Genomic DNA, 72,089 nt, shown 5'->3' on the forward strand with positions numbered 1-72,089 from the left:
CACGCAAACCGAGGCGGTGGCGGAATGCAATGTAATGACATGGAAATGATAGCAATCATCCTAATGGAATTCCAGCAATAAAATGTGGGGGAAAACAGTCCCGAAATGAGGCGAAATGACATGAAATGCATGGAATTGTCCCGAAATGTGAATTTAGGTACCCGAAGTGACCTATAGCTATGCCAAACATGCACAATATGGACATGCAATGCAAAGACAGAAGCTAGACAGTCCCAAAAAATGCACTTTCACAGTTATAAACATGGCCAAACAGCAAGCATAGGTATGGCAAAAATAGCATGCAAGAATAGGGGCCAAAAGAGGGGTAATGAAGCAAGTGATACAAGCAAAACCCAAACTGAAAAATTTCCTTCTACAACACTGAAGAGGGACCAAAAATATGAATATTTACAGTTTATGGCAGCCTTAAAATCAGTATACAAACATGCTAAAAGTGTGATGCAAAATTAGGCTCAAAAGTGGCTACAACATGAAGTATACAAAATAATCACCAAACAGCCAAAGACCCTTAATAAAACATGTAGAATGGACCAAAATAAGCACTTTTCCAGAACTGTAAAATGGCCAAAAACAAAAGCATGGTAGGCTAACTAAACATGCAAGAATGGGGAATAAAAGAGGGATATAACATGAAGTGACCTATGGAGGTCTCAAACCATGAAAGGACCTAAATTAAAAATGAATTATGGACCAAAATAATCACTTTTTCAGAACTGTAAAATGGCCAAAAACAAAAGTATGATAGGCTGCCATTGCATGCAAGAATGGGGAAGAAAAGAGGAGTATAAAGGTAGGTACAACATGGAAGTCCCAAATGGTGTTGAGCCCTTCTTCAATGTTGAAGAGGGGCTCAAAATAAGCCTAATATCAGTTTACAACATGCTCGAAAACAGATTGCTCATGGGTCAAAAATAGCATGCAAAACTATGACATACAAGAGGGTCAATGAAGCAAGTGTGTCATGGAGGGCTCAAACAGGGTTGAGCCCTTAATGAAAAGTGAAGATGAGCTCAAAATAGGGCCCTTTTCAGTTAGGGCCGGAGCTTGAAACAAAAAGCATGTGGGGCTTACAAATGAATCAAGAAAAAAGGTCAAAATGAAGAAAAGGTGACTCACCCTTGAAGACTCAAACTTTTGTTGCTTCTTGGATGGATTTGCAGCTTCTTTTGTCTTTGAGAAACCTTCCTTGTTTCTGAAAATGAGGTGGTGGTGGTAGAGCTTGGTGGTGTAGAAGGAATGATGGTTAGGGACTTAGGGTTTTTCAAAGAATTGAGAAGGATGAAGATGGAGTTGTGTATGGAGGCTTGAAGGAGAATTTTTCTAACCCCAAAATACTACAAGGCTTGCTTGCTATATAGGCCAAAGAAGGGGTGTAAAGGTGGTGGAAAAGGAGAGTAATATTCCCCACGAAATATCCCCCAGATAAAGATCTTGTCTGGGGAAAACAGCTCCACAGCTGTAAAGTGTACAGTGCAAAGAAGCAGGCCAGCCTGGTACTTTTGCTGCAGGTGGCCGGCTGGCCACACCCCCTAGCCGGCCGGCTAGGGGTCAAAAGGTTCAATCATATTTTCTGGCCGGCCACCAACTGGTGAGGTACTCCTATGTGTGTACAACACAACCAGGTGGTTAAAAGTCCAAGAAAGTGGGTCCAAGGGGTTCAACATTAGCTCGGAAAGAGGGGTTCAAAAGGGTCAATTTGAATTACTGGCCGGCCATGAACTTTTAGGGTCCTCTCATGTGTGTACATCACAAATATGTGGTTCAAAGTTCGAGAAAAAGGGTCCAAAGGGTTCAACATTAGCCCGGAAGGAGGGGGTCAAAAGGGTCAAGTTGAATTAATGGTCGGCCATGAACTTTTAGGGTCCTCTCATGTGTGTACATCACAAATATGTGGTTCAAAGTTCGAGAAAATGGGCCCAAGGTGTTCAACATTAGCCCGGAAGTACGAAAAACGGGCGCCGGAGGGCGTCGGAGGATGTATAACTGGTTGCTGCAACAATTGTTGGCCTCCCAACCTTCAGTGACCTCCCCGGTGATAAAACAGAGGTACCTGCCAAAAATGAACGAAAACCGTTGCAAAATGAATGTTCGGGGGCCAAAACGCGCAGTTCGAGGTCCCGAAAATGGGCTGTTAAGCACCGAAAGTGGCGTTCGGCCACGAAGTGGGCTTCTCAGCCCCCAGTGTCCCTCAAAAGGGAGCAAATAGGAAGTATGCCAAAAATTAGAGCAATAGGAGATGGTTAAGCGGTCCCGAACCGAGGCACACGGCCTGACGGCTCCGAAAACCGGAAACCGGACTCCGAAATGGGAAAAATGGCCTACGGCCACCAAATGTAGCCTACGGACATTGAGAGATGGTCTACGGGACCTCTCCCTCTCCTCAGGAAAAGAAACAGAGAAAACCGAGTCTGGTTCGCAAACCGAGACAAGGCACAGAAGAGGGTTCGGAAGTCCGGAGGCAGGGCTCACGGCCGCGACTCTAAAACTTCTGAACGAGCACATTATGCAACATCACCAAGCGCTCAATCGGTGACGTCTGAGTCTTAAGGTCGGTCAAAAATGGGGTGTCTACAGTTGCCCCTCTTTGACAGAACTCGGAAGTCATAAGTGACGGGAGTGAATGTCAAAGCCCAGAGACGACCCATTTTTGACAAGGCCGAAGACTTAGACAAACAGACAGGATAAACAGAGATGCGCCCGCAGGCATGCCCGCAGGCAGGGGGCAAAATGCGAATGATATGCAAGAAGCCGAAGGTAACCCAATGATCATGCAAATGCAGCAAGCTGTAATGAAGCAAGTATTCGCAAATAGATGCAACAGTTTTAAGCAAGAATGCAAACCAACAACTACATTTCATGCAGTTAAAAATGCGAAGGATTATTCAATCCCCGCCACGTCTCACACGGAGAAGATACGATACCTGCGCGATTCGTCTGGTTGCACCAGCCTCAATTGAACCGTACATACAATATCGTGCCTGTAAAAGAGAGAAATTGCAACAAATACAATATGCTGACAACATGTATTTAATGTGATTTCGAAAGTTCGACACACGCAGTGCCGGTGAGTGAATGCATTGCAATGCAAGAATGGAACATGCGTGACAAAGCATGCTCAAACATGGAGGTATGCCAATATCAAGAAATGTACATGACAAGGCAAGTATGCTCATAGAATGCAAGTTATGTGCAGGATAGTATAAAACTAGCATAAATCAGGGTGCTCATTTGTCATGAAACAATGAGTACGGAAACGCGTGTTTCGGCGAAGGTAACTCGATCACGGCCTCCGATCCGCTTCCCTGAAAGGTTACAACTCATTCAAAAAGGATACACTTGGATTTCGATGAATGATGATGATACACATGTCAGAACTTGAAGCTGAAGTCCCGACGGAGCAATTTCGCGACCGGAAGTGTACTTTTCTTGAACTTTTTCAGGTCCCGGGAACTCCGATCTTCCTCAAAATTTGCAGAGAGCTAGGTGGGCATGTGGGGGACATGGCCAGCCGTTTATCTTCCCAAGGGGAGGTGGCCAACCGGTTTCCAATAAAGCTAAAGGCTGGCCGGCCATTTCTGCAAAAAGCAGATAGCTGGCCGGCTAGAAATAGGGGCCGGCCGGTCATGTGCTTTATCCGGGGGTATTTTGGTCTTTTTCACTCCCTTTTTGCATGCTTCTTCAACCAAGACCTTGAGCCTATAAAAGGCAGCCGAGGCCCCCTTCCTTTCTTGCCTTCTACAACACTTTCCTCTCCAGATCTGAGTTTCACGCGCGTTTTCCAACGCCCCGTGCAAATTGTTTTCGCAAAAACACTCAGTTTCAAGCACTTTGAAGCGATTAAATTCCGACTTCGGAGCTTCTTTTTGCATTTTCGCCACTTGAGGTAAGTTTGTCTCAATATTTGGAATATTTTCTCGGGAGTTGACTTTTGTTGACTTTTCATTTCCCGAGAGTTGACTTTTGTTGACTTTTTCCAATTTTGGCCCATTTTGCTCATTTCTGCTCGCTTTTACAGATTCTTTGAAAATGGCGGGCAATTCTCCCCACGGCGGAGGTTTTCCAGGTGCCGGAGATGATTTCGATCCCATGACTCTACCCCCGAGGACCCGACCTTTCATTCCCGGGAGGTACCGTCCGCCAGCACACGTTCTTCCGCGCGCTGTCTTCCGTCACTTTACCAGTTTTGACGAGCGAGCACCCGGGGATCTGCTTCTCAGAGAGCCGGAGCAGCATCTCTCTCACGAGGCCCGAGAGGTATTTACCTCATCTTCTGTATTTTACATTTCGCACCTTTGCCATGCTTGAACATGCAGTTTAGCTTATGACATAGTACTTTGCTTACATCTTGAACATGTAGTTTCAACACTTGAATTTTTGAACACTTGGCTCACCAATTAATTGTGAACGCACTGTACACATTAGTTAAGAGGCGAACTCACGGTTCAAACACTGATTTGTCGAACACACAGCTCGAATTCGAAAGTGAACACACAGCCCACATTTTGAATTTTCTGAACACGCAGCCCAGATTAGATAGTGAACACGCAGCCCACAATTTAACTGAAAGTTGAACACGCAGCCCAAACTTCAAATTTTCTGAACACGCAGCCCAGGTAGATAGTGAACACGCAGCCCACAATTTAACTGAAAGTTGAACACGCAGCCCAAACTTCAAATTTTCTGAACACGCAGCCCAGATATATAGTGAACACGCAGCCCACAATTTAACTGAAAGTTGAACACGCAGCCCAAACTTCAAATTTTCTGAACACGCAGCCCAGATTAATAGTGAACACGCAGCCCACAATTTAACTGAAAGTTGAACACGCAGCCCAAAATTCAAATTTTCTGAACACGCAGCCCAGATTAATAGTGAACACGCAGCCCACAATTTAACTAAAAGTTGAACACGCAGCCCGAACTTCAAATTCTCTGAACACGCAGCCCAAATAGATAGTGAACACGCAGCCCACAATTTAACTGAAAGTTGAACACGCAGCCCAAACTTCAAATTTTCTGAACACGCTGCCCAGGTAGATATTGAACACGCAGCCCACAATTTAACTGAAAGTTGAACACGCAGCCCAAACTTCAAATTTTCTGAACACGCAGCCCAGATTAATAGTGAACACGCAGCCCACAATTTAACTGAAAGTTGAACACGCAGCCCGAACTTCAAATTCTCTGAACACGCAGCCCAAATAGATAGTGAACACGCAGCCCACAATTTAACTGAAAGTTGAACACGCAGCCCAAACTTCAAATTTTCTGAACACGCAACCCAGATAGATAGTGAACACGCAGCCCACAATTTAACTGAAAGTTGAACACGCAGCCCAAACTTCAAATTTTCTGAACACGCAGCCCAGATTAATAATGAACACGCAGCCCACAATTTAACTGAAAGTTGAACACGTAGCACAAACTTCAAATTCTCTGAACACGTTGCCCAAATAGATAGTGAACGCGCAGCCCACAATTTAACTGAAAGTCGAACACGCAGCCCGAACTTCAAATTTTCTAAACACGCAGCCCAAATAGATAGTGAACACGCAGCCCACAATTTAACTGAAAGTTGAACACGCAGCCCGAACTTCAAATTTTCTGAACACGCAGCCCAGATTAATAGTGAACACGCAGCCCACAATTTAACTGAAAGTCGAACACGCAGCCCGAACTTCAAATTTTCTGAACACGCAGCCCAGATAGATTTTGCATGTAGCTTATTTCACTTCATCGGCACACAGCCCATTTCATTTCATTGGCACACAGCCCATTTCATCTCATTGGCACACGGCCCTTTCATTTCATTGGCACACAGCCCATTTCATTTCATCGGCACACAGCCCATTTCATTTCATTATTGACACATGTATTCATTCTGAATGCAGGTTGGTTCCCGCAGTGTGCGGGGGTATGGTTCCACCATCGCGCGGGACTGGTATGCTGAGCTCCCGGAGGCCGTCCGAGATTTGGTAGATTTGGCAGGATTCGGGCCCTTCTGCGTCGGGTTGTCACGTTGTCCTGCCAGGAGGACACTGATGGCGGCCCTGGTAGAGAGATGGTGGGACACCAATAATTCCTTTCATTTCTCTGCTACCGGGGATATGACCATGACCCCTTTTGACTTCGCTGTATTGACCGGCCTTGACGTTGGAGGTTGGTCCATCCCCTACGATGAGGATATGGGCGAGTGGGAGGCCGCCTGGATGTATCTGTTGGGGGCTCGCCCGCCTGTTGATAGGGTTTTAGGGAGAGTCCGATACACTTGGTTCTCTTCCCATTTCCGGCGGGCGGAGATGGTGCCTGAGACTCCCGAGGAGACGGAGCAGTATGCCCGTGGTTTCCTGATGTTCCTCTTCGGGACTACCCTGTTCGCCGACAGAGGGAACACCGTTGGGCTATACCTGCTGAGCGCTCTAGTCGACCTATCACAGGTCCATCGATATGATTGGGGTGGCGCCGGCCTGGCTACCCTTTACTTTTATATGAGCGCGACCTCCCGCGGGCGGGGCGACTTACTTGGCGGCTACTGGAGAGCCTGGGAGGTACTTTTCTGTCCCCTTTGATTTACATTTCTGCTTTTCATTACTTGTACATTGCATACACAGCGCACTTTTACAGTCAGTATTTTGCTCTCAGCATTTCGTACTTGCCTTCTGCACTGTTTTTCTCAGCTATGGGTCTATGTATACTTCCCATCATTAGCCCCAGAGCTGGAGGTGGTAGGGATTCCCATGACCCCATATTCATTGGTGTTCGAGGGCCCACACTGGCCGAGGCCTCGAGAGACCGTCCTTCGCCTGCGACAGTACTTTGACACTGTGCGACATTCAGAGGTACCTCAGAACTTTCAATTCCTTTCATTCTCATCTTTGATTTGCTCTGTATATTCTCGATTTCTGATTGGTTTATGCATTTATCATCCGCAGATTACATGGCAGCCCTGGGTGTCCCTGGGTGACGGCCTCCGACTTCAGTATACCGGAGCGTCGGGCATTTCCCAGTATAGGGTCCTGCTCGAAGGGCCGGTTGGCAGGGTATGGTTCCTGGGGGAGCGCTTTCTGCGCCAGGTATGGGGGTATCTTTCTCAGGATATTCTCGCAGTACCCCCAGCCAGTATGCGGACTGCTGACAGGCTCTCTTACTCAGAGGTAGTCGGCGCCATGCTGGGCAGTGATGCTTTACTATACATTGAGGAGGGGGACTACGCCACTTACCGTCACATATATTTGATGCCTCCATTGACGGGAGCTCATATCCTGATGATGAGGCCTGCCGGTATGTCATCCTCGGACCAGGCTCGGGCTCGGGCTGTAGACGCCCCTTCTACTAGCAGGGCCGGTACATCTAGAGGTGGGAGTAGACCGGTTCCTCCGGCTCCGTCGGTTCATCCTCATCCCGGATGGCCAGATATGCCTACTGAGTTGATGGCGTGGCAGTATGGGGCTAGCTCTCCGACTCCGATTCCACTAGAGCCTCCGATGCCCAGTGATCGATACGCCATTGATCCGGACTCACCGCCGGTATGCTCCACTTCTTTTCATTCATCATTCAGATGTTTAGACACTCTTCTGTTCACTGATGATTATGAGCTCATTTTTGCAGCCATCGCGAGGGTACATGGAGGAGGTGGTTGGACTGGTGGCCACACTCGAGGGCATGGTCCTGCGTAGGGAGGCACAGTTGTCTGTCGCGGGCATTCAGGTACCCTTTAGTTTTCTGGCATTTATCATACTTCTGATGACATGCTGATTTCTACTGCATCGATAGACTATTTGTGTAGAGCACATCTGACACACACCCCACTTGTACACTGTATTAACATGCACCCACTTTACGTATCCTTTGCTTGTATCTGCATCTGATGTATATATTTGGACTGATGTATTTGAATTGAACTCTTTGTTTTCAAATGCCTTCATGGTCCGGTCAGCCGCAGACCAGGCCAGCCGGGCCTCATTGGGGAGCTGGGCCATCTGGGCCTTTTCAGGGGGCGGGGCCATCTCGGCCTTCCCGAGGATCTGGGTCATCTAGACCTTTTTGAGGAGCTCGAGGAGGGCCTGTCCGCAGACGCAGGGCTCACGTTGTGGAGGTGGAGCCTGATGAGGAGGAGGAGGATGCTGAGGAGGAGGAGGAGGCTACCGACCGTCAGTCAGAGACATCTGCTGAGGAGGGGGGCTCCGGTTTTGGCTCGGGGAATAGAGGCGAGGCTGAGGGGGATCCTGAGGATGACAGCTCCGACTCAGATGGTGACAATGGTGCGGAGATTGTCCCGCAGAAGAGGATGAGGAGTGCTTCTCGTTCCCGTTCCCGAGGACTTTGATGTTACTATTTCCTGCTTTATTTTTCTTTTTGCTAGTAGTTTGTAGCACTTTGCACATTGTTAGGCAGTTTCATTTTTTGTAAAACTTGTACCTTTGTTTGTTGTAAAGCATGATGAAATGAAATAGCTTTTGAAAAAGTGTTTGTATTTTAAACTTTTAGCATCGTATCGCATCAATTTATTTTGCACAAAGATGGAATTGAATGGAAATGCGCATTGTGTAATCACCAAGTCAGGTAGTGAACTGACGCAACAAACTGAGCAACTCAACTTACTAAGATATAACAGGACCTTAGGAAGTTTACAACTCGATAAGCAAAATGCCACAATGCAAATAAACAAGACTTTAACAAAAATTGCTTAAACAGAGAGCAAAGACTCAAAAACACAAAACACGTCCGCTCGACAAACAACTCGATAAGCAAAACAACAACTCGATAAACAAAACTCAATAACAACAGAGTGTTCTTCTGACAATCTGGGCATCGAAACGCATCCGAAACGGAGGGAGATAAAGGCCTTTGACTGTCCCATTGCATGGAAATGCTTGGAACTTTCCCTCGAAGAGTAAAACAGGGCCAAGGAGATACACTGCAGCATTGCCAGCCATCCCTGGGAGCCGGCCGGCCATTTTTGTGGAGAGAGACAGCTGGCCGGCCATTTCTGCAAAAAGTAAATGGCTGGCCAGCCAGAAAAGGTGGCTGGCCGGCCATTCAGTCCTGCAGCCACCAGATTTTTGACACGTGTCCCCGTGAATAGTGTTTTTCCTTCTATAAAAGCTTCAACTTCGGGAACATTCATTTCATCTTAGTTTTAGCCAAAGATGGAGGCGTTCCTCGCAGAAAATATCACATCTTGGATCTCTTCTCTAGATGGCTCGGAAAAGCTGAATTTCCGGGGTTTCGGCTTGAATGCACTATTCATGCTGAGCCGTACTCCGCTACATCTTCCTTTTCTCCATGCCGCGGCAAGGTTCTGGAATCCAGTGACGCATGTTTTTAGCTTTGGCGGCCAAGAGATGTGTCCCACTTTCGAAGATTTTCAGGTTTTGATGGAATCTGAATGCTCTGAAGTGATCTTGCCTCAGCTCCGTTTTGGCCATGCTCAGGCTTTAGGGTGGATGTGTGGGCTCACGGCGCATGATGCTCGATCTATGATCTGCAGTGGGGAACTGGACATCCTCGCCTTGATCCGTCGTTTTTCCGACGCCGGTGACCGCAGCAACCATTATTGGCAGGGTTTCCGGCAACACGCCCTCTGCCTATGTTTGTTGTCCCACTTTCTGCTTTCCTCGGGCTTCGGCGGGGCTAGCATTCGCTTGATTGAAGTCGCCCAAGGTTTGAGGGAAGGAAATAGCTGTATTGCCATGACCTTGGCCGAGACACTGATGGGCTTAGATTCTGTCTATCGCCGGGAGGCGACCAGGTTTGCCGGGAGTCCACTGCTACTGCAGGTAATGTTTCCCACCCGACCTCACATATATATTTGCTCACATCACTCGACCCTCAGGCTCGGTTTTTCTCACAAAACCCTTGTCTCACTTTTCTCTCATCGTACATCTCTCTGTGCTTTATTCTCTCATTTTCCATCCCTCCCCTAGGTATGGTTAATGGACAAGTTGCAGGTTGTGGACTCTTGCCCAGCTTATTCAGCTCGAGGCTACTTCTTTCGGCCGTGCCTAGTCAATGCTCTTGACGAAAGGTGGTGGTTCGATTGGATGTGCAATTTCCCCGCAGACGACATTGCTTGGCGTTGTCCTTGGCTCAACCTCCCGGCAATGAGCTATAGTATGTCTCGGCTGATTGGGATCCAATTGATTGGTCTAACCAACTGCGTATTCTATTTTCCGTTCCGGTTCCTGCGTCAGTTTGGTCATGATCAGACCTGTCCGCCAGAGGGGATTGAGTACCCAGCCGCTTTCCCGATCCGGGGTGCACAGCTTGCCCGATATGCTACGGCATGGAGGACTAGAGAGCTCCTGGCCCCTGCTTCTACTTTCAGTTGCACTTTGTCCGATGAGTGCGTGGACTGGCTCAATGAGGAGGCACAGGTTGGGCCTAGCTTGGCATCAGATGCTCCGTCCAGCTCTGGGAGGGGACGCAGAGATACTTGATTCAACTATGCTCCAAATTTATTGCTTATTTAGCATTTTCAAGTTTTCTTTATGAATGTACTAAAAAAGCAACCTCGATTGTAATGCAAGAGCAGGAGAACTCAGTTTTGAAATCAATGAAATTGAAAGTTATGGTACTGAAAATTTTCCATTTTTGGTCCAAAAATGGTCTTAGTCGTAAAAAGATTAATTTGAACAAAGTCAACTTTTATTAAAACTTTTCAAAACTATTTTCGATGTGGATCAGAACTGGACACGCCGGAGATCTGTCACTGAGATGCACAACCCCAGATCCCTGCAACTGGAAAGTTGCCCCTAGTCTGAAGAACAATGCGGCACTTCAAAGCAACGGAAAGTTGCCCCTAGTCTGAACAGCACTGTACCGGAGATCGCGATAAATGCTGGTGGATAAAGATGACTGAGATGATCAGAATGGACAGAGTTGATCGGGGAAATGTTTATGGCTGAACTTCAAGATGAAGTTGCCTACGTATCCCAAAGATGGGAATCAAGCCTTACGTAGTTCAGGCTCAGGTTCACTCGAGTATTTTCACTCTCCTTTTGCGCTCTAACTTTTGCCAAGGCCGCCCTTTGCGGGTTTTCAACCTTGTGAGCTCAGTTTTTATATTTTCTAATTTTTTGTGCTCTAACTTTTGCCTAGGTCGCCCTTTCGGGTTTTCGGCCTAGCGAGCCTCTCAAGGATAGTATTTCTTCAACTTGTCCATATTGATCGGTTGTGAGAACTCCAAGCCATCTAGATCCATCAGAACCACAGCTCCACCTGACCAGATAGCTTTGATAATGTAAGGACCAGTCCAATTAGGTTTGAACTTGCCCCTTGGGTCGTGGATGGGAGCTCGGTTGTCTTTGAGCACCAAATCTCCCTCTTTCAGATTCCTGGACTTAACCTTCTTGTTGAAAGCCCGGACAATTCTTCGTTGATAGCCTTGGATGTGGTACAGTGCTTTCAGTCTTCTTTCATCAAAGAGCATGAGTTCTTCGAATCTGCTTTGCTGCCAATCTGCTTCGGCTATCTGGCATTCAGCCAATACTCGTAACGACGGAACCTCAATCTCAATGGGTAGAACAGCCTCCATTCCATAGACCAGTGAATATAGAGTTGCTCCAGTAGAAGTTCTGATTGAAGTCCTGTAGCCCCAAAGAGCAAATGGCAGCTTGTCTGGCCAATCCCGATAGGTTTCCACCATCTTCTGTAGTATATGCTTGACATTCTTGTTGGCGGCCTCAACCGCTCCGTTGGTCTGCGGCCGGTATGTAGATGACTTATGCAAAGCCACATTGTATTTCTCCAACAAGTCTATCACTTCTTTCTTGAAGTGGGAACCATTATCTGAAATTATCTCGTTTGGCACCCCGTAGCGACAGATGATGTTGTTCCTGATGAACTTTGCGACGTGCGACGCCTTCAACACCGCGTATGATTGGGCCTCGACCCACTTTGTGAAGTAATCTATCACTACTAGGATAAACTCATGCCCGTTTGACCCCTTCGGGGTAACAGCTCTGATCACATCAATTCCCCAGATTGAAAAAGGCCATGGGGAAGTCATGTTGTACAGTTTTGACGGCGGGATGTTCATGCGGTTTGCATGAATTTGACACTTGTGGCATCGCCGAACAAAGCTAATACAATCCTCCTCCATGGTTGACCAGTAGTAGCCCTGTCTGAGGATTTTTCTGGCCAGCATTACTCCATTCATGTGTGCACCGCACTCCCCCCCATGGATGGCTTCCATCAGGCGTCTTGACTCTTCAGCTTCTACACAGAGCTTATGCATTCCTAGATGCCCCCTTTTGTACAGCTTTCCCCCGCAGATGATAAACTGAGCAGCCATTCTTCTGGTGGCCCTCTTATCCTTGGCATTTGCCCCTAGTGGATATGTCTCATTTTCCAAGAAGTTCCAGATGTCGTAATACCAGGGGTTGTCGTCTTGAACCTCATCTATGGCGGAAATTGACTCGTATGCTGGCATGAACTTCTGATCAATAATGACTGGACGCATCCGGACTCCGGACGGAATGTCTATCATAGAAGATAGAGTTGCTAATGAATCTGCAAACCTGTTGTTCTCTCTTACGAGGTGGGTGAAATTTAGCTTCTCAAACCGAGGAATTAGCAGATCCAAGGTTTGGTGGTAGATTATCATCCTTTCCTCCTTGACCTTCCAATCTCCTTTTGCTTGAGACACAACAAGGTTCGAGTCCCCAATGACGTCCAACCGTCTCGCCCCTAGTTCTAAGGCTGCTTCCAGGCCAGCAATACATGCCTCATACTCTGCTTCATTGTTGGAAACTTTGAACTGGAGCTTGAATGCTAAAGGGATACGGGAATCATCAGGCGCTATCAGCAACACCCCTATCCCATACCCATACTAGTTTGACGCTCCGTCAAAGTACATTGTCCAAGTTTCATCTTTGACGTGCAGAATGGCTTCATCTGGGAATAGATACTCAATCGCTTCATCCCCCTCAACCGGGTGGTCGGCAAGGAACTCCGCTACCGCTCTGCCTTTTACTAACTTGCGCGTTACATACTTCAAATCAAATTCGGAGAGCAACAGCAGCCATCGAGCTAGCCTACCCGTAAGTACTGGTTTCTCGAAGAGATATTTGATGGGATCCAAACGCGAAACCAACATTACAGAGTGGGCTAACAGGTAGTGCCGCAGCTTCCTGGTTGCCCATACCAAGGCCAAACAAGCCTTCTCCAGCGGTGTATAGCGGGTCTCGTAATCCAGCATCTTTTTGCTCAGATAGTATATGGCCCTTTCCACTTTGTCTTCTGACTCCTGCGCGAGCATGCAGCCCATGGTAGTCTCAGTTACCGAAAGGTACAATATCAACGGTCTCCCCGGCTCTGGCGGTGACAACACGGGTGGGTTCTGTAGATACTCTTTGATCTGCTCAAAAGCTGCTTGACATCGGCCGTCCCATTGGAATTTCTTTCCTTTCTTCAGGAGACCAAAAAGTGGTTCACAAGTCAAGGTTAATTTAGAAATAAACCGTCTTATGAATTGCACTTTACCCAGAAAGCCTCGCACCTTCTTTTCAGTCCTTGGTGGTGGCATTTCTAAGATGGCCTTGATTTTGGAAGGGTCGACCTCGATGCCCCTTTGTGTGATCAGAAACCCTAGCATCTTCCCTGCTGTAACACCAAACGTGCATTTCTGGGGATTCAGTCGCAGCCGAAACTCTTTGATCCTTTGAAAGAATTTTTGTAAGGCGGTGTAGTGGCCCTCTCTATCTTTGGACTTGACAATCATGTCGTCCACATACACCTCGACCTCCTTATGGATCATATCATGCAATATTGTAGTTGCTGCCCGTTGATACGTAGCTCCAGCATTTTTCAACCCGAATGGCATCACTCTATAACAATATGCCCCCCACGGGGTAGTGAACGCAGTCTTCTCCCGGTCTTCGGGTGCCATTACTATCTGGTTATAGCCTGAGAAACCATCCATAAACGAAAGCAAGGCGTGTCCTGCCGTGAAATCCACCAATTCATCGATGTGCGGCAAGGGGAAGTCGTCCTTCGGACTGGCCCTGTTCAAATCTCTGAAGTCTACACAGACCCGAATTCTGCCGTCCTTCTTTGGCACCGGAACAATGTTGGCCAACCAAGTTGGATATTCAGATACCAGCAGGAACCCTGCGTCAATTTGCTTGGTGACCTCTTCCTTAATTTTGAGAGCCCAGTCCGGGCGAATCCTTCTGAGTTTCTGTTTGACAGGACGGGCCTCGGGGTCAAGAGGGATCCGGTGCTGTACAATCTCAGGATCGATTCCAGGCATGTCTTCGTAGGACCACGCGAAAACATCTTTAAAATCTTTTAATAAAGCGACTAAGCGCTCGCGCTCCTCCAAAGACAACGTGGACCCGATCTGGACCAGCCGCAGGTCCTTCTCAGTACCAACATTCACAGTAGTGATTTCATCCATTAAAGGTTTAACAAATCTTTCCTGCTCTTGATCAATTAATCGTTGCAAAACTGGAGGAATTTCTTCCTCGCTGTTTTCATCAAAATTTTGAAAATCCTGATTTAAGCAATAAATCAAAGGCACAGAAAAATACTCGGAAACCACATCCACATCATTCTCATTAAATACTTCCAAGCCGTCAGATTCCTCTGTTACAACAGACTCAAAAGAAAATGAAAAAGACGACCTAGACAGGACTGTGGCATCCGGGTTATCACCCCCAGGAATACCGGACTCAGACTCAGTCGAGCTGGAATCTGATTCTGACGCACAAGATTCGGTAGAATCAGATTCCGGCTCACTACCTGACCCGGAACTGCTAGATAAAAAGCCTTCTTCATATTGCCAGATGAGAGAAGGTGCGATAGATGCATCCAAGATCGGCGCTGGAAAGCCGGCAGCTATTTCATCTCCAATCACAGAAACCGAAGAGTTATCCCCCAAGCACTCTTGGCCGATCGGAGGATCTGATAGTAGACTCGCCAGTGCTACCCCCATTTCAAGCTCTGTGCTCTCAGGATCCACTGCTTCACATTGCTCAACCTCAGTTGGTGGGTCTGTCTGCGCTTCGGCAACGTCATCCCCAGATAATTGTATGTCGAAGAAGATTTCAAAACCAGGCATGCGCGTCCCCTCCGCGTTTAGCCATGGCTCCGGGAAGCCGTAGAATGGAAAATCTTCCCCCTCCCGGACGAAGCGTCCGTTTAGGGTACCCCAGATGGGCCTGTGCATTAAATCAAATGGCTTCCCGGCCTTCTTTGCCCTGGCCCTTCCGGCCATTTCTTTTCCTTTCCTCACCCAATCCTCCTTGGTGGGCAGATAACCCAGTCCAAAGGCGTGAGGGTTGTGTGGCACTTCGGCCAACACTGAGACGCCTTTCCGGCCGCTTCTCCCTAATCCCATCCTGGGGGTATGTTTTAGCTTGTTCATGAGGTAGATAGATTGTGCACTAACATACATGCGCTCATTCACAGCCATGACATTCTGCACCACTTGAGCCTCGGCCAAAGTGAACCCCGACAAAAACACATCCTCCGTGCCGTGCTCAATCTCCAAGACAGGTGTAGACACCTCCGGCGGCGGATGGATTGATGAATTCCCAAAAACGATCGCTACCCCTTTCCCGTAGGGGTACTTTAGCATCTGATGTAGAGTGGAAGAGACTGCTTTGACCTGGTCCAACCACGGTCGCCCCAAAAGTAGGTTAAAGGTTGCAGGAACGTCCAAGATATGAAATTCAATGCTGTGTTGTCCTGGACCAACCTTGGTTTGAATTTTAACAGTCCCCATCACTTCTCTGCTGGTATTGTCGTATGCTCTGATCACTTGGGTGGTTGGGACGAAGTCCACGGGTTTCAACCCGATTGCATATGCCGTTCTAGTTGGGCAGACATTAATCGCAGACCCGGTATCAACAAGTACCACCGGTATCCACTTATCTCTACATTCCACAGAAATATAGAGAGGTTTGTTATGACTTGTGCCCTCAGGCGGTAGCTCCTTGTCCGAAAAGGTTAATGCCGGGGAACCTCCTCCCGGAAAAACCAGCCCAACCAGCTGTTCAGGCGTGGTGTCTATGGAGAGTTTGGACTTGTCCATAGCAGATAGGACAGCTTCTCTGTGTACTCGTGATGCCATTAGCAGTCCCCATATGGAGATGTCTACTTGTATCTTCTTTAACTGTTTCAACACAGCTTCATCTTCAATCTGCTTCTCCTTCTGTCTCTCCGCTTCTCTATCCTTCCCGGATACCTCGGGTTGGTCCAGGTGTGGGGGTTTGAAGTACCGCCCACTTCTTGTTATATGGTCAACCTCATCGAGGTACCAAGTATCATCCGGCTGGCCACTTCCCCAGTCTTCATCGGTGTGGGCAAGACACAAGTCGTCATCTTCCCACCACATTCCGCTGGCAGCCAACAGACACCTGTCTGGCTCCAGTTTAGTCGTACTCTCAATGCTCTCTGTCCATATGCTCGCGGCATTGTCTGTCTTCGTGCACACAGCACTTTCAGTCCCCTCAGGGCCTTAGCTTTTCTAATTCTCTCAGCCTCCTCAAACTTTTCTTGTTCCGGCTGCATCAGTACAGCTGTTTGTTCAACAGTTCCCATCTCCATAATGCCCATGTCTCGAGCGGAATTCTTAACACCGGCGCTCTCCGGCGATACAACTTGGCTTTCGGCCATTCCGGCCACAACTGATATTTCCGCCCCTACCGGGCTCTGTTCTGGTTGGGCTTCCCCCACTGCATCCGGTTGATCTTCGAGCCATCCAGTGGCCTCCTCTGATCCCTCATAATCGTACCAGTTAATCGACGCATCCCCCAGTTCCTGGTCGTCAAGAAATTGCAGGTTGGCAAAGTCCTCCCCTGCGGCTGTCAAATCATCTGCCCATAGCCCAGATCCATCCCCCCGGATCATGCATAGCTCTCCTGTCTCTGGCAATTCTACACTTAGCCCAATTCGGCCCGTTGATAGGATATGCTTGCTTGGATCATAGGCTCCCCCAGCAAAATTCTGCCCAGTCCCAGATTCAACAATCTCCTTTTCTCCCAAAATCTGCCCTGCCCTGTCTTCGACGATCACCACCATCGGTTCTGGTTGGGTTTTAGAGATGTCCACCATGCACAAGAAGTCAGTGCAATCGGGGAGGGGCACCTCCGGCTTGGGTAGGTGGGTGGGCGTAATATAGATGCTAGGATCGTAAGATGCGACCCCAGTCTGGATAAAATTAATTCTTTTGGGAGGAGGAGCTTGGTTATGTGGTGGGAGAGTGTTGGTTGTGAGATTGGGTTTATCAGGAGGTGTGATCACTTGTTTGTCAATAAGATCTTGGATCTCATGACGCAATCTGTAACAACGGTCGGTGTCATGACCGTGTTGTTGGTGATATGCGTAGTACTTTGACGGGTCATATGAGGGGGGGAGTGGATTCGGTAATGGCTTTGGCTCCAGGGGTTTTAAATGATTTTTTTTGATCAATATTCCCAGAACCTTGGTCAGAGGCATATATAGTGGGGTAAAGGTTCTTTGGCCTCGCGGTTGGAATCGGTTGTTTTGTGTGTTGCTTCCGGACGCGCCGGAGAATGGTGTGGCAGTCATGGGCCTTGGAGGGGGAGGGGGAGTGGTGGTGACCACACTAACTTCCGAGGCTCTCGTATTTGCAGCGCCACTCGGGCACGCATTGTTGTTACGGTTGAACGTCCTCCTCGGTTGTTCTCTGTCGTGGTCAAACAGACCTTGTTTCATTGCGTCTTCGATTTGCACCCCCATATCATGTAAATCTGCGAAAGTAGGGAAGGGGACTACAATCATCCTCTGCATTAGCTTTGGGTGGAGATTGCGCACAATCATCCGGATTTGATCTTTGTCCGTGGGCCTTAAAGTCATCATTGACGCATTCGCCCTCCATCGGATCACAAAGTCCGAAAAAGATTCCTTGGGCTCTTGCCTTGTCGTTTCGAGATCACGAGTTGTGATCTCGATCTGAGTGTTGTATGAATATTGTGCGACAAAGGCCTCAGCCATTTCATCCCAATTCTTTTTCACTTCATCTTGTAATCTTGCGTACCAATGAGAGGCCACACCCGACAGGGTTCGGCCGAATAATGAGAGCTTCTATGGTCGTGTTAGGCCCATTGGCCGCAAGACGTCTGCGAACAGTCGGATATGGACCATGGGGTCGCCGGTCCCATCAAAACGGTCGATTTGTGGCATTTTGAACCTATCGGGGAGTGTTACAGCCTCCTCGGTATATCCATCTTCGATATCCGGCATAGCCTTGACCCCTTGGGATTTCTTAAAGAGCTTCTCCAATTTGCTCAATTTCAGAGCTGTATGATCAACCTCGACCTCAAATGGAGAGTCCGGGTGATTGGATGTATGGACCTTAGACAGTTGTGGTGGAAGCGGGGGCGGAGCTGGCCCCGTTGGAAGATTCGTGTCCTCTTATACATTTTGGACATGCGGCAGGGCATTCTGGGCATTTGGTGGGGCGTTCTGAACAGTAGGTGCCTGCTCAGGTAACGGAGCCCCTGCCGGAGGAGGAATTTGTTGTGAAGCAGATGCTGTATTCTGCTGTTGCAGCCTGGCGATTAGTTCGGCCTGTTGGGCCATGATCGCAGCCTGCTGTTTGGAGAACTCCGTTTGACGGGTGGCATCATCATGCATCTGTCTCATGCTCTCCTGCATCTGGCGCATTAGAGCCTCCATCCCTGATGTATTCTGTTGATCCATCTGTCTAACCAGTATGCCTATTTCTGCAGCAGTAATTGAGACCTCAGTCCTGTAGTCCTCTGATGAAGTAACCCACTGCTCTGACAACCTCTGTTCTGACACACTGCGCCTTTTCGGCTTCCTTCTGGTAGCAGGGGGTAGAGAATGGAACACTGGCTGTCCGTCGATTAGATCCTCAGATCGATGGAGTCGACGACCTCGTGTCCAAAGTGCTTGGGGAATGCCTGCTGGGTTGGAAGCAATCGTGCTAAAACTGACCTAGCAAAAAATAAATAAAGCGAAAAGGAAATAAATAAACAGATAAACGGACAGCATAACGGCTTAAAATAAAATGCAAGACACACAGTCGGGCATAATCAACACACAGTCAATAAGCTGAATACACACTGTCCTCAAACACTGATTATTATCCCTGTATCACTGTCCCCTAAAACAGAATCTGATAGCCGCAGATAACTAATTCTCAAATACTGGCTCATGCCCGCAGGCCTGATACCCAAACTCATGTACTGAACTGATGCCCGCAGGCCTGATACTTGAACTCATATACTGATCTGATGCCCGCAGGCCTGATACTGAACTGATGCCCGCAGGCTTGATACTGATAATACTGAACTGAAGCCCGCAGGCTTGATGCCCAAACTCATATACTGATACATGCATTCCTGTAGAGACGCACTCTAAAGCACATAACAGATAAGTGAGAGCAAAAACACCCCTATGTTGGGGTAGGGTTTCCCTGCCCTATTGTGTCAGGAGCTAGGGTTTCATTACGCACGCAGCGGTTTCAAACAACCTATAAACGGGTAAGCAACCTGTCCTAATTTGGAATGGTCACTATGGATCCGAATATGCACTAGGTCGAATGGTCAAAGAGGGTGCCCCGGTAAAACCGGGGTTTGTGTTCCCATACTGGCAGAGCCCACAACCGGTCAGCCTTATGGTCATGCCTTGACAAGACAAGCCTCCGGCAAACCGTTCAGGAATAGCAGATGGCAAACACGGTGTCCTAGGCGCACCAATGCAAATGCAATGCAAAGAAACACACAAGTGTAGTCAAAAACAGATATCACGAGTTTGAGTCAAGTTCTCTAAATCCCCAGCAGAGTCGCCAGAAACTGCAGACGTCCCCGAACACCCCGGGAGGGTTAGCTCCCATTCTGTTCATTAGGGGTCACTACAGCTCGGACTCTTAAATGTCACGGTTCCTAATCTGAACCAAAAAGCCCAAATCCGGCAAATTGTTTTGAGAGACTGATTTTTTTTTAAAAAAAGTAGTGCCAAATATGGACTTCTTTGCTAGATACAGAGTCGCCACCTAAATATTTTATTTTGGGAAATTTAGGAAACCCTGACTCGGTGCCAAAAGGCCACGTGTCCGTCATCACCAAAGTTGCCTCGGCTCGGGAACTTGGGTACGATTGGGGAAGGTCACTTCGTGAGCACCCCCGCTCGCCCGGTCATAGACCGGCCTCTACTAACCATGATATCAATTTTTGAAAACATTGTGAGTTCTTATTCCGGTTATTAGCCTAGGTTACTATGTGATGCTCACAGCATACAAGTATAGACTGGATCGCCTGAATTGGAACAAAACATTTCATGCTTGTTTTTGAAAATGGTTTGCTACCCGCAGGTAGGCTTGAAACATTTGATGATTTATTCCAATTCAGATAACCCAACCTTCACCCACAGGCATTCAGGCAGATATATCAGATAAGCACATAGCCTCATGGTAAGCATGCTATCATGGCATTCACTCACACGCATGCAAGGATGCTAAAGCATAAAGCTTACCGAGTACTCCAAGCCAAAATAGAAACTTCATTAGAAATCATGCATGATCCTAAGTATACAAAAATGCCTAATGCAACACATGCAAAATGCAACTATAGCAGGCTCGGCTATTCTAAGATGGCATATGGAATGTTACAACTAACATGAATTCAATTTGGAATTGAAAGTACAATGCAATTAGTATGATGCGCCGAGCCCGGTGCATGCAAAACAGATGAATGATGCAAACATGCCGTCATACTGTATGCTAATTGAAATATGCCCTAATCTAACCATCATAAGCGGATAAATAAAAGGGAGAAAGACGTGGGGTTGGAAGACATACAACACACACACGCACACTTATTACAGTTATGCCCTCGCGCAGAGGGTCCGAATAAATATACAGTCCAAATATTACAGTCCCAAATAAAAGAATATTACAGTCCAAAATATTACAAAATTCTAATTAATTAAAGAATTAACTAAGAAAGCAAATAAAACTGGCGTGCAGGCCAGGGACTGCCTTGCTTCTGATGGATGATGCATGTCCGGATTGTCTTGCGCAGAAATCCACCAGAATGCCCCAATTAGCCTCTGTTTACACCTGTTCTTGAAATGCGTGCCAAGCTCCAAAAAGTTGCTGATTCTTCGTTTTGCTGCAACAGAGAGCAGAAAAGGGGCATAGCAATGTATTTGCACAGATATATGCATGGCTCGATCCTCGTGCCACCAATCACGCATACCGAGGCATGATGGCAGAGGAGTCGAAATGCACAACTCAATATAGGATGAATGCGCATGAAACTACAGCTAAAACCTAACTCCATCATGGATAATCCGGAGTGTCGGTGACTGGGGAATTGAGACACATTCCGTCACTCGGAGTACGAAATGCACCTCGTTTCCCGTGCCCAACTCTTATTCCGGACATGATGCAATATGCATGATATGCGTGAAATGCAACTAAGATACAATCCTAACATATACAATGCTATGGAAATGAAATGCCTCAAAATACGTGCACACGGGCACGCAAACCGAGAAAATACATGAATGCAATGAAAATGAAATGCCTTGAAATGCGTGCACACGGGCACGCAAACCGAGGCAATGGTAAATGCAATGAAAATGAGATGCCTCGAAATGCGTGCACACGGGCACGCAAACCGAGGCAATGGTAAATGCAATGAAAATGACTAAAATGGCATGGAAAACATAACATGGACTTATACTAACATGAGGGAACCTCAGCCACACTCACATAAGAAGCCGGTTGATGAAAATGAAGTGCCTCGAAATGCGTGCACACGGGCACGCGAACCGAGGCAATGGCAGAATGCGATGTAATGACATGGAAATGATAATATGGGCTTATACCAACATGAGTGAGCCTCAGCCACACTCACATAGGATGTCGGCAGATAAAAATGAGGTGCCTCGAAATGCGTGCACACGGGCACGCAAATTGAGGCAATGACGGAATGCGATGTAATGACATGGAAATGATAATATGGGCTTATACCAACATGAGTGAGCCTCAGCCACACTCACATAAGATGCCGGCAAATAAAAATGAGCTGCCTCGAAATGCGTTCACACGGGCACGCAAACCGAGGCAATGACGGAATGCGATGTAATGACATGAAAATGATAATATGGGCTTATACCAACATGAGTGAGCCTCAGCCACACTCACATAGGATGCCGGCAGATAAAAATGAGGTGCCTCGAAATGCGTGCACACCGGCACGCAAACTGAGGCAATGACGGAATGCGATGTAATGACATGAAAATGATAATATGGCTTATACTAACATGACTGAGCCTCAGCCACACTCACATAGGATGCCGGCAGATAAAAATGAGGTGCCTCGAAATGCGTGAACACGGGCACGCAAACCGAGGCAATGACGGAATGCGATGTAATGACACGGAAATGATAATATGGGCTTATACCAACATGAGTGAGCCTCAGCCACACTCACATAGGATGCCGTCGGATAAAAATGAAGTGCCTCGAAATGCGCGCACACGGGCACGCAAACCGAGGCAGTGGCGGAATGCAATGTAATGACATGGAAATGATAGCAATCATCCTAATGGAATTCCAGCGATAAAATATGGGGGAAAACAGTCCCGAAATGAGGCGAAATGACATGAAATGCATGGAATTGTCCCGAAATGTGAATTTAGGTACCCGAAGTGACCTATAGCTATGCCAAACATGCACAATATGGACATGCAATGCAAAGACAGAAGCTAGACAGTCCCAAAAAATGCACTTTCACAGTTATAAACATGGCCAAACAGCAAGCATAGGTATGGCAAAAATAGCATGCAAGAATAGGGGCCAAAAGAGGGGTAATGAAGCAAGTGATACAAGAAAAACCCAAACTGAAAAATTTCCTTCTACAACACTGAAGAGGGACCAAAAATATGAATATTTACAGTTTATGGCAGCCTTAAAATCAGTATACAAACATGCTAAAAGTGTGATGCAAAATTAGGCTCAAAAGTGGCTACAACATGAAGTATACAAAATAATCACCAAACAGCCAAAGACCCTTAATAAAACATGTATAATGGACCAAAATAAGCACTTTTCCAGAACTGTAAAATGGCCAAAAACAAAAGCATGGTAGGCTAACTAAACATGCAAGAATGGGGAATAAAAGAGGGATATAACATGAAGTGACCTATGGAAGTCTCAAACCATGAAAGGACCTAAATCAAAAATGAAGTATGGACCAAAATAAGCACTTTTTCAGAACTGTAAAATGGCCAAAAACAAAAGTATGATAGGCTGCCATTGCATGCAAGAATGGGGAAGAAAAGAGGAGTATAAAGGTAGGTACAACATGGAAGTCCCAAATGGTGTTGAGCCCTTTTTCAATGTTGACGAGGGGCTCAACATAAGCCTAATATCAGTTTACAACATGCTCGAAAACAGATTTCTCATGGGTCAAAAATAGCATGCAAAACTATGACATACAAGAGGGTCAATGAAGCAAGTGTGTCATGGAGGGCTCAAACAGGGTTGAGCCCTTAATGAAAAGTGAAGATGAGCTCAAAAGAGGGCCCTTTTCAGTTAGGTCCGGAGCTTGAAACAAAAAGCATGTGGGGCTTACAAATGAATCAAGAAAAAAGGTCAAAATGAAGAAAAGGTGACTCACCCTTGAAGACTCAAACTTTTGTTGCTTCTTGGATGGATTTGCAGCTTCTTTTGTCTTTGAGAAACCTTCCTTGTTGCTGAAAATGAGGTGGTAGTGGTAGAGCTTGGTGGTGTAGAAGGAATGATGGTTAGGGACTTAGGGTTTTTCAAAGAATTGAGAAGGATGAAGATGGAGTTGTGTATGGAGGCTTGAAGGAGAATTTTTCTAACCCCAAAATACTACAAGGCTTTCTTGCTATATAGGCCAAAGAAGGGGTGTAAAGGTGGGGGAAAAGGAGAGTAATATTCCCCCACCAAATATCCCCCAGATAAAGATCTTGTCTGGGGGAAAGAGCTCCATAGCTGTAAAGTGTACAGTGCAAGGAAGCAGGCCGGCCTGGTACTTTTGCTGCAGGTGGCCGGCCGGCCACACCCCCTAGCCGGCCGGCTAGGGGTCAAAAGGTTCAATCATATTTTCTGGCCGGGCACCAACTGGTGAGGTACTCCTATGTGTGTACAACACAACCAGGTGGTTAAAAGTCCAAGAAAGTGGGTCCAAGGGGTTCAACATTAGCTCGGAAAGAGGGGTTCAAAAGGGTCAATTTGAATTACTGGCCGGCCATGAACTTTTAGGGTCCTCTCATGTGTGTACATCACAAATATGTGGTTCAAAGTTCGAGAAAAAGGGTCCAAGGGGTTCAACATTAGCCCGGAAGGAGGGGGTCCAAAGGGTCAAGTTGAATTAATGGCCGGCCATGAACTTTTAGGGTCCTCTCATGTGTGTACATCACAAATATGTGGTTCAAAGTACGAGAAAATGGGCCCAAGGTGTTCAACATTAGCCCGGAAGTACGAAAAACGGGCGCCGGAGGGCGTCGGAGGATGTATAACTGGTTGCTGCAACAATTGCTGGCCTCCCACCCTTCAGTGACCTCCCCGGTGATAAAACAGAGGTACCTGCCAAAAATGAACGAAAACCGTTGCAAAATGAATGTTCGGGGGCCAAAACGCGCAGTTCGAGGTCCCGAAAATGGGCTGTTAAGCACCGAAAGTGGCGTTCGGCCACGAAGTGGGCTTCTCAGCCCCCAGTGTCCCTCAAAAGGAGCAAATAGGAAGTATGCCAAAAATTAGAGCAATAGGAGATGGTTAAGCGGTCCCGAACCGAGGCACACGGCCTGACGGCTCCGAAAATCGGAAACCGGACTCCGAAATGGGAAAAATGGCCTACGGCCACCAAATGTAGCCTACGGACATTGAGAGATGGTCTACGGGACCTCTCCCTCCCCTCAGGAAAAGAAACAGATAAAACCGAGTCTGGTTCGCAAACCGAGACAAGGCACAGAAGAGGGTTCGGAAGTCCGGAGGCAGGACTCACGGCCGCGACTCTAAAACTTCTGAACGAGCACATTATGCAACATCACCAAGCGCTCAATCGGTGACGTCTGAGTCTTAAGGTCGGTCAAAAATGGGGTGTCTACAGTCGACCATCAAGGTGATCGACTGTCAAGGCAGCCTACCATCGAGGTGGCCGACGAACGAGGTGGTCGACCGTCGAAGTGACTGACTATCACAGTGGCTGACCGTCGACATGGTCAACCATCGAGGTGACCGATCATCAAGGCAGCCGACCATCGAGGTGGTTGACCGTCGAGGTGACCGATCATCATGGTGGCCAACCGAGGGAGCTGACCGACCGTCAAAGTGGGGAGGGTGGCTGGGTGACTTGATGGCTTTGATGGTGCGTGGGGCTCAAGGTGCATAGATGCATGTGATAATGTGATGGGGGACAGACGTGAATGAAGAAAGAGAGTTAGTAGGGGGAGTAATCGTGGTCGTCCACGTGGGATAGTCTAGGCTGTTGATGGGGATCTGAAACCGTTTGTTGGATATTTTGTTCCCTCTACACTTGGGAAACTTGTTTTCAAACTGGTAAATTTTAACCGCGACCCTTGGAGCACAAGGAAACCTTAGGCATTCGGGCTTGTGCAATTTTCATATCTTATTGCAAAAACCAACACATTCCAGACTTCGCCTCTTTCGTCTCTCGTGATTCCCCACTTTTTTATTTTTCGAATTTCCTTGCCCCTACAACTGAAACCATCTTTAGAAACGTTAGAGAGATGGCCCAAGAAAAAACCCCTGCTCTGACATCGAATGCGCTGGGGGATGACAACGGAGCGGAGAAGTACAGGGTAGAGAGGTTGGTGGAAAGGAGGGTGGAGAGGCCACCATGACCCATTCCCATAACGATGATCTCGGCTGCCCAACCAATTAGCCATATGGCCCCCGACCATTGGCACACCAAGGCGGATAAGTCTACGCTGACAACAACGTAAAGTTAAGATTGCAAATAGCGACGAATAGGGCGTCAAATGCAAGACCGATGGAGTTTACTCTATATGAAGAGGTGCTCCGTGGTGGTTTGAGACTGCCACTCTAACAGCTCACCATCGATGTCCTGAATCATTTAAAGGTGTCTCTAGGCCAACTAATACCGAATGCATGGAGGATTTTGTGCGCTTGCGCGATCTCGTGGTCTTGCATAACCGATGGACAGGCGATGTTCGTGGACGAGTTTTTCTCCTACTACAAGGCCTTAGGCCAATAGGAGACGTGGGTCACCCTGTAGACAGTGGCGGGGAGCGGGTTGGTTATAAGACTGCCTACGTTCGTCAAGAGGTGGCGGACAAAATGGTTCTATATGTCAGTAAATGGTGGGAGGGAAGTGCGGACGATGTGGAAGGTGCCCGCAAAATCATTGGAGTCGAAGTTAGATGCTGTTACAGAGAGGATGGTAAAGCAAGTAAGGGAATGGAACGAAAATGAGAGGCTCAAATGGGATAATTTCATTAAGCCCTCTATTTTGTTCGTTCTTGGGCTGGGGCCTGAGCCCGCAGAGGGAGATCTTGCACCTGAAGAGATGGGGGCAATGAGAAAGGCCTAAGAGGCAGAGGATAGGCAGATCATGGCCGCAACAGAGAAATATAAGAAGAAGGAACTAGGCCTAGCTCCTAAGCCAATCGCAAAGAGGTCGGCTCGACCATGCCTCAAAGCTTTGGCAGAGAGGGACTTGAGGACATTCATCCTTCTTAAAGCGCTGATCAACTCACTGGAAGAAAAAGAACAGGGCAGAGCTGGAACAGTTGAAGGAGAAGAAAAGAACTACGCCTAAGGGTGGAGTAGAAGGGCCCATTGTGAGGAAGGCGAAGGTGGTGGCAGTGACGGCGGAGTCAGCCAGTGCAGTTGAAGCTCTCTTAGGTGAAGTTGAAGTAGGGGAAGCTAGGTCTGGAATGGTCGTAGAGGGAGATGAGGTTGATCCCCCGATCGTGGAGATGATAAACTTGGTGGTGGTAGAGGAAGAACAAAGAAATAAGTATACTACTCACGTCCTTCCATCAGGGACAGAAACAGAGATTGGTGAAGAAGAGGCGCTTAAAATGAAGGAAACAAAGGAAGACGAGCATCCAGTAGGGATAGAGTCAAGCTTGGTGAAGACGAGCTCAGCTGTGGGAATGGTGAGCACAATTACTTGGCATCTGAGCGTCGTGGTCGGCGCGTCATTGGCCGACTTTGCTGGGGCCTCCAACCTGTTAGGCGACACAAAGGTAGCATACAAACGGATGTCAGGGACAAGTAAGGATGAGACAGTGACAGATGTCTCATGATTTGGAGAGGTAGATTTAATGAGGGCAATTGGCGTGGTTGAGATGGAGTCCTTGATGCTGCCTGCCACTTTGTTGGAAAATGGGGTAATGGCGCAGGTAGAACTGCGAAAAATGTTGGCCTAATTTGAATAGGCTGTTATTGAATTGGAAATCATTGAGACTGAAGCCAAAAACCTATGCAAGATGGCTTAGAGTGCCTGTGCGAAGGAAATGTTACACACCTATAACTGTAAGAATCTAGAAGTGCTAGCCTTTGTGTGAAGTCATGCAGTTAAGCGCTCACGGTTGGATAAGGTTGAGGTCGAGGCCAAATTGGAGGTCGTTAAAGTGCAATTAAGTAGTTCCTCCAAAGACCTGGAGGTAGCCCGCAATAGGATAATGGCACTGGAATTCGAAGTAGTGGGGGAGCAAAAGAAAAGGGCAGATGCTGAGTAGGCCTGCCATATGGCGAGAGATCAACTGGAAGAGGCCTTGAGCAACAATGAAGAGTTGCGCAACTCATCACTGAAGGAAAATAAGAAGTTCAAGGTCCAAGTTGTAGAGTTAACAAGGGCTCTGTTTGCAAAGAAAAAGGCGGTGGAGGAAGAGAGAGCCAAGACGGTAAAATTGGCTAAAGTGATGGCGTCTGAAAGGGCGGCCTACCCCGATCGTTATACTGTAGCTGTGGAACAGTTCAAGCAATCTACCATATTTCAAATAGCAATAGATGCTACTGTAGCCTCAAGCATGGTTAGGGAAAGGGGTCTAAAGCTGGGCCATCAAGTATTGGCACTACCAATCTGGTAGAGGGGTAGACCAAGGCAGAAATAATCCAGAATTTTCAATAGTCCGACTACTTCAAGCACTTGCTCAACGAGTATTGGGATAGTGTTGTAGTTCTTTCGCCCTCAATGGAGAGGACTTTTACTGGTGGCTTGTTTAGGAGAAATTAGTAAATAATAATAAGTGAAGAACAATTTCAGAATTTGAATGTCATTAAGAAAATGAAAAATTACAATGATCTAACCCAACCTTGTAGAGGTTCACAACAACAAAATATTTGAAACTACTCTTAGGAAATGAAGTGTAGTACAGGAATTGAAATGTAGAAATGTAAAGAACCGTAAAACTAGAAGGAAAATGAAGTAAATAAACCCTACTGAGCTTAGCTCGCTCCCCCTCCATCTTCTTCTACCTCACTGGTTATAAGGTCTTCCTCTTTAATTCCCCCATCCAGCAGCATGCAGGCGATGTCTCCATCTCTTGGTTGCACAAGGTCCAAGTTGATTTCAAGAAAGGTGGCCTTACCTGAAGCACTTAGTGCAGGAGAGTGCTGATGAAGAGTTCTTCACCAAGGATGACAATGATGCCTGGTTGTAGGCAAGAAGTTGAGACCCAAGAAGCCAGATCCTTGGCTTTAGTCAAGTTTTCAGCATTGGACATAAAATCAGTAGTCCAGAAGTAATACAATAATTGTGCCATGTAAAAATTTGCTTATACACAAATTTGTTTTGCTATGACTTATGATGTTTGAAAAAATAAAATGAATTAAATAAGAAAACAATAATTGTTGTCACTAGTGGTAACTGGTCAATCTTGAGCACTTATAATCTGAGCGATATTCAAAAATAAAATTAATGAATTAAACAAGATATGTGAAATAGTGTGACGAAGACCGAGGAAAATGAATTAAACAGAGCTGTGGAGAAATGGTTTGGAAATACTCTTCAGATCTTGGGAGACGCTAGTGATCCTCAGATAGTCACCTAAAATGATACAAATACTCCGGTTGGGGGTGCCGGAATTAGCACTCTGACGGACAAGTCAGTTCAGACACTCAGGATAGCTTGTTTACTAAGTTAAGTGAAGTGATTCTTACATACCTTTCTAAATCTGTGGTTCTTGTATTTATGCTTGCTTTTTGGGCCTCGGGGCCTGAGCATACTTTTATCCCATTCCCCTTTTATTTATTCGGAGCTACTAATCTTCGGCTATTCGGCCTTCCTAATGTATTCGGCATCCAAGTCACGCAATATGGAGACGAATAATATCTGATTTCTATGGTATGCACCTTCCGACTCTTCTATTTATTTGGCTCCCACAATTGCCCCCCAAACACTTTATCAACGACAGTTGGCTGGAGTGCTTGGTTCCGAATTTCGAAAAATCAGAGTGAAAATTCGGCAGTTGGCCTCATCCTCATGCGGATATCTAAGTGCACACCTTTCGGTTATCGTGTCGACTTCCCGTCCCCTCGTACGTGTCTATTTATTGTGATTTAAAATTTTGACATCCTTTCGAGTATGTATTTTATGACGCTCGTCGCTGGATTGCCTTTTGAATCGTCCCTGCAACTCTCTTCTCCGATATCCTCTTCGTCCTTTATAAGTTCTCTCATTCCTTGTTTCGAAGACTCTTTCTGGTTTATTCCTTCCTTGGCATATTCTTATAAACTGTAGGGTATGACGAAACATTTAAAAGACCTTCTCTCGTAAGATCGAATTCCTGGCTTTAAACTCCATTTCTCCATTCCTGATGATGTCCGTCTGTCGTTTGTGGTAGACGACACTCTTGATATGGAGAGGGAGGACAAAACCACGATCGTCTTTCCTCTTTTGTCAATCGCAGAGGGTGGAGTCCGTTTTCCCCTTCACCCGTTTCTTAGGGCTGTGCTTCGCCATTGGGGTTTAATCTCTTCCCAATTCAATGTGAATTTCTTTAGAATTATAATGGGGGTTATAGCGCTCAACAGCCACCTTAGAATTAACCTTGGCATTCCAGCCATCCGGCATTGCTATGCCTTGGCTAAGTCTTCTGGTCGGCATGGGCGTTTCTTCCTTAGGGCCAAGGATATCGACCATCAGCTAATTACTATGCTTTCCAGTTCTGGGAAACGAGTTGATGATGTTATGGTCGTTGTCCAGGGTAACTGGGAATTTGGCGAAGGGGAGGATCACGTCAACCCTATTCCTAGACGGAGGGGCGAGCTAGGTGGCCGATTGCCTTCTCGCTTTTATTATTTGTTCATTTTTGTTGTAAAGCCTCTTCTTTGAAATGTTACGGCTTGGCTTGTGCAGGGAACGATTTGATGAAAGTCCTGTCTTCGACTGATGATGTCGTTCTTTTAGATATCAAAGTCGCACTCAAGTATTTTAGCCGTCGAAGTCTTCAGAAACAAGGGAGGGCAGCCCACGTTCTGCTTCGTTATGAGCCGACATATATGACCTTCTCGACGGCGAAAATATCCCGGTTCCGGAGGGTGAAGATTCTCTTATCGCTCTTATTTTGTCCGACTTCAAAAACTTGAGGCAGGTTGGTTTTGAAGGGTCAGATTCGGAGCGGGATGTAGCTAATGTTACCGAATCAGATCAGTACGAAACTGAGTCTGTCGAGGTATTGAATTCAGCCGATCCTTCATCCACTTCAGGCCGAGGGGATCTTTCACTTGACGGCATTTTTCACGGCTTAGAGGATCTTCCCACCGCAGGCCCCGAAGACATAGCCGGGTTAAGCCTGACAAAACTTGCCAGGAAGGCGAATGCGGAAAGGTTGGCCGCGCGGCGAAGAGCGGAGGCCCTTCTGTCTAAAGTACCACCCGCCATTGAATCTCAACTCTCCTGCTTGTTAGCGAATCCGAGTCCTTGCGCGTTATTGAGGTGGAGACGGCAAAAAATCAGAATGCCGAATCTAATTTCATCGTGCTGGCCGGCCAAGAAGTTGACGAAGAGGCAGAGAAACGCCCTGCCGAGTTTGAGGCCGGCTTAGAAGAACAAGGCAGCAAACATCCTCGATTAGAGGGATCGAATGTGATCGTTCCTTTTGTCATTCAGCCGATGATAAAAAACATGCCGGTTTCTTCTGATGCTTCGGCGCTTAAAGGTCCAAAAGTCGCATTTAGCTTGGCAATGTCCGTGTCGTTGCCCTCTGACAGGGAGGCTTTTTGGGTCGAACCAGATATGAATGCGACAACATTAGCAGCCCAATCAGCACTTTTGGTACATATTCGGACTTTGCTTCACTTAATCCAAATACTGTTGAAGTTATGGTTTTAAATTCTTGTTTTGCAGACCGTCAGAAGGATAGCCGATATGGGCCGTCGCCATCGTGACGCCGTCAAACAAATTGGTCATTTACAAAAGAAAGTTGAGGGCCAGAGGAGAAGGGCCGAGGTCGAAGCTTTGAGGGCAAACAAGGAAGCCTCAAGGGCCGAGGCCGAGGTGGAGAGGGCTCGTAGTGCGGATCAATTGAGATCGGATGCCAAGAAGGAGGCGGACGCGAGCGAAGATGCGCTCAAATTGGCCCAGAAGGCGGTCTCCAAACTGGAGGCTGAGTTGGCTGAAATGAAGGCGGCGAAGGAAACAGCCGACTCAGAGGCTTCCAAAGTATTCGAGGCCGGGAAAAATGCCAGACTCGCCGAGTATTTGGACCAAGTCCCCAAGTTTGAAAATTGGGGATTCAAACATGGTTGGCACAAAGCCTTTCCTGCTGCTAAAGTTTCATTGATTATGCCAATACCATATGAGCAAGTGGATGTTGAGCCATTGAAGTCTGATTTTGATGACTGATCTGGGCGATTGATATAGTTTTTAGGATGTCGAATGTATTTTTACAGTTTTTAATTTAGTATTTTTCATGTGTTGCTACAGTCATAGTTTTTTGCTTGGCATTTTCATGCGGGCTTGTAGCTTTTTGTTTAGTAATTTGCGTATATAAAATTTCATGAGCTGTGCTCAACTTGCTAAGGAAAATGTTGTTGATGAATGATATTGCTTTCGGTTACGGTTAGATCGGCTGCTTAGCTTAGGTATTTGGCCGACCAGATTAGTAAATCTGCCCTTGCCTTAGCCAGGGTGCGAGCTTGCGAAGCCGAATGGGCCTAACTTGTGGGCTGGCTGAGGCACAAATTGATCAACGCTTGCGCTTGAAAACATGGCCGACCAGATTAGTAAATCTGCCCTTGCCTTAGCCAGGACGCGAGCTTGGGAAGCCGAATGGGCCTAAGTCGTGGGCTGGCTGAGGCACAAATTGATCGGCGCTTACGCTTGAAAACATGGCGGACCAGATTAGTAAATCTGCCCTTGCCTTAGCCAAGGCGTGAGCTTGGGAAGCCGAATCTTGGGAAGTCGAATGGTCCTAACTCGTGGGCTGGCTGAGCCATAGATTGATTGACGCTTGCGCTTGAAAACATGGCCGACCAGATTAGTAAATCTGCCCTTGCCTTAGCAAGGGCACGAGCTTGGGAAGCCGAATAGGCCTAACTCGTGGGCTGGCTGAGGCATAGATTGATCGGCGCTTACGCTTGAAAACATGGCGGACCAGATTAGTAAATCTGCCCTTGCCGTAGCCAGGACGCGAGCTTGGGAAGCCGAATGGGCCTAACTCGTGGGCTGGCTGAGACACAGATTGATCGGCGCTTACGCTTGAAAACATGGCCGACCAGATTAGTAAATCTGCCCTTGCCTTAGCAAGGGCGCGAGCTTGGGAAGCCGAATGGGCCTAACTCTTGGGCTGGCTGAGGCACAGATTGATCGGCGCTTGCGCTTGAAAACATGGCCGACCATATTAGTAAATCTGCCCTTGCCTTAGCCAGGGCGCGAGCTTGCGAAGCCGAGTGGGCCTAACTCATGGGCTGGACAATTGTCATCCGTCTTTTAACGTTTGGGATTACTAACGTTACCTCGGGAGAGCTGCATACATTGAAGGATAAATGGGGTGGGTGCATGCCAGAGGCCCTACTTATTTTCATTCAAGCAACTTGGGAGGGACGAAGATTAGCTGAATTAGACGCCGCAATGAGTCGCAGTACTGAGCCTATGTGTATGGGAAGAAGGACGTCCAAGGATCGGGAAACATAGCAGCCCTTAGTCGTCGAAGCAGCTCGCCCCGAAAGGACAGGCAACAACCGGGAAATTCTCTGCGCCCGCGACCGAGAATCGATCAATGACGGAGGTGGCTTCTATCATTAAAGACCTAGGTGTGGTAGTCGAGTTCGCTTGACAGATCTTCCCGCCGGAAGTCCAACGATCGATGGTCGGACTCAAGATTTCGAAGTACTTCGAGACGGCATACATGGGGCCGTGAAAGGACTATATACTGCTTACGAAGTCGGCATGCGTCTGCGGGAAGCGCAACGTGAGAGTGAGTAAAAGGACGAAAGGAATCGCAATTTGGAGATTCGCGCGGAAAAGGCTGATTGTGAGCTTCGGGAGCTGAAGAATGTTCAAACGAGTGCGTCGGTGTCAATCTAAATTGGTCGTTGAGGAGAGAGTGACCCAGCGGACCTCGAGTTATGAAAAGGGGTTTCAGGACGGCCTGAAGGTCGGGATAGAGAAGACCAAACGAGACCTTGCCGAGGAGGTCTGCCGATGTGAAAATCGTGGATTCAAGCACGGCTGGATCAAGGCCCTTCAAACCGAGAAAGCTCTCGAAGCCATGGGCATTGATTCGGCTTCGATCCTGTATCATCGTCACTACTTACCCTATTCCGATTTTGAAATTGAGAAGAGCGACGATGAGGGTGCCGAATAGATAGACTTTGGAACGCGAGAAAAGACATCGCGCCGAACAAATAGAATTTCTTTTATTTTCAATGTTCGTATTTGGTCTTGAAATGTTATGTGCTTAATTAAACGTATTATTTCAACTTACTGGCAAGTTTTGTGTTGCGTGGTGCAAATGTTTAAACATGCATTGACCGGCTCAAATTAAGAACAATTCTCAGTGAACATTTATTCGGCCAGTGAAGTGGTCTGAATGCATCTCACAAAGGCCCCGAATTCGGAGTCTTAATCGGCCTTAAGAGGCTTAATAGGCCCTAAGATGTCATTCGCCAAAAGGGGCTCCAAACCCGGAGACTTTATTTTGGCCAATTGTGATATCCACGAAGGGTGCTGCGAATCTGGAGTCTTAATCGGCCCTAAGGTGTCATGCACCAAAAGGGGCTCCGAAATCGTGATATCCACGAAGGGCGCTCCGAATCCGGAGACTTAATCGGCCCTAAGTTGTCATGCACCGAAAGGGGGCTCCGAATCCAGAGACTTTAATTTGGCCAATCGTGATATTCGCAAAGGGCGCTCCAAATCTGGAGAATTAATCGGCCCTAAGATGTCATGCACCAAAAGGGGCTCCGAATCCAGAGACTTTATTTTGGCCAATCGTGATATCCACGAAGGGCGCTCCGAATCCGGAGTCTTAATCGGGCCTAAGGTGTCATGCACCAAAAGGGACTCCGAATCTGGAGACTTTAATTTGGCCAATCGTGATATCCATAAAGGGCGCTCCGAATTCGGAGACTTAATCGGCCCTAAGGTGTCATGCACCGAAAGGGGCTCCGAATCCGGGGACTTTATTTTGGCCTTAGAAGGCTTAATCGGCCCTTAAAGACTTGGGAGCGAGCTTGACAAAATGAGAAGCTTTGTATTGCAACGGTGGAATATGTACAAGTATGAAGCCCACAAGTCTGGTTAATGGTAGAATTTATGTAAATGTGTTGAATTCCAAGGTTGTGGCAGGCTTCTTCCTGACATGTGTGAGAGTCGGTATGCCCTTGTTCTTGCGATGGATTCTATCTGATCGGGGCCTTCCCAGTTTGGACCCAATTTTCCAACGGCCGGTCTCCGGTCGGCTGGAAGTACCTTCTTTAGGACCAACTCTCTTGGCGTGTATCGGCGCAACTGAACTCGCTGATTATACGACTTGGCGAGCTACTACTGATACTGTGCCATGGATGCCAGGGCGCTGTCTTTTCGTTCTTCGATTAGAATCAAATCCAGGGCAAGCATCACGTCGTTTCGGCCCATATCAAAAACTTGCGATTTTAAAGTTGGGAGGCCGATTTCCACGGGTAAGATTGCCTGGTTTCCAAAGCATAGAGCAAACGACATTTCTCCAGTGGATCTCCTCGGCGTAGTACGATGAGCCCACAATACACTCGGCAATTCTTCGACCCATTTGCCTTTAGCTTTTCCCAGCCTCTTTTTGATGCCGTCCAAGATGGATTTGTTAGAGGCTTCGGCTTGACCATTGCTTTGGGGGTAGGCTGGTGTAGAGAAGTAAGGCTGAATGCCATATTTGCTGCATAACTCTCGATATACACCACAATCGAACTGGGTGCCATTGTTTGAGATGAGAGCTCTCGGAATGCCGAATTGTGTTATGATATTTCTCCATACAAAGCTTTTAATGTCGGCATCTCGTATATGTGTTAAAGCCTCTGCTTCGACCCATTTTGTGAAGTAATCTGTCGCGATGATTAAGAATCACTTGTTCCCTGGGGCCCTCGGCAATGGTCCTACGATATCAAGTCCCCACTAAGCAAACGGCCAGGCGCTAGTGATAGAGTTCAACCCTTCGGCAGGCATATGGGTTAATAGAGAGAACTTTTGGCACTGTTCGCATTTTTTTACATAACTCTCTGCGTCAGCTCTCATTGTCGGCCAATAATACCCCTGTGTTATAGCTCGATGGGCCAGGGAGCGTCCGCCGGAATGGGCACCACAACTGCCCTCATGTATCTCTGTCAGAAGCTCCTCGACTTTGTCGAGGTGCACGCATTCCAAATATGGACCAGAGAGGGACGTTTTATAAAGCCCTCCATGCGGATCCAGATAGTATCGCAGGGCTTTATTTCGCAACTTGTGTGCTTCTTTTTTGTCCTCTGGGAGTTGTTCAGAAGAGAGGAATGCAACAATGGGGTCCATCTAGCTTGGTGCGGATTCTATAACGTTGACATGGATTTCCTCCAAAGGGCCAATACTCGGCTCTGGGATGAAACCTACTTCGATGGTCCGTTTGATCTCAGAATTCATGGCGGAGGCTAGGCACGCCAAGGCATCCGTGTGTGTGTTCTGGTCGTGTGTTATTTGGTTCAGTTCGTGATGGTCAAATTTTGCCAGCAAGGAATTGGCCGTTTTCATGTAGGACGCCATACGGTCGTTTCTTGCCGCGTACTCCCCCTTTAGCTGACTGATTACCAATTTTGAATCACAAAACAAAAGTAGACGCCGAGCGCTGAGAAGGTGCGCATTCCACAGACCGGCAAGAAGGGCTTCGTATTCGGCTTCGTTATTTGATGCTTCGAAGCCAAGCTTGATGGCCTGCTCAACTACTGCGCTGTCTGGAGACATGATTACAACTCCGGCGCCGCTGCCCCATTGGTTAGACGATCCATCACAGTATAATTGCCAAATATCCCTGACATAAATTTTCCAGTTCGGATTTGGTCGAACTTCATTGGGTTTGAGGTTGGGAAGCTCGCCGGTGAATTCGACAACAAAGTCGGCCAACACCTGTCCCTTGATTGCGGTTTTAGGTAAAAACTGGATGTCGTATTGGTCGAGTTCAACAGCTCCTTTTGAAACACGTCCTGATGCTTCTGCACTCCGTAGTACTGATCGGAGCGGATAATTTGTTAGCACCCCAATGCTATGTCCCTGGAAGTAATGCATCAGCTTTCTTGCCGCCATGACTAGGGCTAAGATGAGTTTTTCCAACCGAAGGTAGCGTGCTTCGGTGTCAACTATTACCTTGCTAACATAATACACTAGCCGTTGCTCCCCCTCCTCCTCTTTTAGCAGTACGGCGCTAACGGCCCTATCGGAAACTGCCAGATATAGAATGAGCGGGTCACCAGTGGCAGATGTTGTCAAGAGAGCTATTGAGCGGAGGTAGGTCTTGAGTCCGTTGAAAGCTGTTTCACATTCGGCGGACCATTCAAAAGCCTTACCCTGCCGTAGTGTCTAAAAGAATTGTCGACAGCGATCTGTAGACTGGCTGTTGAACCTGTTGAGTGCAGCGGCCATCCCATCAACTTTTGGACTTCTTTTACTGAATTAGGGGAGTCGAGTTCCAAGATTGCATTGACTTGCCTCAGGTTGGCTTCGATTCCTCGGTGATTGACGATGTAATCCAGGAATTTGCCAGAGTCGATTCCGAACGCACACTTGGAAGCGTTCAGTTTCATTCTGTATTTGCGTAAGATGCTGAATGTCTTTTCTACATCGGCTATATGATTCTGTTTTTCTTTGGACTTGACCACCATATCGTCGATGTATACTTCCATAGTGTGGCCGAGTTGTTATTTGAACATGGCGGCGACCAGTCTTTGGTAGGTTGCCCGTGCATTCTTCAGCCCAAAAGGCAAAACTTTGTAGCAGTAGGTTCCTCTTGGGGTGAGGAATGCAGTTTTGTCCTGGTCATCTGGATGCATGGCGATTTGATGGTAGCCTTTGTAAGCATCGAGGAAGCTCATGCGTTAATGGCGTGTCGTCGCATCGACAAGTTGGTCGATTCTGGGTAGAGGAAAACAGTCTTTGGGGCAAGCTTTGTTAAGATCCGTGAAATCGACGCACACTCACCAAGTCCCATTTTTCTTCTTCATCAACACTGTATTGGAGAGCCACGTAGGGTAAGTGACTTCTCTAATTGCCCCGGCGTCAAGCAGTCTGTCCGCTTCCTCAACAACGGCGGCAGTGTGCTCCGTGGCTGACCGCCGGCCTTTCTGAATGATCGACTTACATTTGGGATCGACATTTAGATGGTGCTGTGAAACTAACAAGTCTATTCCCGGCATTTAGTACGGAGTCCACGCAAAGACGTCGAGGTTGTTAAGCAAGAAAGAGATCAGCTGCTGCCTGTCGGCCTGATTCGGAGAAGCACCGATAATGAAGAGCTTTTCTGGGCTTCCATCGATGTCAACTCGGTCTAAACCTTCCGTGGCCTTCTCATTTGGATGCCACCCAACGTCATCAAGGATCTCCCGATTCGGCACCACAATGGAGTTTACTTGCAGTTCCTTTGGCGTTTTGGTAGCAAGGAGATAACATGCTTGTGCCGATTTCTGGAAGCAGTGGATTTGCTCAATGCCGTGTTCTATTGGGAAACGTAGAAATTGATGATAGGTGCTTAGGACGGCCTGCGAGGTATGCAACCACGATCGCCCCATGCTGAGATTGTATGGCGATGGCAGCCTGACGACCAAGAATTCCACTCCACTGTTCTGGAACCTGCTCGAACGGGTAAGCTGAGCTTTCCCAATGGATACTCTGGATTGGCATTGAAGCCGAATAGTGGATAAGGAGCCGGAGTCAGGTCTGACTCGTTGAATCCGAGTTTGATGAAGGTTTTATAATACATAACCCCTGAAGTACTGCTCTGGTCGATAAGAACGCGTTCGACGATGAACCGGTTTACGCGTAGCTCAACAACCAATGGATCGATGTGAGGGAGTGTTGAGCCGATCAAATCAGAGTTATCAAAGGTGATACTTGGCGTTTCTCGGAGCCGCTTTGCTGGCGTGAGTTTCTGTTGGGGGCCTGGATGTGATTGGATCGCATGCACCGCCGGGGCTACTGGCAGGCTGTATATCATGTGGACGGTGTCAAGCGGAAATACATCCTTCGGAAGGGTAGGTATTTTGATCGCACTCCTCTGGACGAATTGTTGGAGACGTTTGTCCTTTGCCAACTACTCAAGATGATCTGTTAAGGCACAACGGCCGTCTGTGTCTTGCTGTCGAGCTCGAGATCGTCGATCATCTGCCCTCGGGGGTCACTCAGAAGCCTGGCGCACTGTTTGTTTGGATTTTGCTATTTTTGAGGCCAGATCGCAACGAAGGCGTTCATTCTCAGCGATGATGTTGTCCAACCTCTGTTTGGTTTGCCTGGCTTGTGCCATGGTCGCTTGTATTGTCTTTTGCATTGGGTTTGAAGATGGGCAGAGGTCCAAGGCAAGTCTTGCTGCGATGGTTTTTAGTCCAAGGGAGTTTGCTGGAGTGAGGTCATCTCTCTGTGTGGTCTCGTCAGTGGCTATCGGAGGATCTTCAGTCACACCTGCCATGGATTTATTTGAGTATTCCCATAGACGGCGCCAATTGTGGAGAAGTGGGTTGGAAATACTTTTTAAATCCTGGGAGACGCTAGTGATCCTCAGCTAGTCACCTGAAAAGATACAAATACTTTGGTCGGGGGTGCCGGAATTAGCACTCCGATGGACAAGTCAGTTCAGACTCTCAAGATAGCTTGTTTACTAAGTTAAGTGAAATGATTCTTGCATACCTTTCTAAATCTGTGGTTCTTGTATTTATACTTGCTTTTTGGGCCTCGGGGCCTGAGCCTACTTTTATCCCATTCCCCTTTTATTTATTCGGAGCTACTGATCTCCAGCTATTCGGCCTTCCTAACGTATTCGGCATCGTAGTCACGCAATATGGAGCCGAACAATATCTGATTTCTAGGGTACGCACCTTCCGACTCTTCTATTTATTCGGCTCCCATAAGAGCATTCGGTCTTATGACAAAAAAATTTGGATCAAACATAGCATTGAAGGGCATTTAGACTAAGCATTCAGACTAACATTTATTTTTCTAAAGAGAATGTGAGAGTAAATTAGGGATCGCCAGTTGTTTGATTAAATTGTGTAGAAAATCCTCATTATGGGTCTGTCGGCCAAGTTGTTTTGGACTGGAAAGATGGGCGGTCGATCGTAATCGACTTATTTTGGACTCAGCCTGGTCAATCGATCGATGTTTGGAATGCACATATTGGCTATGGTTTTTGGAACTCAGTCAGGCTGAGACCTTTATGCTCAGTTTGGCTAAGGTTGTCATGCTCGGTCTGGCTGAGACTTTCATGCTCAGTCTGGCTGAGGCTGTCATGCTCAGTCTGGCTGATGCTTTGATGCTCAGTCTGGCTGAGACTCTGATGCTCAGTCTGGTTGACGTTGTTATGCTTAGTCTGGCCGAGGTTGTCATGCTCAGTCTGGCTAAGGCTTTGATGTTCAGTCTGGCTGAGGTTGTTATTCTCAGTTTGGCTGAGGCTTTGTTGCTAAATTGAACTCGTGCAAAAGATATAACACAAATAAAGAAGTTGAAGGTATTTCTCATTAATGTGAAGTCCTACCAAGGTTAATTAGCTTATACATTTTGTATTGAAAGGAAAAGACAGGATACAACAGGTAATCTGTTCCGAACAAAAAGGACTTCATTTTATTGAAAATACCGCTTCAGATGTCCAGCATTCCACGGGTGAGGGAGATCTCCGCCCTCAATGTCTTGTAGATGATGTTTAGACTTGACAATATGGGGCCCCTCTAACTTAGCTGCTAGCTTGTCTTTGGTTGGGTTTTTGGTGGCGAAAATTGCTTCCCTGAGGATGAGGTCTCCCACTACAAACTTTATGGGTCAGACTTTATTGTTATAGTGCTACCTCATTTTTTTCTGGTAGGAAGCTAATCCGATGGCCGCCGTTTCTCGTAGTTCTTCAATGAGGTCTAAGACAACCCGCTGTGAGTCTTCATTTAGTTTTGGATTGAGATACAATACACGGGGTTGGTAGCCTAATTTCTATGGGGATGACCGCTTCAGTGTCGTATGTTAGGTGAAAAGGGGTTTCCCTTGTGGGGGTGCATACCATTGTTCGATATGCCCAGAATACATTCGGTAGCTAAGACCGTCGGCTGCATTCAATTTAGTTTTGATAATCTTTAGAAGGGAGCAGTGTAGCTCGACTTTTCTTGCTCCTTTCAGAAGATGACTAGCCCTACAGTTCGGACTCCCGCGGTTCTGAATTTGATCTCACAAGTGCAATGTGAAATAGATAAACACCAAAGAGTCCAAATCTGGCAAATCTTTTGGAAAATAGATTTTGAATCAAAATGCCAAAATAGACTGATTTGCCAGATACAGAGTCACCACCCATATATTTTTGAGAAATTTAGGAAACCCATGACTCATGTCAAAGGCCACACCACAGGCATTCAAATAGTTTATCATATAAGCACGCTTCAGGGTTAATATGCTTTGGCATGGCAACACTAACATACAATGCAATATGGCAAAACAAATAAAAGCTCACCTAGTACTCAAAGCCAAAAAAGGTGAAAGAGTTAGAAAAATGCATGATCCTAACTATGCAATATGACTGATGCAACACAAGCAATATGCAATTTAAATCAGCTTGGCTACTAATATGATATATGAATCAATTTGATAGCATGAGGTAAAGCACGTATTCAACAAAGTATTTAACTAATAATGCAAGTTAGAATGATGCGTCGAGCTTGATGCATGCAAGACAAATGGATGCAAGGCATGAGAGATGCTAAACAAAACACGATGCCCGAAACTAACCATCATAAGCAGGTAAATAAAAGGGAGAAAGACGTGGGGTTGGAAGACATACACATTATTGCAATTGTGCTTCACGCAGGGTCTGAATGAATGAGCTAGCTAAGCTACTTAACTAATTATTACAACCTCGAATTTAACTAACTATTCTAGCTAATTAATTATAACACAACAACTAGATATTTTACCGAATTAATCACAAATCCAAATTAAAACTAATTAATTAATTACACTAACTAATCAATTACAAATTAGAATTAATTAATTACAACATGAATTAACTCTAACTTTATTAATTATCTACTACAAGCATAATTTAACGAGCCTCGAGAGACGACATGCATGCACACGATTTTTTCACCCAAAGATACGTCTGTTTTGCTACCAGAATACCTCTGTTGTACAGTCAGAACATCTTTTCACCTCAGCTTTTGCTCTGCTCTGTTCCAAAAAGTTGCTGCTCAATTTGACAAAAGTGGTCGGTGTAGACACCCCATTTTTGACCGTCCTCAAGACTTGGACGTCATCGTTTGAACACTCGATGATCATACACGTTCATGGTCGTCTTGCGTTCACGGAGGCTTCGGTCACGCGCCTTGCCTCAAGACCTCTCGACTTGTTTGTTTTGTGCTTGGTTGTGTACCAAACACTTGTGTTTTTGCTTCTGAGGACAGGGAATGGCTTGTTGGCCATCTCCACACCTCACCGACCTTGGATTGAGGCCACCGGCCTTGTTTTCTTGCTACCGACCAAAGATTTTGGCCGGTCAGCAATGTTTTTGGTCGGCCGGCCATTTTTGTTGGTCAATCAGCCATATTTTTCAACCGACCCCTTTCCATCTGCTTTTGGCAGATATTTTATGCCAGCTGTTACAACTGGCATCCACAATACAACCCCTCCACACACGTGTATGGAGGGATTTGCTCCCTTATGTTAGCTTCTCCAAGAAGCTTAGGAATGGAATTCCTATAAAGGAGGGCATCCCCTCCCTTTCCAAGAGTTGAACAACTCTGATATATAACTTATATATCACTCACTCTCTATATCTCCCTCTCTCTCTACTTTCGTGTGTGTAATTGTGTTCAAAAGTGGTTTTTGTCCTTAGTTTTGCACTAAGACACCTAGTGTTACACTATACTTTGGTTGCTGAGGTTTTAAGGGGTTGATTTTAGAGTTTTGAGTTGGTTTTTGATCAAAAGAAAGTGTTGAGGTTGGTGTTCTTGAAGTGTTCTTCAAGGGTGAGAACTTACCCTTTTATTCCCCATTTTTTCTTAAGATTTTAGACCTATTTGTATATAATTTCAAGCTTAGTGTATAACTGATAGAAGTTCTGTATTTTCATGCTTAAGATGTTTCATTAAGGTCACTTTTGTGTTGGGGATCGTCCACCCCCTCTTAGGCCTTGTTTGGTCTCTTTTTGTGCCTTTCTCTTTGGGCTTTGTAACCCTTTTGTTTTGGCCTTCTCACCACTGAAATCCAGAGGATTTTCAGTGGTAGAGAAGTGGTTTTGAGGTCTTGTATAGGGGAAGGACACCCCTCTCCCCTTATGACTCATTTGCTTGCATTTAGGGCTCGTAAAGGTAGCATGTTTGCTTAACTTTATTTGGCTCAATTTCAGAGGGTATTTAGTGTTATTTTATCATGTTAGACCTCTGTCTCATGTTGGTTCGATAGCCTATTGTTTGCATCATGCACTTGCTTTGTAATCCCCTCTATTGTCATAACATGTACCATGCATTTAGACTATCACGCTTGGATGTTTTAGCTTGACTTCATGAAGCTTTTAGCCATGATGTGACATGCTTAAGCTCTGTTTGGTGTTGATTCAGTCATGTTTGCCATGTTTTGTATAGCCACCAAGTATCCTAGCTTGTTAGCTTTGAGTGTATGAGTCATGAGCATGCTTTATTTGGGTTATGTCAGTGATTTGAAATCATTTATCATGCCATTTCAGTCCATATTCCATGCTTGTATGCTTGCACTTGCCATCCTTTCAATGCTTTGAAGAGTTATTGTCTTATGCTCCATGTTTAGACCATTGTATGTGCCTCCATGATTAGGTCTTTGGGAGGCCTTCTCATTGGGTTTTGGGGCTTATTTTGACATATTATAACATTGATTTTATTGGCCTAATTCATGCAATGATTGGTTGTAGTAGGTGTAGTGCATTTTCCCTTTTGGGCCTTGTATGCGTCTTGTTTCGTGCTCGCCTTTATAGCATGTTTTGGCCTCATCCCATGCGTGTTCTAGCCTCGTTTTGGTCTACCTTGGGACTTTTTTGGGTCATCTTGTCCCTTTGAGGCTTGGTTGATATGGCCATGGTGTAAGCCCTTTGGCTAGCTTTGAGCATTGAGTCCATTGGCATGCTATACTTCACTTATGTTTATGAATTGGCATCATTCTTCACATGATTTCAGAGTTCATTGCATTGTCATGCTCTCATGTTTGCCCCATTTTGCTCATGTTTGAGGATTGTGCATTGTTGCATAGTGTTTAGACCAATATGTGTACATGTTTGTTTCGCATATTGGTGCCTTTTGGTTTAAGTCCATTTGGGCATGTTTGCATTCATGATATTTGCATGCTTGTATTGCATCATGTTTGCGTGTTCGGAATATTGCATGATGCTTAACTAGTTGCATCACACAACATTGTTGTATACTTGGCATGTTCATGTCACATTAGTTTGAATTGCATGCTTAAGGTATGTTGCATTTGACTTGTTTGCTACCTTAGTTCTGTGTACATGCTTGAGTCACACTGCACTTTTGGCATGCTCATGTTACATTGCCTTACACTCCCATGTTGCATTGCATTGGTTACATGCTTTGCATTGTATATGGCTTACATACATTACATTATGTTTGGTTTGGGGTGTCAAACCAAACATGAGGAATGAGGGATCTTCGTACTTGGAGTGACGAAACGTATCTCAATCCTCGGTCGCCGACACTCTTGATCCAACATGATAGAGTGTGTAGCATTCATTTGTTTTGTTGCATTCATTCATACTGATTTGCACACTTGACTTCTATGGCCACCATGCATCGAGAGCCATACTCCCTTGAGTTCATAGCATGATAGGGAGGGTGGTCGTGCATACATTTGGCTTGCAAATTCCATGCCATGCACTGTCTGTCCTCTGTTGCAGCATAACCAGTGTTCTGCAGGAAGAAATGGCCGGTTGGCAACTTTCAGTGCCGGTGGTCCCATTTTTGGTCGATGACCATATTTCCATGGCCGGTGGTGTTTTCTCTCGGCCGGTGGCATCCCAAAGTGTTCAGGGAGTGGTTCAGAAGCAACCTTAGGATTTTCACAATTATCAGAGGTGCAGAACAGTGCAAACAGAGGCAACAGAGGCATGGCAGCGGGTTTCCGAGCAAGGAAAATCGAGCATGCATCATCCAATCATTCCGAGGTAGAGTTGCGGTGGCCTTTTGAATTTCATACTTAGTTTATTTATGTAATTAATTGTTAATTAATTAAGGGTCTGTAATAATTAATTAGCTAGAGTAGTTAATTATTTATTGAGTTTGTATTATTCTTTCAGACCCTCCGTCGAGACGGCGAATTTGTAATAAGTGTGCGTGCATGTGTGAATGTCTTCCAACCCCACGTCTTTCTCCCTTTTATTTACTAGCTTTTGATGGTTAGTTTAGGGCATGTTTCAATTAGCATATTTATGCTTGCATGTTTGCATCATTCATCTGTATTGCATGCACCGGGCTCGGCCCATCATGCTAACTGCATAGTATTTTCAATTCCAACTTGAATATGTGTATCGAGTTGTCGCATTCCACATGCCATTCTTAGTTTAGCCGAGCCTATTCTAGGTGCATTTTTGCATGCGTTGCATTAGCCATCTTAACATAGCTAGGATCATGCATTGATTACTAACATGTTCCTTGTTTTGGCTCGGAGTACACTGTGAGTGTTTACGCTTTAGCATTTTGCATGCGTGTGAGTGACTGCCATGATAGCATGCTTACCATCAGGCTATATGCTTATGTGATATAACTTCCTGAATGCCTGTGGGTGAAGGCTGGGTTGCTTGAATTGGAATAATTCGTCAAAACCCGTGTTTTAGCCTACTTATGAGTAGCAAACATCAATCCATTTTCAAAACAAATGGATATGCGATGCTTTGTTCCAACCTAGGCAATCTAGTCTATACTTGTATGCTGTGCGCATCACATTGTAATTCTAGGCTAATAACCGGAATAAGAGCATATAATGTTTTCAAAACTCGATATCATGGTTGGTAGAGGTCGATCTTTGATCGGGTGAGCGGGGGTGCTCACGAAGTGACCTTCCCCAATCGTACCCAAGTTCCCGAGCCGAGGCAACTTTGGTGATGACGGACACGTAACCTTAGGCACGAGTCGTGGTTCCCTAAATTCTCCCAAAAAATAAAATATTTAGGTGGCGACTCAATATCTGGCAAAGCAGTCCATGTTTGGCACTTCTTTCTAAAAATCTGCTTTTCAAAACGATTTGCCAGATTTGGACTCTTTGGTGATTTATCGGTCTCGCATTGCACTTTGCGGGATTAGATTCAGAACCGTGACATTGAGTCCAAACTGTAGTAAGCCCTAATGAACAAAACAGGATTCCCTCCCGGGATGTTCAGGGACGGCGAACGTCCAGAATGCCCAGGAGGATACAGACATCCCAACGGGGCCGGCTCCGCCCCCGATTCTACCTCAACTATCCAAGGCGCCCACCTTTGAATTCAAGGTGGACCACACGGCATTAAAAGTAAGCAAGCTTGAAAAGATGTTCAAGAAATCTCAGGGTGTCAAGACCATTCCAGATATCGAAGATGGGTAGACCGACGCAGCCGTGACGTTGCTGGACAGATTTAAGATGCCACATATTGACCGCTTTGATCGGTCCGGGGATCCCATGGTGCACTTACGACTGTTTTCAGATATATTAAGGCCAATGGGCCTCACCAGACTACAGAAGCTTTCTTTATTCGGCCGGACCCTGTCGGGTGTGGCAGCCATCTGGTACGCAAAACTGGAAGACGATGTTAAGAGGAATTGGGATGAGATGGCCGATGCTTTTGTTGCTCAGTACTCCTATAATACACAAATCGAGATCACAACCCATGATCTCGAGACGACTAGGCAGGAGCCTAAGGAGAGTTTTTCTGACTTCATAACCCGATGGAGGGCCAAGGCCTCAATGATGACCACTAGGCCCACTGACAAAGATCAGATTCGGATGATTGTGCACAATCTCTATCCCAAGCTGATGCAGAAAATGATTGTTCTTCCCTTCCCCACCTTTTCAGATTTACATGAGATGGGGGTACAAATCGAGGATGCTATGAAACAGGGTCTGATTGACCAAGACAGAGAGCAACCCAGGAGAACCTTCAGCCGTAACACCAATATAGGCACAAGCAACGTCGCAACTGCCAGAGCTTCAGAAGTAAGCATGGTCACCGCCACTCCCCCAAGAACCCTTGCGGCTACACCATTTTCCGGCGCGCCCGATAATAGCCCGCAAGCAGCCAGATATGCACCCAAGGGCCAAAGAGCCTTCACTCCACTATATATGCCCCTGTCCAAAGCTTTGGGGGTTTTAATTAGGAAAGGGCACTTCAAGTCCCTAGAGCCGTGGCCATTGCCAGAAAAACTTCACCCCTCCCATAACCCAGCGAAGTACTGCGCATTTCACCAACAGCACGGTCATGATACCGACCAATGCTATAAATTGCGTAATGAGATTCAAGATCTCATCGACAATAAGGTGATCGTGCCTCCGGAGAAACCCAACGTCACAACCAACCCCCTCCCATTACATAACCAAGCTCCACCTCCCAAACGCATCAACTTTATCCAGACGGGGGTCATGTCATACGACCCCAGCATATATATCACCCCATCTCACCTACCCAAGCCGGAGGTGTTCCTTCCTGACAGCACTGACCTGTGTATGTTGGGCATCTCCCGAACCCAACCCGAACAAATGGTGGTGGCTATCGAAGATAGAATAAGGATGATTTCGGTGGAATGTGGTACAGTGGATTCAGGGACTGAGGAATTGAGGAGCTTTGCTGAGGAGGTGTACAACCCAGGTGGCTACATTGCGTCCGCGGGTCAGATTAGACCAAATGTGGGATTGTCGGTGGGGGCAGAAATTTGTGTACTACGGGGGGATGGACTTGATCAGAGGATAGAGGACTTAGCAGTTCTGGAAGGGGACATCGCTGACCTCCAGATTTTTAACAAACAAGATCCGGGGGACATGACGATCAACTGGTTCAATTTTGAGGAGTCAGCAGAGGTCACAGGGTGGCTTGACGACAACCAGATATTGTTGAAGGATCTCAGTTGGAAAAGGGCCCGTCGGGGGCAAGGACATCAATTATGGCCAAAAGGGCTGGGTATCAGAATACATCGCCGGAGAGCGCCGATGCCAAGAATTTTGCTTAGGATTTGGGCATTTTGAGTACAGGGAATGTTGAACAGCAAACTGTACTGACATAGTTGGAACAAAAAGGAATCGAGGACTCTGAAAGAGCCAGAAAAGCCAAGGCCCCTGTGGGGACTGAACCTGTTGTGTACACAAAGATAGAGCATGCTGTGAGCACCTGGACGGAAAATACTGTGAGTACAGGGATATTTACAACGGAGCCGGACAGGTGTCTGTCAGCTGCCGATGGAATGTGGTGGGAGGACGATGATCTATGTCTTGCCCACAGAGATAAGGATTGGGGGAGTAACCAGCCGGATGATACCTAGTATATTGGTGAAGTTGACCATATGACTAGGAGTGGGCAGTATTTCAAGCCCCCGTACCTAGATCAACCAGAGGCGTCCGGAAAGGACAAGGAGGCGGAGAAGCAGAAAGAGAAGCTACTTGAAGACGAGGCCGTGCTGAAATAGTTGAAAAAGATACAAGAAGACATCTCCATTTGGGGACTGCTTATGGCTTCACGTGTGCATAGACAAGCTGTCCTATCAGTAATGGACAAAGCCAAACTCTCAATAGACACCACGCCTGAACAGCTAGTGGGATTGGTTTTTCTGGGAGGGGCTTCCCCGATGTTGACCTTTTTCGACAAGGAACTGCCGCCTGAGGGCGCGAATCACAACAAAGCGCTTTACATCTCTGTGGATTGTAGAAGCAAATGGATACTGGTGGTTCTTGTTGACACAAGATCTGCCATTAATGTGTGCCCGTCGAGGACGGCATAGGCAATCGGGTTGAAGCCTATGGACTTCATGCCAACTGCCCAGGTGATTTGGGCATATGATAACACAAGTAGAGAGGTGATAGGGACTGCAAAAATTCAGACCCAGGTTGGTCCAGGATAGCATGAGATTGACTTTCATGTCTTGGACGTTCCCACAACCTTTAACCTACTTTTGGGGCGACCGTAGTTGCAACAGGTATAGGCAGTCTCTTCCACCTTGTATCAGATGTTGAAATACCCCCACGGGAAGGGGGTGGCTATTGTTTTTGGGAATTCGTCAATCCATCTGCCGCCGGAAGTGTCTACACCAGTTTTGGAAATCGAGCATGGCACGGAGGATGTGTTCCTGTTGGGTTTCACCCTAGCCGAGGCTCGAGTTGTACAGAACATCTTAGCTGCCGAGGAGGGGCTGTATGTCAGCACTCAATCAGTGTACCTCATGAACAAACTCCAGCACATCCCTGGTATGGGACTAGGAAGAAGTGGTCGGAAGGGCATCGCAGCATGGTTCGAAGTACTGCACAACCCCCATATCTTTTGGTTTGGGTTATTTGCCCACCAAGGAGGATTAGGTAAGGAAAGGCAAGGAGATGGCTGGGAGAGCCAGAGCGAAGCAGGCACGGAAGCCTTTTGAGTTGATGCACCGACCCATCCAGGGTACCCTAAACGAATGCTTCGTCCGGGAAGGAGAGGACTTTCCATTTTGCGGCTTCCCAGAGCCATGGCTGAATATCGAAAAGAGGCGCCTGTCGGGATTTGTGATCTTCTTCGACCTGTAGTTATCCGGGATGATGTTGCCGAGGAGCAGACAGACCCATTAGCTGAGGTTGAGCAGAATGAGAAAGTGGATTCCGAGAGCACCGAATTTGAAATGGGGGTAGCACTAGCTTGTTTACTTTCAGATCCTCCGATCGTACAGAAGTGCTTGGGGGATAACTTCTCGGTGTCCATGATCGGGAATGGAACGGCTGCGAGCCCATCTACAAACATTTTGGATGCATTCATCGCACCCTCTCTCATCTGGTAGTACTAGGAGGGATTTTATCAAGCAGCACCGGGTTAAGTAGTGAGCCAGAATCTGATTCCACCGAATCTTTGGAGTCAGAATCAGGTTCCAGCTCGTCTGAGTCTGCGTCCGGTAATCCTGGGGGTGATAACTCGGATACCATAATCCTGTCTAGGTCATCTTTTTCTTTCTCTTTTGAGTCTGTTGTAACAGAAGAATCTGACAGTTTGGAAATGCTTAATGAGAATGAAATAGTTGTGGCTTCTGGGTACTTTTCTGTGCCTTTGATTTATTGAATTAATCAGGACTTTCAAAATTTCGATGAAAACGACGTAGAAGAAATTCCTCTGGTTTTGAAATATTTGCTAGAGCAGGAGCAGGAGAGATTTGTTAAACCTTTGGTTGATGAAATCACTACTGTTAATGTTGGTACTGAGGAGGACCCGCAGCTGGTCCAGATCGGGTCCACGTTGTCATCGGAGGAACGCGAGCGCTTAGTCGCTTTATTAAAAGATTTCAAAGACGTTTTCGCGTGGTCCTACGAAGACATGCCTGGAATCGATCTTGAGATTGTACAGCACCGGATCCCTCTTGACCTAGAGGCCCGACCCGTTAAACAAAAACTCAGGAGGATCAGCTCGGATTGGGCCCTCAAGATTAAAGAAGTGGTCACTAAGCAAATTGACGCAAGGTTCCTGCTGGTATCCGAATACCCAACTTGGTTGGCCAACATTGTTCCGGTCCCGAAGAAGGATGGCAGGATCCGGGTATGCGTAGATTTCAGGGATTTGAACAGGGCCAGTCTGAAGGCCGACTTTCCCTTGCCGCATATTGATGAGTTAGTGGACTTCACAGCGGGGCATGCTTTGCTTTCGTTCATGGATGGATTCTCGGGCTATAATCAGATAGTGATGGCACCTGAAGACCGGGAGAAAACTACTTTCACCACCCCGTGGGGGACTTACTGTTACAGGGTGATGCCGTTTGGGTTGAAGAACGCTGGAGCTACATATCAATGGGCTGCGACCACAATATTGCACGACAAGATCCGCAAAGAGGTTGAGGTGTATGTGGATGACATGATTGTCAAGTCCAAAGAAAGAGAGGGCCACTACACCGCCTTGCGAAAGTTCTTCCAAAGGATCAGAGAATTTCTGTTGCTGCTGAATCCACAGAAGTGTACATTCGGTGTTATAGCAGGGAAAATGCCAGGGTTTCTGATTACATAGAGAGGTATCGAAGTCGACCCATCCAAAATCAAGGCCATCATAGAAATGCCACCACCAAGGACTGAAAAGGAGGTGCGAGGCTTTCTGTGTAAAGTGCAATTCATAAGATGGTTTATCTCAAAATTAACCTTGACTTGTGAACCACCTTTTGGTCTCCTGAAGAAAGGAAAGAAATTCCAATGGGACGGCCGATGCCAAACTGTTTTTGAACAGATCAAGGAATACTTACAGAACCCACCCGTGTTGTCACCGTCTGAGCCGGGGAAACCGTTGATTTTGTATCTTTCAATAACTGAGACTACAATGGGCTGCATGCTCGCACAAGAGTCTGAGGACAAGGTAGAGATGGCTATCTACTATCTGAGCTAGAAGATGTTGGAGTATGAAACCCGCTACACACCGTTGGAAAAGGCTTGCTTAGCCTTGGTATGGGCTACCAGGAAGCAGCGGCACTACCTGTTAGCCCACTCCGTAATGTTGGTTTCAAGATTAGATCCCATCAAATGTCTCTTCGAGAAACCGGCACTTACGGGTAAGCTAGCTCGTTGGTTGCTGTTGCTTTCTGAATTTGATCCGAAATATGTGACGCGCAAGTCAGTAAAGGGGAGAGCAGTAGTAGAATTCTTAGCCGATCACCTGGTGGATGGGGATGAAGCAGTTGAGTACTTACTCCCAGATGAGGCCATTCTACATGTCGAAGAAGAATTTTGGACGATGTACTTTGATGGAGCGTCAAACCAATACGGGTATGGGATAGGAGTGTTGCTGATAGCACCCGATAATTCCCATATCCCTCTAGCATTCAAACTCCAATTCAAAGTCTCGAACAACGAAGCAGAGTATGAGGCATGCATTGTCGGTCTAGAAACGGCCCTAGAACTAGGGGCAAAATGGTTAGACGTCATTGGGGACTCGAACCTTGTTGTATCCCAAGCTAAGGGAGATTGGAAAGTCAAAGAAGAAAAGATGATAATGTATCACCAGACCTTGGACTTGTTAATTCCTCAGTTCGAGAAACTAAACTTTGCTCACTTGTTAAGAGAGAACAACAGGTTCGCAGATTCACTAGCAACTCTATCTTCCATGATATACATCCCTTTTGGAGTCCGGATGTGTCCGATCATAATTGACCAAAAATTTGCGCTAGCCTATGAGTCGATTGCTGCTATAGATAAGGTTCAAGATGAGAACCCCTGGTACTACGATGTCTGGAACTTCTTGGAAAAAGAGACGTATCCATCAGGGGCAAATGCTAAGGATAAAAGGGCAATTAGAAGAATGGTTATTCAGTTCATCATCTGCGGGGGTAAATTGTACAAGAGAGGTCATCTGGGAATGCATAAGTTATGTGTTGATGCCGAAGAATCGAAGCGCTTAATGGAGGCCATCCATGGAGGAGAGTGTAGAGCCCATATGAACGGGGTAATGTTAGTTCGGAAGATTCTCAGACAGGGTTACTACTGGTCCACCATGGAAGAGGATTATATCAGCTTTTTTCAGCGATACCACAAATGTCAGATCCATGCAAACCGCATGAACATCCTGCTATCGAAGCTGTACAATATGACTTTGCCATGGCCATTTTCAGTTTGGGGAATCAATGAGATTGGGGCCGTCACTCCTAAAGGGTCTAATGGGCATGAGTTCATTTTGGTTCCGATAAATTATTTCACAAAGTGGGTTGAGGCCCAATCTTATGCAGTGTTCAAGGCTTCACATGTCGTAAAATTTATCAGGAACAACATCATCTGTCGCTATGGGGTCCCAAACAAGATTATCTCAGATAATGGTTCCCACTTCAAGAAAGAAGTGATTGACTTGTTGGAGAAATACAACGTGGCTTTTCACAAGTCATCTACATATCGGCCGCAGACCAATGGAGCAGTCGAGGCCGCCAACAAGAACATCAAGTGTATTTTACAGAAGATGGTGCAAACCTACCGTGACTGGCCAGATAAGCTGCCATTTGCTCTGTGGGGCTGCCGGACTTCAATTAGAACTTCTACTGGAGCGACTCCGTATTCATTGGTTTATGGGATGGAGGCCGTTCTACCTATCGAAATTTAGGTACCATCATTACGAGTACTAGCTGAGTGTCAGATAGCCGAAGCAGATTGGCAGCAGAGCAGATTTGAAGACCTCATGCTCTTTGATGAAAGAAGACTAAAAGCACTGTACCATGTTCAAGGTTATTAACGACGAATTGCCAGGGCTTTCAACAAGAAAGTTAAGTCTAGGAATTTGAAGGAAGGAGATTTGGTGCTCAAAGACAACCGAGCTCCCATTCACGACCCTAGGGGCAAGTTCAGACCTAATTGGACTGGTCCTTACATCATCAAGTCCATCTGGTCAGGTGGAGCTGTCGTTTTGATGGACCTAGATGGCCTAGAGTTCTCATAGCCGATCAATATGGACAAGTTGAAGAAATATTACCCTTGAGAGGCTCGGTAGGCCGAAAATCCGAAAGGGCGACCTAGGCAAAAGTTAGAGCATGAAAAATTTGAAATTACAAAAACTGAGCTCGCAAGGTTGAAAACCCGCAAAGGGCGGCCTTGGCAAAAGTTAGAGTGCAAAAGGTGAGGGTTAATACACGAGTGAAGTTGAGCCGAACTACGTAAGGCTTTATTCCCATCTTTGGGATACGTAGGCAACTTCATCCTGAAGTCCAGCCATAATCCCCGATCAACTTTGTCCATTTGATCATCTCGGTCATCTTCGTCTATTCAGCATTGAAAAGCTCGGTTGTGATCTCCGGTGTAGTGCTATTCAGACTAGGGGCAACTTTCCAGTTGCTGGGATCCGGGGTTGTGCATCTCAGTGACAGATCTTGGGCGTGTCCAGTTCTGATCCACATCGGAAATGGTTTTGAAAAGTTTTAATAAAAGTTGATTTTGCTCAAATTAATATTTTACGACTTAGACCATTTTTGGACCAAAACGGAAAATTTTCAGTACCCACAACCCTCAATTTTATTGATTTCAATATAGAGTTCTCCTGCTCTTGCATACAAATTGAAGTTTCTTTTCATTACATTCATAAAGAAAACTTGAAAGTTCTGATTAAAGCAAATAAATCTGGGGCGTAGTCAGGTGTTCTTGCGTCCCCTCCTGGAGCTGGTCGAAGCTTCTGATGCCAAGCTGGGCCCAATCTGCGCCTCTTCATTAAGCCAATCAATGCACTCATCAGACAAACTGCAACTGAAAGTGAGAGCGGGGGCCAGGAGCTCTTTAGTCCTTCATGCTGTGGCATGCCAAGCTAGCTACGCGCCTCAGACCGGAAATGCAGCTGGGTATTTTATCCCCTCTGTCGGGCAAATTTGATCATGGCCGAACTGGCATTGGAACTGGAAGGAAAAATAGAACACGCAGTGTGTCAGTCCAATCAACTGAATCCCAGGCTGTCAGGACATGCTGTAGCTCATTGCCGGTAGATTGAGCCAAGGACAGCGCCAAGCAATGCGGTCTGCGGACAAATTGCACATCCAGTCGAACCACCATCCCTCATCAAGGGCATCGACTAGGCGACATCGAAAGAAGTAGCCGCGAGCTGAGTGTGCTGGGCAAGAGTCCACAACCTGCAATTTGTCCATCAACCACACCAGGGGAGGGATGAAAAAATGAGAGATTAAAGAATAGAGAGGTGTATGTTGAGAAAAAAGTGGGAAAGGGTTTTGAGAGAAAAACCGAGCCTGAGGGTCGAGTGATGTGAGCAATATATATGTGAGGAAGGATGGGAACATTACCTGCAGCAGTAGTGGACTCCTCGCAAATTTGGCCGTCTCCCGGCGATGGAAAGCATCCATGCCCATCAATGTCTCGGCCAATGACATGGCAATGCAGCTTTTGCCCTCCCTCAAGCCTTGGGCAACCTCGATTAACCGGACACTAGATCCTCTAGAGCCTGAGGCAAGCAAGAAATGAGATAGCATGCACAAACAAAGGGCATGTCGCCAAAAGCCTTGCCAATGATGGTCACCACGGTCACCGGCATCGGAAAACCGACAAATCAAACTCGGAATATCCAGCATTCTTTCACAAATCAAAGATCGAGCATCGTGCATAGTGAGCCCACACATTCGTCCTATGGCTTGGGTGTGGCCGAAGAAGAGCTGGGGCAAGATTTCTTTGTTGCGCTCGGATTCCATCAAAACTTGGAAATCTTCAAAGGTAGGACACACCCCTTGCCCGCCAAAGCTAAAGACATGAGTTACCGGATTCCAAAACCTTGCCGTGGCATGGAGAAACGGAAAGTGCAGCGGAGTGCGCCTCAGCGTGAATAGTGCATTTGTGCCAAAGCCCCGGAAATTCAGCTTTTCCGAGCTGCCTAAGTTGGCAATCCAAGTTTGGAGATTTTGGGTACGAAACTCTTCCATTTGGTGTAAATCAGTGTTGAAATGAGGAAAACTACGAAGCTGAGGCTTTTGTAGAGGATAAGGTGTTGAGTGGAAGACAGGTGTCAACATTCTGGAGGTCCTTACCATTTTGGCCGATTAGCTAAAGTGTTGGTCGATTGCCATTAGTTTCGATCGGTTATGTCTCCATTTGGCCGATGGCCTCTAATTTTGCTCTAAGCTGAATAAATGTTAAGCATGCTGAAAAACTGGTGATTGACACCACTTCCAATGCCTTCTGATGATGTTTTGCGAACTAGCACCTGTTACTTTGTCTTGTTTATCGAGTTGTTGTACATCTGCTTATCGAGTTGTATTTTACATTCTTTAAGTCTTTGCTTTGCTTATCGAGTTGTATTTACAGTTGGTTAACTTATCGAGCTCTTTGTTTTGATTTTCGAGTTATTTTTTGTCCTTACTTGGTTCAATACCTGATTATTACGAGGCAAGTGCTTACTTTTCAAACAAAGGTTCAAATATCAATTACGTTTGTTATGTAATGCGATGCGATGCGATGCATAAAATGCAACACTTTTTTGAACAAAATAGCTGTTTCATTTCCATCATGTCTTTTGTAAAAAGTACATAGTTTTGAGAAAGTAAAACCTGCCTGAGGCAGTGTAATGTGTTTAAACTACCAATAAAAAGGGAAAAGTAAAGCGAAAAGGGGAGAAGGGCAGCAGAGTGTCTGGATTAGTACCGGTGGCCTCCCCTCATGGTCGATGCACCTCCCACGCCCTTGTTCGGGTCAATCATGTGGTTTGGCACCTTCATTACTCAAGACAGTGCAAGAAAGCCCACTTTTTGAACCTTAATAGACCTTCGTGTTGACCTCGAGCCGTGTCTTCTGTGAGCGATGCTCGGTGCGTGCGGGGAGTATCCTTTCTCGTATCCTTTGTATCTTGCGAATTCCATAAATCGTTTTAATTATGTTATATTACGTTGCTTCGTTTTGACTTTAATAAAGCATGCTCGTTACGCGTCTTGCATTAAGCGATGCCTCGTCTTGTTTTGAAGTTGCATCTCAACATCATGAATAACATGCCTTTACCATGCTTCAGTTGAATATGTGCCTTTCTCTGTTCCCGCATTGTTACACGCATTGCATGCGTTTTCGCGCATGCTTTACTTACATGTGTTTATTCACCCTTCTCGCATTGTTACACACATTGCATGCGTTTTCGCGCATGCTTTACTTACATGTGTTTATGCACCCTTCTCGCATTGTTACACACATTGCATACGTTTTCGCGTGTGCTTTACTTACATGTGTTTATGCACCTTTTTCCCCTTTTCGCATTGTTACACACATTGCATGCGTTTTTGCGTGTGCTTTACTTACATGTGTTTATGCACCTTTCTCCCCTTTTCGCATTGTTATACACATTGCTTGCGTTAGCGCGCTTACTTTACTTATATGTGTTCATTCCCGCCATACACATTGCTTGCGTTAGCGTGCGTGCTTTACTTACATGTGTACATTTTATTCCCTACTTTACACATTGCTTGCGTTAGCGCACATGCTTTACTTACATGTGTTCATGCTTATCTTCACAATTGCTTTACACATTGTACATGTTGTCGCATGTGCTTTACTTACATGTGTACATTTCATTCTTTTCTTTACACATTGCATGCGTTTCCGTGCGTGCTTTACTTGCATGTGTATACTTTTCCTCACCTTTACACATTGTATACGTTGTCGCGTATGCTTTACTTACATGTGTTTGTGCCTTCATAGCATTGTTATGCTTGTTTCAAATCACATTGTTATGCGTCCTACTCGGCTTGCGTTGTCACACATGCCCTCCTCGTATTGTCATACTCCCTTCCGCATTGCCATGCATCGCACTTAGGTTGCATTGTTTTGCATCCATTCCGCATTGTTATGCGTCATCCTTAGGTTGCATTGTCCTGCATTCTCCCACCTGCGTTGTCCACACGTTACTTGTATTGTTTTGCAGACTTCACTTGCATTGTTATGCACTTCTCACTTGCATTGCTATGCATGTTTCTAACAATATTGTACCTGTTAAGTTTTCTTTCTTTTCAGGCTCGATATTGTATCTACGGTTCATCTGAAGCTGGCACGACCAGACAGACCGTATAGGTATTGTATTCTCCGCGTGAGACGTAGCGAGAATTGAATAATTCTCTTACATCATTTTCTGCATTGTAATGTAGTTTGGTTTTTGGCCTGCTTAAACTATTGCATTTATTGTATGTATTTGCTTCGTTATAGCTTCTTTTGCATGATCATAAGTTATGTTTGGCATCATGCATGTTCTTTGCATCTTGCCCCTGCCTATGGGCACATATCTTGCTATCTTGCATGCTTGTCTAAGTCTTTGGCCTTGTCAAAAATGGGTCGTCTCTAGGCTTTGACATTCACTCCCGTCATTGTTATGACTTTCGAGTTCTGTCAAAGAGAGGCAACTGTAGACACCCCAGTTTTGACCATTCTCAAGACTTGGACGTCATCGTTTGAACACTCGATGATCATCCATGTTCATGTTCGTCTTGAGTTCTCGGAGGCTTCGGTCGCGCGCCTTGCCTCAAGACCTCTCAACTTGTTTATTTTGTGCTTGGTTGTGTACCAAACACTTGTGTTTTTTGCTTCTGAGGGTAGGGAATGGCTTGTTGGCCATCCCCACACCTCACCGACCTTGGCTTGAGGCCACCGGCCTTGTTTTCTTGCTACCGGCCAAAGATTTTGGTCGGTTGGCAATGTTTTTGGTCGGCCGGCCATTTTTGTTGGTTAATCGGGCATATTTTTCAGCCGACCCCTTTCCATCTGCTTTTGGCAGATATTTTATGCCAGCTGTCATAGCTGACATCGACAATACACCCCCTCCATACACGTGTATGGAGGGATTTGCTCCCTTATGTTAGCTTCTCCAAGAAGCTTAGGATTGGAACTCCTATAAAAGGAGGGCCTCCCCTCCCTTTCCAAGGGTTGAACAACTCTGATATGTAACTTATATATCACTGTCTCTCTATATCTCCCTCTCTCTCTATTTTTGTGCGTGTAATAGTGTTCAAAAGGGGTTTTTGTTCTTAGTTTTTCACTAAGACACCTAGTGTTACACTATACTTTGGCTGCTGAGGTTTTAAGGGGTTGATTTCAGAGTTTTGAGTTGGTTTTTGATCAAAAGGAAGTGCTGAGGTTGGTGTTCTTGAAGTGTTCTTCAAGGGTGAGAACTTACCCTTTTATTCCCCATTTTTGCTTATGGTTTTTGACCTATTTTCATATTGTTTCAAGCTTAGTGTATAACTGATAAAAGTTCTGTATTTTCATGCTTACGATGTTTCATTAAGGTCACTTTTGTGTTGGGGTCGTCCACCCCCTCTTAGGCCTTGTTTGGTCTCTTTTTGTTCCTTTCTCTTTGGGCTTTGTAAACCTTTTGTTTTGGCCTTCTCACCACTAAAATCTAGAGGATTTTCAGTGGTAAAGAAGTGGTTTTGAGGTCTTGTATAGGGGAGGGACACACCTCTCCCCTTGTGACTCATTTGCTTGCATTTAGGGCTCATAAAGGTAGCATGTTTGCTTAGCTTTATTTGGCTCCATTTTAGAGGGTATTTGGTGTTATTTTATCATGTTAGACCTCTGTCTCATGTTGGTTTGATAGCCTATTGTTTGCATCATGCACTTGCTTTGTAATCCCCTCTATTGTCATAACATGTACCACGCATTTAGACCATCATGCTTGCTTGTTTTAGCTTGACTTCATGAAGCTTTTAGCTATGTTGTGACATGTTTAAGCTCTGTTTGGTGTTGATTCAATCATGTTTTCCATGCTTTGTATAGCCACCATGTATCCTAGCTTGTTAGCTTTGAGTGTATGAGTCATGAGCATGCTTTATTTGGGTTATGTCAGTGATTTGGAATCATTTATCATGCCATTTCAGTCCATATTCCATGCTTGTATGCTTGCACTTGCCATCCTTTCAATGCTTTGAAGAGTTATTGTCTTATGCTCCATGTTTGGACCATTGTATGTGCCTCCATGATTAGGTCTTTGGGAGGCCTTCTCATTGGGTTTTGGGGCTTATTTTGACATATTATAATTCTGATTTTACTGGCCTACTTCATGCCGTGATTGGTTGTAGTAGGTGTAGTGCATTTGCCCTTTTGGGCCTTGTATGCGTCTTGTTTCGTGCTCGCCTTTATAGCATGTTTTGGCCTTATCCCATGCGTGTTCTAGCCTCGTTTTGGTCTGTCTTGGGACTATTTTGGGTCATCTTGGCCCTTTGGGGCTTGGTTGATATGGCCATGGTGTAAGCCCTTTGGCTAGCTTTGAGCGTTGAGTCCATTGGCATGCTATGCTTCACTTATGTTTATGATTTGGCATCATTCTTCACATGATTTTAGAGTTCATTCCATTGTCATGCTCTCATGTTTGTCCCATTTTGCTCATGTTTGAGGATTGTGCATTGTTGCATAGTGTTTAGACCAATATGTGTACATGTTTGTTTCGCATGTTGGTGCCTTTTGGTTTAAGTCCATTTGGGCATGTGTTGCATTCATGATATTTGCATGCTTGTATTGCATCATGTTTGCGTGTTCGGTATATTGCATGATGCTTAACTTGTTGCATCACATAACATTGTTGTATACTTGGCATGTTCATGTCACATTAGTTTGAATTGCATGCTTAAGGTATGTTGCATTTGACATGTTTGTTACCTTAGTTCTGTGTACATGCTTGAGTCACACTGCACTTTTGGCATGCTCATGTTACATTGCCTTACACTCCCATGTTGCATTGCATTGGTTACATGCTTTGCATTGTATATGGCTTACATACATTACATTATGTTTGGTTTGGGGTGTCAAACCAAACATGAGGAATGAGGGATGTTCGTACTTGGAGTGACGAAAGGTACCTCAATCCTCGATCGCCGACACTCTTGATCCAACATGATAGAGTGTGTAGCATTCATTTGTTTTGTTGCATTCATTCATATTGATTTGCACACTTGACATCTTTGGCCACCATGCATCGAAATGCGTGATTGGTGGCCCGAGGGCCGAGAGCCATACTCCCTTGAGTTCATAGCATGATAGGGAGGGAGGTTGTGCATACATTTGGCTTGCAAATTCCATTCCATGCACTGTCTGTCCTTTGTTGCGGCAAAACCAGTGTTATGCAGGAAGAAATGGCCGGTCGGTAACTTTCAGTGCCGGTGGTCCCATTTTTGGTCGATGACCATATTTCCATGGCCGGTGGTGTTTTCTCTCGGCCGGTGGCATCCCAAAGTGTTCAGGGAGTGATTCAGAAGCAACCTTAGGATTTTCTAAATTATCAGAGGTGCAAAACAGTGCAAACAGAGGCAACAGAGGCATGGCAACAGGTTTCCGAGCAAGGCAAATCGAGCATGCATCATCCAATCATTCTGAGGCGGAGCTGCGGCGGCCTTTTGAATTTCATACTGAGTTTATTTTTGTAATTAATTTGTTAATTAATTAAGGGTCTGTAATAATTAATTAGCTAGAGTAGTTAATTATTTATTGAGTTTGTATTATTCTTTTAGACCCTCCGTCAAGACGACGAATTTGTAATAAGTGTGCGTGCGTGTGTGAATGTCTTCCAACCCCACGTCTTTCTCCCTTTTATTTACTAGTTTTTGATGGTTAGTTTAGGGCATGTTTGAATTAGCATATTTATGCTCGCATGTTTGCATCATTCATCTGTATTGCATGCACCAGGCTCGGCGCATCATGCTAACTGCATAGTATTTTGAATTCCAACTTGAATACGTGTATCAAGTTGTCGCATTCCACATGCCATTCTTAGTTTAGCCGAGCCTATTCTAGTTGAATTTTTGCATGCGTTGCATTAGCCATCTTAACATAGCTAGGATCATGCATTGATTACTAACATGTTCCTTGTTTTGGATCGGAGTACACTGTGAGTGTTTACGCTTTAGCATTTTGCATGCGTGTGAGTGACTGCCATGATAGCATGCTTACCATCAGGCTATATGCTTATGTGATATAACTGCCTGAATGCCTGTGGGTGAAGGTTGGCTTTCTTGAATTGGAATAATTTGTCGAAACCCGTGTTTTAGCCTACTTGCGAGTAGAAAACTTCAATCCATTTTCAAAACAAACGGATATGCGATGCTTTGTTCCAACCAAGGCAATCTAGTCTATACTTGTATGTTGTGCGCATCACATAGTAATTGTAGGCTAATAACCGGAATAAGAGCATATAATGTTTTCAAAACTCGGTATCGTGGTTAGTAGAGGCCGATCTTTGATCAGGCGAGCCGGGGTGCTCACGAAATGACCTTCCCCAATCGTACCCAAGTTTCCGAGCCGAGGCAACGTTGGTGATGACAGACACGTAGCCTTAGGCACGAGTCAGGGTTCCCTAAATTTCCCCAAAAAATAAAATATTTAGGTGGCGACTCTGTATCTGGCAAAGTAGTCCATGTTTGGCACTTCTTTCTAAAAATCTATTTTTCAAAATGATTTGCCAGATTTGGACTCTTTGGTAATTTATCAGTCTCGCATTGCACTTTGCGAGATTAGATTCAGAACCGTGACATTGAGTCCAAACTGTAGTAAGCCCCAATGAACAAAACGAGATTCCCTCTAAGGACGTTCGGGGACGTCTACAATCGGGAACCAGAAGTAGTGGCCGACAGGCCACTAATAGCGGGTTACCGGCCACCAGAAGTCTGGTTCTTCCTACTGTAACAGAGATCATACAGAGCACAAACAGGCTATTCTCAAGGTATGTTTGTACACCTTACCCCTCCTTATCATCAGACTACTCAAAGGAGTGGTAAGTTTGATTCACAAGCCACCAATCGATGCAATTTCATTGCATGATAGCCTATGAACAAAATGGTACAATTTCGATAAATGCAACATAAAAGACTCTCAAACCTCCCCCCTGTCATGGATTGATCAAGGGAAGTGTTTGACCATGACTCTTAAACCGTTTTCACCATGAACAAATATGAAACGATTCAAGACTCAAGGGTTCAATTAAGGTCCGATTGGACCCTAAACAAGTTATTATCTTGCATCATTTTTTAGTCCCAATTTTATTACTCCATTTCAATTACGAACCATTCTTTAATTCATTGAGTCTAATAGTGAGCTCTAAGTCCTCTAATGGAAAGAGACATAAAACCAAGAGTTGTTTTAGACATGAGAGAAGTGTCATGCCGTTGGTAATGAACCCTCAAAGGGATTAAACAATTAAGCACAACACCTCAATCTCAAGCTTTAAACAAATAACAAGCTTGAAACAACTTTCAAACAAAAGAAAAAGCCAAGAAAGGAAGGAGGTTGCAGAAATGATTAGAGATGATCACAAGTATGGAAAGCAAGAAACAAACATTATCAACTCAAATAGGTTGGTGGCTAAGGCCTCAACCACCAAACCTATGAGGACCATTACACTACAAGCAGGCTATACAAAGCTCAAATGTAATGAACAGGTGAAAATAGTCCTAAAACAATCCTAAAACATGTTGGAATTAAGACAAAAATAGCTAGAACAATAAGCCAAAACATGGAGCAAGTTAAGCTAGTAAGCAAGCACAAGGAGGGGAAGTTACCCCCTCCGTTTTTGGGACTTCAAAACAGGATTTTAGCCTCTAAAATAACTCTGAAATTTAGTATTAAAAAGCTCAAAAAAGGGTGACAAAGTGGTGGGAAACACAAGGGCAACAGCCTAAGAAATGAGGTACAACGAAGGGTGGTCCACCTCTCCACCCCGAATGGCCTTAAACCACATGTTTCAGCCCAAAATTTTAGAGTTTAAATAGCCCAAAAATAGTTTAAAAATAGTAGGAAAAATAGCAAATAAAGCAAAGAAATAAGCCAAGACTTATACCTCTAGGTCACAAATCAACACTTACACACCCTCAAAAGCTCAAAGTAAGCTCAAAAGTACCTCAACTCAAATACCACAAGGTTTGGTTTAGAGTGTATAGGCACAATCTTAAGGATTTGCAAGAGAGAGAGAGAATTGTAGAGAGAGAGAGAGATAATTTTGCTCCAAAATTTTCAACCCTCAAAAAATGGAAGGGGAGGTCTTCTATTTATAGAAAAACATGCAACTCCCTCAGAAATATCCATACATACACGTGTAGGTAGATGCATGAACCTGTGGGAACAGTTGGCATAAATATCTGCCAAAACACACTTGTGGTCGGCAGCCAATAATAGTGGTCGGCAGTCCACAAAAGGGGGCCGACAGGTCCCAAGTTTTTTTAGGCTTGAAAAAATGTTGTTTTGGCCCAAAACAAGGCATAAGGTGTGTAGGGTTTGAAGGCTCAAAGCGATGACATTATGTTGAGGACTTCGAGCACTTGACAAGCATATACAAATTCATCATTGGGTGTGCAAGTGATGGTGCCCAAGTCGTAAGGCCAGTCAAAAATGGGGTGCCTACAGTTGCCTCTCTTTGACAGAACTCGAACTCATGAAATGACGTGAGTGAATGTCAAAGCCCAAAGATGATCCATTTTGACAAGGTCGTAAGACTTGGGCAAACAATTAAGACACAAATTAAATGATTGCGCTCGCAAGTTGCTTACGTATCCCTTTGCAAGGAATCAAACTAGCATAGTTCTGGGGCAAGATGCAAATGATATGCATGAAAGATACTATGAAGCTGGACTCACACGCTTTGCAAAGCCGGCTATTTTGAAAACTCATGATCATGCAAGATGATGCGACTATCAATACCAGATGCAATAAGCAATAATCAAGATAACAACACATGAATGAGCAACTTCAAGCTAAAAAACAACACATGTTCCATGCAAAAAGAACTCACACACACTCTAACCACGCCAAAGCGTGAGGCAAAGAAAAAAGAAACAAACACCGCTTAAGGTCGGGTTTCACACGTCCTAAGAAACCAAGGAACGAGAACCACTCAGGGTCGCAATTCACGTGTCACGAGATGAACTCTACCCTCTCCGAATGTGAGAAGAAAAAATAAAACACCGCTTAGGGTCGCGTTTTATGCGCCCTAAGATAAGAGAGCAAAGCTACTTAGGGTCGCGTTTCATGCGTTCCGAGACAAGAGAAAAACTGCTTAGGCTTGTGTTTCATGCGTCTTGAGATATAAGAAAAATGCGTGGGGTGGCATTTCACTTGTTCTAAGATAAGAGAAAAACTGCTCAGGCTCATGTTTCATGTGTCCTGAGATAGCTCGACTCATGTTGAAATTTTGTGAAAGAGGAGACAAAACCCCTTAGGCTCGCGTTTCACGCGTCCTGAGAAAAGAAAGACCCAAGTTGAAATCATGAGAAAGAGGAGACAAATCTGCTCAGGCTCGCGTTTCACGTATCTTGAGAAAAGAAAGATGGCTCAGGCTCGCGTTTCACGTGGCCCGAGATAAGAGAAAGAACGCTCAGGGTCGTGTTTCACGTGTCCTGAGATAAGAGAAAGACTGCTTAGGGTCGCGTTTCACGGGTCTTGAGATGCAAAAAAACCGCTCGAGGTCACGTTTCACACGTCCTGAAGAGAAGAAAGACCGCTCAGGGTCACATTTCACGCGTCTTGAGACAAGAGCAAAGCTGCTCAGGTGAGAAAAGAGAAAAATCGCTCAGGCTTACATTTCATGCGTCTTTAGATACAAAAAAACCGTTCGGGGTCACGTTTTACGCATTCCAAGATAAGAGAAAAACCGCTCAGGCTCGTGTTTCACCCATCCTTAGATAACTTGACTCACGCTGAAATCGTGAGAAAGAGGAGACAAAACCGCTCATGTTCGCATTTCACCCGTCCTGAGAAAAGAAAGACCGCCCAGGCTCGCGTTTCACGCATCCTAAGAAAAGAAAGACTGCTCAGTCTCGCGTTTCACATTTCCTGAGATAAGAGAAAGACCGCTCAGGGTTGCATTTCTTGCGTCTTGAGTTAAGAGAAAAGCTGCTAAGGCTCACGTTTCACGCATCCTGAGATACAGAGAATAACCGCTCAAGCTCACATTTCATGCATCTTGAGATAAGAGAAAAACCACTCAGGCTTGTGTTTCACGTGTCCTGAGATACATGCAAAAGGTATGAGATAGAAACACAAAGTGAACAATTGTGATAGATGCAAAATGTGAACAAGTGCGATTGATGCACAAAGTGAACAAGTGCGATAGATGCACAAAGTGAATGAGTGCGATAGATGCATAAAATGAACAGAATTATAAATCAATACAATAACAACGTATATTCCGTGCAAGGTAGACAACCGATGTATGATGTTAATTGAAAACATGTTCTATGCATGAATCGCGAATGATGCAGGACGCGTGTGCAATAGAAGTGTATATTAAAATGCATATTCTATGCAACAGAAGAGAACATATATGTAATTTGATAGAACAAACATAAACGATATTTAGTGATAACCTCCGAGTTATCTCTCGGAGGCTTCGCAACATGCTCAAAAATGATACAACTCCTTCATATTGGCAAGTGAGGTACGCTCACACATCGGAACACAGTTTTGGAGGTCCCTGTGAACCAATCTAGACCCAAAAGGAACCTCTCATACACTTCTTGAGGAAGAGAGGCACAAAATAGAACCCGACCAAAATGAGGACCACTGGCCACCTGCCGGCGAAAAGGGAGTAACACCGACCACCTGCCGGCCACCAGTCAAGCTTGTTGGCCACCGGTGCAAAAATCGAAGCAAAAAGGTTTTTTTTTCCTCAGGTCTTTAAATATGCACCTCCACACTTCATTTCCTCACTCACACAAGTCCAAAACCACCCCCTCTCTCTAGGTGCTACCTCTCTCTAGATCCGTGCTTTATGCGCATTTTCCAATGCCCCGTTTATTTGTAAAATCCTCTTGATTCTCTACACTTTGAACCAATCAGAATTTGATTTCGTTGTTTTTCTTGGATTTTCACCACTTTAGGCTTGTTCTCTTCGAGTTTTTCTCGGGTTTTGCGAAATTTCCCGGATTTTGACTTTTTCTCCAAATTTCTCTCTTAGGGTTGACTTTTACCAATTTTTTCCCCTATTTTCTCCATTTTTCCTCATTTTCACCCATTTTTCTAGATGGCGGACAACATCCCACATGATAGGGCTCCTCTTGAGGTTCCACCTCCACTATCACCCCCTGCTGAGCTTTTGGAGCTGGTGATTACCGAGGCTAGTGAGGCGGCGGAGCGCATCGTAGCCGATCTTGAGGCGGAGTTCACTCTAGAGCTCAAGCCGGAGCCATTACCACTGAGGGTGTGGCCCTTTGATCCTATGACTTGTCATCCTCGTACATACATACTACAGCCTTGAGGCATCAAACACTTCAACGATTTCATTGGTGGCATGCCGGAGGATCTCCTGCTGAGGGAGCCGAACTTTCATCTCTCCTTCAGCCCTACCAAGGTACGAACTTTATTTTTATGCATTCCTGCTTCCCTTAACTGTATTTCCTGCACTGCCTTTTATCTGAATGCTCTTTTATCACTGTATTTCATCTGCTCCACTTTTCTCTGCCACAAGGGGCCTCTCGTTCTTATAAGGGGTATGGGGCGGCGACAGCCAGGGACAGGTATGATGAGCTTCCCCCAAAGGTCCGCGACCTGGTTCACGAGGCTGGCTTTGGCCTATTCTGTTCTGGACTTTCACGACACATTACGAGTCGGGCTCTTCTTGAGCGTTGGTGGAGAGGTGGTGGGACACCACCAACTCTTTCCATCTCTCTTCCATAGGGGAGATGACGATGACTCCCTGCGACTTTGCCATGCTCACAGGCATAGGAGTAGGGGGTGATTCGATTCCCTTCGACGTGGACATGGGCGAGTGGGAGGCAACTTGGATCCACCTGTTGGGAGCACGCTCACCTCTATACAAGCCGGTGATGCTGAGGTACAGTTAGTTCACTGAGCAGTTTCGTGGGAGTGAGCCCGAGACACCGGAGGAGATAGAGCTGTATGCCCAGGGCTTCTTGATATTCCTCCTTGGTACCACCTTGTTTTCGAACAAGTGGAATACCATAGGCTTATCCTTATTGAGTGCCCTTGTGACATTGCCTCGAGTTCGGTTTTATGACTGGGGCGGAGCTGGCCTCGTCACCCTCAAAGGCTACATGAGCTCCATTTCTCGCAGGGGAGAACGGGCCGGAGGCTACTGGAGAGCCCGGGACGTATGCACTACACCTTTCTGCTTTTGCACTCTCTACATTCACATCTGTTCACAATTTGTGCTTTCTGCTTTGCACTTTCTGCTTTATATCTGTTCATGCATTGTTGATAACACCGCCACCCTTTTTCTTGCAGTTGTGGGTTTATGCCTATTTCCTAGCTCTGGCTCTAGAGCCAGTAGATGAGATCGCCTCATCGTGCCTTACTCACGACGGTACGATGGCCGGTGCCAGCATTGAAGCTGTGATGATCTGACATTCGCCTTCTTCTGCCAATATTTTGACACGGTGGCTATTGACGAGGTAACTTGAAACTCACAATCATTTTTGCTTTATTACTGCTCTGATGTATATCTTGATGTCTAACGACAACTAACAATTTTTACATTCTCTATTTGTAGATCATGTGACAGCCATGGGCGAGAATGTTGGCTGGTGTGACGGGCCAGTATGTCGGGGCCTGGACCACATCCCGATTTTTGATTTTGTTGGAGGGCCCAGTTTGCTGGGCCTGGTTCTTGAGTGAGCGGTTTGTATGCCAGACCATAGGCTCACCTAATCTGGTCATTCCCATGCCATCCCTAGTGTCCATAAGGACAACAAATAGCCTCCCAGTTAAGGTGGTTATCCAGTTCATCATGGGCCTAGATACTGACTTCTTTAGAGTGGAGGGCGACTATGTGACGTTCATTCAGACTCATCTCATGCCTCCTTTGACAGGCGTTCATGCGGGCGAGACAGCAGGTGCTCCCATGGTGGGTGAGACGACTCAGGCGACCGGGGCTGATACTAGAGGAGCCTCTCCCGTTGGGCAAATTATCAGTCGGCCAGAGATTCCTAGTGTACTTACATACTAGCAGCCGAACGGGACAACCTACCAGATTCCAATCAAGTCGGCAAAGGCAGGGCATGAATATGTCAGAGCTCAAGGTGCACCTCAGGTATGGACCACACTTTATAATTTGCACCCCACACTTTCTTGTTCAGACATGATTATCCTAGATATTGAGCATTCAAATTCACTTGCAAGCACCTGTAGAGTATACATAGGACCTTCTCGAGCTGGTTGTTTCTCTGATTAGCATGGTGTAGCGGAGAGAGACGCTGCTTGGTCTTCACGGTATTAAGGTATTTTCCTCTATTTCAATAAAATTTCACTACCAACTTTGTTGTGCACCACACTATCATATTCCTACTAATACATTGGCACTCCAGCTATAGTCTTCCCCAAACTGCACTGATACACTGCATTGGCACACCATACTCATGCTGTATTTGATTTTTGCATGACGCTCATTCTGCATACTATACATGTAACAATACACATTGTATCTGATAAGTTGACACCTTTTTTTTTTTTTTTAAAAAATTTTTTTTAGATTCCATCTATATCGAGGGCACCAGTGGTAGCACCAGAACCATCACCAGCACCAGCACCAATAGTATCTCCTTCAATAGCAGGGAGACAGGCCCCAATACGTGGCCGAGATGAGCGCCGAGGTCGAGGCAAGGACAGGGGTGCCCGAGGCCGGAGTAGTCCCTTTGGAGCCTATTTTGAGTGACGATGATATCGAGACCAGTCACTCCGAGGAGACAACGAGCCAACCCTCTGAGTCTGAGAACGGGGACGATGATGTTGGCTTGGGATCAAGGAGTAGAGATGACGCCGAGGCTGGCTCTGAGGCAAGGAACGGAGATGATGAGACCTATTCTGGCTCAGAATCTGATTCTGATAGCGGTGCTGACAGAGACAGTGCCCCTGAGTCCCTTCTGAGGAAGAGGACGAGGTGGGCCTCTTTAACTTGAGATGACTAGCGCCGATTTTGTACTTTTTGTTTAGTTTCTTTTAGTTTGGTAGCTTAGCACATGTATAGTTTCAGATAGGTTTTACTTTTGTTCTTAAAAACTTATACTCTCTTTTGTGAAAACTATGATCAGGGGAAAACCTTGCTATTTTATGAGAAGGGTTATTGTTTTTGCATCATGGGCACCACATTTATAGAATGAAATGAAGTTTGAATTTGAAACCAAGAAATAAAAGCTTGTATTGGCACGGTGTTCTTAATCGGGTAATGAGTCGACCAACGACCAAAATACAAAATACAACTCGATAAGCAAAGTAGAAACAACTCAAACACAGATATACACACTTACTAAAACCATAAGACTCAAAACAAGGCCTCAAAACACAAAGACCAGGACAAAACCAGACTGCCAAAACTGCCAAACCCACAAGCGGACGGTAGGCCAGAAAAAGTGGGGTTGCCCACCACAAAAGGTGGCTTGCCTGCCACTAAAGTGATGTTCCACTAGATTGCTGACAGCTATCTTCCACTCAGCCCTATCTTCTACAAAAGATCTCTCTTCCTGATTTCTTCACTAGAACCTCATTTTGCTGCTGTTTCTTCCATAAATGGAGACATTTCTTGCTGAAAAGCTCACAGATTGGATAGCCACTTTGGACGGCACGAAAAAGGTAAATTTCCAAGGTTTCAACATAAACACGCTTTTTCGGTTGAGTCGTACTCCGTTGTGTTTTCCATTCCTTCATGCTGTGGTCTGATGTTGGGACCTGACTACGCATGTCTTTCACTTTGGAACACAGGAAATGTGGCCGACCCTTGAGGAATTTCAAGCACTGATGGAATCTCGGCGCAACGAGAAAATCATGCCTCAGCCCCGTTAAGCCTTAGGACGGATGTGTGGGCTTAGTTTGTACGAAGCTCGATCTCTAGCTAATGACAGAGAGCTAGACATACCCAGCTTAATTCATCGATTTTCAGACATCGGTAATAGAGACGACTTTCTTTATCGAGGTTTTCGGCAGCATGCCCTCTGTTTATGTAGGGTTGCACATTTTCTTATTGCCCCTAGTTACGGCGGAGCCAATATCATGTTGATTGAAGTGGCACAACGCTTGAAAGAGGGTAAGAGCTGTATTGGTTCGGTCCTGGCTGAGACCCTGATGGGTTTAGATGCTTTTCATCGGCGAGAGACCACCAGGTTTGCGGGGAGTCCACTACTTTTTCAGGTATTGTCTCCCACCCTTTCTGATATATGCCTCACACATCACTCGGCACTCATACTGTATTTTCTCTCAAAACCCTTTCTTTACTTTTCTCTCCACGCATATCTCTCTATTCTTTCGTCTTTCTTATTTTTCAATCCCTTCCCAGGTATAGCTAATGGATAGGCTAAAAGTGGTGGACCCTTGGCCCGAGTATTCATCTTGAGCTTTCTTCTTCTGCTAGTAACTAGTGAACTTTCTCAACGTGGGATGATGGTGCAACTAGATGTGTGGCAGATCAGCAGCTGGCATAGCTTTGTGTTGACCCTGGCTTAATTTGACTAAGATGAGCTACAGCATGGCTCAACAGCTTAGCATAGAGTTGATTGGCCTCACACATTGTGTGTTCTACTTTCCCTTCTAATTCAGACGTCAATTTAGACGTGATTAGACTTGCCCAGAGGAGGGGTGGAATACCCCGCTCCATTCATGACGCGTGCTTCACACCTGGCTCGGTACCTTGCTTCCTGGAGAATGAGAGAGCTTCTGGCCCCTGCCCCTAGTTTCAGTTATGCCCTTTCTGGCAAATGATTGACTTGGCTCAAGGATGAGGCAGAAGTCGGGCCAACTTTGGCTACAGAAGCTTCTGTAAGAACAAATAAAGGATGCAGGGGCAGCTGACTCACCTATGGCCCTAGTTTATTGCTTTGACCCTTTTTTCTTTTTCAAGTTTTATGATATGAAAGCAACTTTAATTTGTATCAGAGAGTTAGAGAATGTACTTCATGTTGAAATCAATAGAATTAAAGTTGTGAGCATTAAAAATTTTCCTTTTCGTCGAAAAATGGTCTAAGTTATAAAAAGTAAAATTTGAACAAAATAAACTTTTATTAAAACTTTCCAAAACCATTTCAAAAAAAAATCAGTACCTGACACGCACAAAATGTATCCTCAAGATGTACAACCCCAAATCGACAAATCATAACTGCCCTGCTTGAATACACTAGCTCTTCTGCCTGAACCGAAGATCACAACCAATGTCACGACCCGAACCCGCCCCTATGGGTTAAGGACGTAACCGGGCAGTAATCCTGAGATTACCTACGGCCTCAAATCAAATTAGACATAACTCGACAGAGTAAAGGGGCCAAACAGAAGCAATAATCAAAAACTTTGTCCATAGAGCCGTGCTTATATGCACTACAAAACAAACCATACTCATATACGTTAATAACCCACAACAAGTACAGTATCACAAAATCCTTTACAGACAGGATCATCCAAACTGAGTCAACCCATATCAAAACTATATACATACACAAAGTCCTTGCCAACACGACAGACTATAAATACATAACAAAATGGAAAAGATGGGTCTCGTACGCGAGACACTAGGCTGACTCTCCAAAATCTCATGTTGTTCCTGGCAGACTTCGTAGGGGCAGGGTTTGGACTTCCCTCGGCTCACCTACAAACACATGAATGAGCGTGAGCGATAGCCCAGTGAATAATATTGAATACATAAATTACAAAAGCAATATGAAGAACAACATGCTTCGAACGGCCTTGGGACCAATGCATATTTCCGCTTAACATATATACACTTATACAAAATTCAGATCAAATGACTATAGTCCCAAACATACTGGCCTTTGGCCCAATCAGATTTCCATTCATGTCAAAATGGCCTTCAGCCCATTCATCTATGTCAGAACGGCCTTCGGCCCATTCATTAACGTC

At 45.8% G+C, this 72,089-nt stretch overlaps 1 protein-coding gene across 1 annotated transcript; it reads left to right on the top strand.

Annotated features, from left to right (window-relative positions):
- Positions 1-3,374: 3,374 nt before the first annotated feature.
- LOC145805576 (uncharacterized) lies at positions 3,375-27,288 on the top strand. The gene is made up of 7 exons (XM_082900741.1): positions 3,375-3,904; positions 4,037-4,275; positions 5,913-6,569; positions 6,699-6,860; positions 6,954-7,547; positions 7,630-7,728; positions 26,740-27,288. Exons 2-7 carry the CDS (start codon positions 4,048-4,050, stop codon positions 27,286-27,288), a joined length of 2,289 nt encoding a protein of 762 aa, XP_082756867.1. The 5' UTR covers positions 3,375-3,904; positions 4,037-4,047.
- Positions 27,289-72,089: the final 44,801 nt, after the last annotated feature.

This window comes from Camellia sinensis, chromosome 13, assembly GCF_055761805.1.
Source record: "Camellia sinensis isolate YWXY chromosome 13, ASM5576180v1, whole genome shotgun sequence".
In the NCBI taxonomy this organism is placed as follows: Eukaryota; Viridiplantae; Streptophyta; class Magnoliopsida; order Ericales; family Theaceae; genus Camellia; species Camellia sinensis.

Excerpts from the sequence above, each read along its gene's own strand:
- LOC145805576 (XM_082900741.1), top strand. The coding sequence starts at position 4,048 with ATGGCGGGCAATTCTCCCCACGGCGGAGGTTTTCCAGGTGCCGGAGAT. Across the intron at positions 4,276-5,912 it reads TCTCTCACGAGGCCCGAGAG|GTTGGTTCCCGCAGTGTGCG; the intron begins GTATTTACCTCA and ends TTCTGAATGCAG. Across the intron at positions 7,548-7,629 it reads TTGATCCGGACTCACCGCCG|CCATCGCGAGGGTACATGGA; the intron begins GTATGCTCCACT and ends TCATTTTTGCAG.